The sequence below is a fragment of the Heterodontus francisci genome, chromosome 27 (genome assembly GCF_036365525.1).
Source record: "Heterodontus francisci isolate sHetFra1 chromosome 27, sHetFra1.hap1, whole genome shotgun sequence".
NCBI classification, from domain to species: Eukaryota; Metazoa; Chordata; class Chondrichthyes; order Heterodontiformes; family Heterodontidae; genus Heterodontus; species Heterodontus francisci.
Window position 1 is genome coordinate 8714069 of NC_090397.1, and position 71437 is coordinate 8785505.

The window sequence follows — 71437 nt, forward strand, 5'->3', positions numbered from 1 at the left end:
CACTGCCTGAGAGTGTGGTGGAGGCAGATTCAGTGAGTGGTTCGGATCGGGAATGCACTGTCTGAGAGTGTGGAGGAGGCAGATTCAGTGAGTGGTTCGGATTGGGAATGCACTACCTGAGAGTGTGGTGGAGGCAGATTCAGTGAGTGGTTCGGATCGGGAATGCACTGCCTGAGAGTGTGGTGGTTGGAAGATTCAGCGAGTGGTTCGGATTGGGAATGCACTACCTGAGAGTGTGGTGGAGGCAGGTTCAGTGTGTGGTTCGGATCGGGAATGCACTGTCTGAGAGTGTGGTGGAGGCAGGTTCAGTGATTGGTTCGGATCGGGAATGCACTGTCTGAGAGTGTGGTGGAGGCAGGTTCAGTGTGTGGTTCGGATCGGGAATGCACTGTCTGAGAGTGTGGTGGAGGCAGATTCAGTGAGTGCTTCGGATCGGGAATACACTGTCTGAGAGTGTGGTGGAGGCAGGTTCAGTGAGTGGTTCGGATCGGGAATGCAATGCCCGAGAGTGTGGTGGAGGCAGATTCAGTGAGTGGTTCGGATTTGGAATACACTGTCTGAGAGTGTGGTGGAGGCAGATTTAGTGAGTGGTTCGGATCGGGAATGCAATGCCCGAGAGTGTGGTGGAGGCAGATTCAGTGAGTGGTTCGGATCGGGAATGCACTGTCTGAGAGTGTGGTGGAGGCAGATTCAGTGAGTGGTTCGGATCGGGAATGCAATGCCCGAGAGTGTGGTGGAGGCAGATTTAGTGAGTGGTTCGGATTGTGAATGCACTGCCTGAGAGTGTGGTGGAGGCAGATTCAGTGAGTGGTTCGGATCGGGAATGCAATGCCCGAGAGTGTGGTGGAGGCAGATTCAGTGAGTGGTTCGGATTGTGAATGCACTGCCTGAGAGTGTGGTGGAGGCAGATTCAGTGAGTGGTTCGGATCGGGAATGCACTGTCTGAGAGTGTGGAGGAGGCAGATTCAGTGAGTGGTTCGGATTGGGAATGCACTACCTGAGAGTGTGGTGGAGGCAGATTCAGTGAGTGGTTCGGATTGGGAATGCACTGCCTGAGAGTGTGGTGGTTGGAGGATTCAGCGAGTGGTTCGGATTGGGAATGCACTACCTGAGAGTGTGGTGGAGGCAGATTCAGTGAGTGGTTCGGATCGGGAATGCACTGTCTGAGAGTGTGGTGGAGGCAGATTCAGTGAGTGGTTCGGATTGGGAATACACTGCCTGAGAGTGTGGTGGAGGCAGGTTCAGTGTGTGGTTCGGATCGGGAATGCACTGTCTGAGAGTGTGGTGGAGGCAGGTTCAGTGATTGGTTCGGATCGGGAATGCACTGTCTGAGAGTGTGGTGGAGGCAGGTTCAGTGTGTGGTTCGGATCGGGAATGCACTGTCTGAGAGTGTGGTGGAGGCAGATTCAGTGAGTGCTTCGGATCGGGAATACACTGTCTGAGAGTGTGGTGGAGGCAGGTTCAGTGAGTGGTTCGGATCGGGAATGTACTGTCTGAGAGTGTGGTGGAGGCAGATTCTGTGAGTGGTTCGGATCGGGAATGCACGACCTGAGAATGTGGTGGAGGCAGATTCAGCGAGTGAGTCGGATCGGGAATGCACTACCTGAGAATGTGGTGGAGGCAGATTCAGTGAGTGGTTCGGATCGGGAATGTACTGTCTGAGAGTGTGGTGGAGGCAGATTCTGTGAGTGGTTCGGATCGGGAATGCACTGTCTGAGAGTGTGGTGGAGGCAGATTCAGAGAGTGGTTCGGATCGGGAATGAACTGTCTGAGAGTGTGCTGGAGGCAGATTCAGTGAGTGGTTCGGATCGGGAATGCACGACCTGAGAATGTGGTGGAGGCAGATTCAGTGAGTGGTTCGGATCGGGAATGCACTGCCTGAGAGTGTGGTGGAGGCAGATTAAGTGAGTGTTTAGGATCAGGAATGCACTGCCTGAGAATGTGGTGGAGGCAGGTTCAGTGAGTGGTTCGGATCGGGAATGTACTGTCTGAGAGTGTGGTGGAGGCAGATTCTGTGAGTGGTTCGGATCGGGAATGCACTGTCTGAGAGTGTGGTGGAGGCAGATTCAGTGAGTGGTTCGGATCGGGAATGTACTGTCTGAGAGTGTGGTGGAGGCAGATTCAGTGTGTGGTTCGGATCGGGAATGCACTGTCTGAGAGTGTGGTGCAGGCAGATTCAGTGAGTGGTTCGGATCGGGAATGCACTGTCTGAGAGTGTGGTGGAGGCAGATTCAGTGAGTGGTTCGGATCGGGAATGCACTGCCTGAGAGTGTGGTGTTGGAAGATGCAGCAAGTGGTTCGGATCGGGAATGCACTGCAAGTGAGTGTGGCGGAGGCAGATTCAGTGAGTGGTTCGGATTGGGAATGCACTGCCTGAGAGTGTGGTGGAGGCAGATTCAGTGAGTGGTTCGGATTGGGAATGCACTGCCTGAGAGTGTGGTGGAGGCAGATTCAGTGAGTGGTTCGGATCGGGAATGCACTGCCTGAGAGTGTGGTGGTTGGAAGATTCTGCGAGTGGTTCGGATCGGGAATGCACTGTCTGAGAGTGTGGAGGAGGCAGATTCAGTGAGTGGTTCGGATTGGGAATGCACTACCTGAGAGTGTGGTGGAGGCAGATTCAGTGAGTGGTTCGGATCGGGAATGCACTGCCTGAGAGTGTGGTGGTTGGAAGATTCAGCGAGTGGTTCGGATCGGGAATGCACTGTCTGAGAGTGTGGTGGAGGCAGATTCAGTGAGTGGTTCGGATCGGGAATGCAATGCCCGAGAGTGTGGTGGAGGCAGACTCAGTGAGTGGTTCGGATTGGGAATTCACTGTCTGAGAGTGTGGTGGAGGCAGATTCAGTGAGTGGTTCGGATCGGGAATACACTGTCTGAGAGTGTGGTGGAGGCAGGTTCAGTGAGTGGTTCGGATCGGGAATGTACTGTCTGAGAGTGTGGTGGAGGCAGATTCAGTGTGTGGTTCGGATCGGGAATGCACTGTCTGAGAGTGTGGTGGAGGCAGATTCAGTGAGTGGTTCGGATCGGGAGTGCACTGTCTGAGAGTGTGGTGGAGGCTGATTCAGAGTGGTTCGGATCGGGAATGCACTGCCTGAGAGTGTGGTGTTGGAAGATGCAGCAAGTGGTTCGGATCGGGAATGCACTGCAAGTGAGTGTGGCGGAGGCAGATTCAGTGAGTGGTTCGGATTGGGAATGCACTGCCTGAGAGTGTGGTGGAGGCAGATTCAGTGAGTGGTTCGGATTGGGAATGCACTGCCTGAGAGTGTGGTGGAGGCAGATTCAGTGAGTGGTTCGGATCGGGAATGCACTGCCTGAGAGTGTGGTGGTTGGAAGATTCAGCGAGTGGTTCGGATCGGGAATGCACTGTCTGAGAGTGTGGAGGAGGCAGATTCAGTGAGTGGTTCGGATTGGGAATGCACTACCTGAGAGTGTGGTGGAGGCAGATTCAGTGAGTGGTTCGGATCGGGAATGCACTGCCTGAGAGTGTGGTGGTTGGAAGATTCAGCGAGTGGTTCGGATTGGGAATGCACTACCTGAGAGTGTGGTGGAGGCAGATTCAGTGAGTGTTCGGATCGGGAATGCACTGTCTGAGAGTGTGGTGGAGGCAGATTCAGTGAGTGGTTCGGATCGGGAATGCAATGCCCGAGAGTGTGGTGGAGGCAGATTCAGTGAGTGGTTCGGATCGGGAATGCACTGTCTGAGAGTGTGGTGGAGGCAGGTTCAGTGTGTGTTTCGGATCGGGAATGCACTGTCTGAGAGTGTGGTGGAGGCAGATTCAGTGAGTGCTTCGGATCGGAAATACACTGTCTGAGAGTGTGGTGGAGGCAGATTCAGTGAGTGGTTCGGATCGGGAATGCACTGCCTGAGAGTGTGGTGGAGGCAGATTCAGTGAGTGATTCGGATCGGGAGTGCACTGTCTGAGAGTGTGGTGGAGGCAGATTCAGAGTGGTTCGGATCGGGAATGCACTGCCTGAGAGTGTGGTGTTGGACGATGCAGCAAGTGGTTCGGATCGGGAATGCACTGCTAGTGAGTGTGGCGGAGGCAGATTCAGTGAGTGGTTCGGATTGGGAATGCACTGCCTGAGAGTGTGGTGGAGGCAGATTCAGAGTGGTTCGGATTGGGAATGCACTACCTGAGAGTGTGGTGGAGGCAGATTCAGTGAGTGGTTCGGATCGGGAATGCACTGCCTGAGAGTGTGGTGGTTGGAAGATTCAGCGAGTGGTTCGGATCGGGAATGCACTGTCTGAGAGTGTGGTGGAGGCAGATTCAGTGAGTGGTTCGGATCGGGAATGCAATGCCCGAGAGTGTGGTGGAGGCAGATTCAGTGAGTGGTTCGGATTGGGAATACACTGTCTGAGAGTGTGGTGGAGGCAGATTCAGTGAGTGGTTCGGATCGGGAATACACTGTCTGAGAGTGTGGTGGAGGCAGGTTCAGTGAGTGGTTCGGATCGGGAATGTACTGTCTGAGAGTGTGGTGGAGGCAGATTCCGTGTGAGGTTCGGATCGGGAATGCACTGTCTGAGAGTGTGGTGGAGGCAGATTCAGTGAGTGGTTCGGATCGGGAGTGCACTGTCTGAGAGTGTGGTGGAGGCAGATTCAGAGTGGTTCGGATCGGGAATGCACTGCCTGAGAGTGTGGTGTTGGAAGATGCAGCAAGTGGTTCGGATCGGGAATGCACTGCAAGTGAGTGTGGCGGAGGCAGATTCAGTGAGTGGTTCGGATTGGGAATGCACTGCCTGAGAGTGTGGTGGAGGCAGATTCAGTGAGTGGTTCGGATTGGGAATGCACTGCCTGAGAGTGTGGTGGAGGCAGATTCAGTGAGTGGTTCGGATCGGGAATGCACTGCCTGAGAGTGTGGTGGTTGGAAGATTCAGCGAGTGGTTCGGATCGGGAATGCACTGTCTGAGAGTGTGGTGGAGGCAGATTCAGTGAGTGGTTCGGATCGGGAATGCAATGCCCGAGAGTGTGGTGGAGGCAGATTCAGTGAGTGGTTCGGAATGGGAATGCACTGCCTGAGAGTGTGGTGGTTGGAAGATTCAGCGAGTGGTTCGGATTGGGAATGCACTACCTGAGAGTGTGGTGGAGGCAGATTCAGTGAGTGGTTCGGATCGGGAATGCACTGTCTGAGAGTGTGGTGGAGGCAGATTCAGTGAGTGGTTCGGATCGGGAATGCAATGCCCGAGAGTGTGGTGGAGGCAGATTCAGTGAGTGGTTCGGAATGGGAATACACTGCCTGAGAGTGTGGTGGAGGCAGATTCAGTGAGTGGTTCGGATCGGGAATGTACTGTCTGAGAGTGTGGTGGAGGCAGATTCCGTGTGAGGTTCGGATCGGGAATGCACTGTCTGAGAGTGTGGTGGAGGCAGATTCAGTGAGTGGTTCGGATCGGGAGTGCACTGTCTGAGAGTGTGGTGGAGGCAGATTCAGAGTGGTTCGGATCGGGAATGCACTGCCTGAGAGTGTGGTGTTGGAAGATGCAGCAAGTGGTTCGGATCGGGAATGCACTGCAAGTGAGTGTGGCGGAGGCAGATTCAGTGAGTGGTTCGGATTGGGAATGCACTGCCTGAGAGTGTGGTGGAGGCAGATTCAGTGAGTGGTTCGGATTGGGAATGCACTGCCTGAGAGTGTGGTGGAGGCAGATTCAGTGAGTGGTTCGGATCGGGAATGCACTGCCTGAGAGTGTGGTGGTTGGAAGATTCAGCGAGTGGTTCGGATCGGGAATGCACTGTCTGAGAGTGTGGTGGAGGCAGATTCAGTGAGTGGTTCGGATCGGGAATGCAATGCCCGAGAGTGTGGTGGAGGCAGATTCAGTGAGTGGTTCGGATCGGGAATACACTGTCTGAGAGTGTGGTGGAGGCAGATTCAGTGAGTGGTTCGGATCGGGAATGCACTGCCTGAGAGTGTGGTGGTTGGAAGATTCAGCGAGTGGTTCGGATTGGGAATGCACTACCTGAGAGTGTGGTGGAGGCAGATTCAGTGAGTGGTTCGGATCGGGAATGCACTGTCTGAGAGTGTGGTGGAGGCAGATTCAGTGAGTGGTTCGGATCGGGAATGCAATGCCCGAGAGTGTGGTGGAGGCAGATTCAGTGAGTGGTTCGGAATGGGAATGCACTGTCTGAGAGTGTGGTGGAGGCAGATTCAGTGAGTGGTTCGGATCGGGAATGCAATGCCCGAGAGTGTGGTGGAGGCAGATTCAGTGAGTGGTTCGGATCGGGAATACACTGCCTGAGAGTGTGGTGGAGGCAGATTCAGTGAGTGGTTCGGATCGGGAATGCACTGCCCGAGAGTGTGGTGGAGGCAGATTCAGTGAGTGGTTCGGATCGGGAATGCACTGTCTGAGAGTGTGGTGGAGGCAGATTCAGTGAGTGGTTTGGATTGGGAATGCACTGCCTGAGAGTGTGGTGGTTGGAAGATTCAGCGAGTGGTTCGGATCGGGAATACACTGTCTGAGAGTGTGGAGGAGGCAGATTCAGTGAGTGCTTCGGATCGGGAATACACTGTCTGAGAGTGTGGTGGAGGCAGGTTCAGTGAGTGGTTCGGATCGGGAATGTACTGTCTGAGAGTGTGGTGGAGGCAGATTCAGTGAGTGGTTCGGATCGGGAATGCACTGTCTGAGAGTGTGGTGGAGGCAGATTCAGAGTGGTTCGGATCGGGAATGCACTGCCTGAGAGTGTGGTGTTGGAAGATGCAGCAAGTGGTTCGGATCGGGAATGCACTGCAAGTGAGTGTGGCGGAGGTAGATTCAGTGAGTGGTTTGGATTGGGAATGCACTGCCTGAGAGTGTGGTGGTTGGAAGATTCAGCGAGTGGTTCGGATCGGGAATACACTGTCTGAGAGTGTGGAGGAGGCAGATTCAGTGAGTGGTTCGGATTGGGAATGCACTACCTGAGAGTGTGGTGGAGGCAGATTCAGTGAGTGGTTCGGATCGGGAATGTACTGTCTGAGAGTGTGGTGGAGGCAGATTCAGTGAGTGGTTCGGATCGGGAATGCTCTGCCTGAGAGTGTGGTGGAGGCAGATTCAGTGAGTGGTTCGGATCGGGAATGCACTGCCTGAGAGTGTGGTGGAGGCAGATTCAGTGAGTGGTTCGGATCGGGAATGCTCTGCCTGAGAGTGTGGTGGAGGCAGATTCAGTGAGTGGTTCGGATCGGGAATGCACTGCCTGAGAGTGTGGTGGAGGCAGATTCAGTGAGTGTTTAGGATCAGGAATGCACTGCCTGAGAGTGTGGTGGTTGGAAGATTCAGTGAGTGGTTCGGATTGGGAATACACTGTCTGAGAGTGTGGTGGAGGCAGGTTCAGTGAGTGGTTCGGATCGGGAATCAACTGTCTGAGAGTGTGGTGGAGGCAGGTTCAGTGAGTGGTTCGGATCGGGAATGCACTGTCTGAGAGTGTGGTGGAGGCAGATTCAGTGAGTGCTTCGGATTGGGAATGCACTGTCTGAGAGTGTGGTGGAGGCAGGTTCAGTGAGTGGTTCGGATCGGGAATGCGCTGTCTGAGAGTGTGGTGGAGGCAGATTCAACGAGTGGTTCGGATCGGGAATGCACTGCCTCAGAGTGTGGTGGAGGCAGATTCTGTGAGTAGTTCGGATTGGGAATGCACTGCCTGAGAGTGTGGTGGAGGCAGATTCAGCGAGTGGTTCGGATCGGGAATGCACTGCCTGAGAGTGTGGTGGAGGCAGATTCAGCGAGTGGTTCGGATCGGGAATGCACTGCCTGAGAGTGTGGTGGAGGCAGATTCAGTCAGTGGTTCGGATCGGGAATGCACTGCCTGAGAGTGTGGTGGAGGCAGATTCAGTGAGTGGTTCGGATCGGGAATGCACTTTCTGAGAGTGTGGTGGAGGCAGATTCATTGAGTGGTTCGGATCGGGAATGCACTGCCTGAGAGTGTGGTGGAGGCTGATTCAGTGAGTGTTTCGGATCGGGAATGCACTGCCTGAGTGTGTGGTGGAGGCAGATTCAGTGAGTGTTTCGGATCGGGAATGCACTGCCTGAGAGTGTGGTGGAGGCAGATTCAGTGAGTGGTTCGGATCGGGAATGCTCTGCCTGAGAGTGTGGTGGAGGCAGATTCATTGAGTGGTTCGGATCGGGAATGCACTGCCTGAGAGTGTGGTGGAGGCTGATTCAGTGAGTGTTTCGGATCGGGAATGCACTGCCTGAGAGTGTGGTGGAGGCAGATTCAGTGAGTGTTTCGGATCGGGAATGCACTGCCTGAGAGTGTGGTGGAGGCAGATTCAGTGAGTGGTTCGGATCGGGAATGCTCTGCCTGAGAGTGTGGTGGAGGCAGATTCAGTGAGTGGTTCGGATCGGGAATGCACGACCTGAGCATGTGGTGGAGGCAGATTCAGTGAGTGGTTCGGATCGGGAATGCACTGCCTGAGAGTGTGGTGGAGGCAGATTCAGTGAGTGTTTAGGATCAGGAATGCACTGCCTGAGAGTGTGGTGGTTGGAAGATTCAGTGAGTGGTTCGGATTGGGAATACACTGTCTGAGAGTGTGGTGGAGGCAGGTTCAGTGAGTGGTTCGGATCGGGAATACACTGTCTGAGAGTGTGGAGGAGGCAGATTCAGTGAGTGCTTCGGATTGGGAATGCACTGTCTGAGAGTGTGGTGGTGGCAGATTCAGTGTGTGGTTCGGATCGGGAATACACTGTCTGAGAGTGTGGAGGAGGCAGATTCAGTGAGTGCTTCGGATTGGGAATGCACTGTCTGAGAGTGTGGTGGAGGCAGATTCAGTGAGTGCTTCGGATCGGGAATGCACTGTCTGAGAGTGTGGTGGAGGCAGATTCAGTGTGTGGTTCGGATCGGGAATACACTGTCTGAGAGTGTGGAGGAGGCAGATTCAGTGAGTGCTTCGGATTGGGAATGCACTGCCTGAGAGTGAGGTGGAGGCAGATTCAGTGAGTGGTTTGGATCGGGAATGCACTGCCTGAGAGTGTGGTGGAGGCAGATTCAGTGAGTGGTTTGGATCGGGAATGCACTGCCTCAGAGTGTGGTGGAGGCAGATTCTGTGAGTAGTTCGGATTGGGAATGCACTGTCTGAGAGTGTGGTGGAGGCAGATTCAGCGAGTGGTTCGGATCGGGAATGCACTGCCTGAGAGTGTGGTGGAGGCAGATTCAGTGAGTGGCTCGGATCGGGAATGCACTGCCTGAGAGTGTGGTGGAGGCAGATTCAGCGAGTGGTTCGGATCGGGAATGCACTGCCTGAGAGTGTGGTGGAGGCAGATTCAGTCAGTGGTTCGGATCGGGAATGCACTGCCTGAGAGTGTGGTGGAGGCAGATTCAGTGAGTGGTTCGGATCGGGAATGCACTGTCTGAGAGTGTGGTGGAGGCAGATTCAGTGAGTGGTTCGGATCGGGAATGCACTTTCTGAGAGTGTGGTGGAGGCAGATTCATTGAGTGGTTCGGATTGGGAATACACTGTCTGAGAGTGTGGTGGAGGCAGATTCAGTGAGTGGTTCGGATCGGGAATACACTGTCTGAGAGTGTGGTGGAGGCAGGTTCAGTGAGTGGTTCGGATCGGGAATGTACTGTCTGAGAGTGTGGTGGAGGCAGATTCCGTGTGAGGTTCGGATCGGGAATGCACTGTCTGAGAGTGTGGTGGAGGCAGATTCAGTGAGTGGTTCGGATCGGGAGTGCACTGTCTGAGAGTGTGGTGGAGGCAGATTCAGAGTGGTTCGGATCGGGAATGCACTGCCTGAGAGTGTGGTGTTGGAAGATGCAGCAAGTGGTTCGGATCGGGAATGCACTGCAAGTGAGTGTGGCGGAGGCAGATTCAGTGAGTGGTTCGGATTGGGAATGCACTGCCTGAGAGTGTGGTGGAGGCAGATTCAGTGAGTGGTTCGGATTGGGAATGCACTGCCTGAGAGTGTGGTGGAGGCAGATTCAGTGAGTGGTTCGGATCGGGAATGCACTGCCTGAGAGTGTGGTGGTTGGAAGATTCAGCGAGTGGTTCGGATCGGGAATGCACTGTCTGAGAGTGTGGTGGAGGCAGATTCAGTGAGTGGTTCGGATCGGGAATGCAATGCCCGAGAGTGTGGTGGAGGCAGATTCAGTGAGTGGTTCGGATTGGGAATGCACTGCCTGAGAGTGTGGTGGTTGGAAGATTCAGCGAGTGGTTCGGATTGGGAATGCACTACCTGAGAGTGTGGTGGAGGCAGATTCAGTGAGTGGTTCGGATCGGGAATGCACTGTCTGAGAGTGTGGTGGAGGCAGATTCAGTGAGTGGTTCGGATCGGGAATGCAATGCCCGAGAGTGTGGTGGAGGCAGATTCAGTGAGTGGTTCGGAATGGGAATACACTGCCTGAGAGTGTGGTGGAGGCAGATTCAGTGAGTGGTTCGGATCGGGAATGCACTGTCTGAGAGTGTGGTGGAGGCAGATTCAGTGAGTGCTTCGGATCGGGAATACACTGTCTGAGAGTGTGGTGGAGGCAGGTTCAGTGAGTGGTTCGGATCGGGAATGTACTGTCTGAGAGTGTGGTGGAGGCAGATTCAGTGAGTGGTTCGGATCGGGAATGCACTGTCTGAGAGTGTGGTGGAGGCAGATTCAGAGTGGTTCGGATCGGGAATGCACTGCCTGAGAGTGTGGTGTTGGAAGATGCAGCAAGTGGTTCGGATCGGGAATGCACTGCAAGTGAGTGTGGCGGAGGTAGATTCAGTGAGTGGTTCGGATCGGGAATGCACTTTCTGAGAGTGTGGTGGAGGCAGATTCATTGAGTGGTTCGGATTGGGAATACACTGTCTGAGAGTGTGGTGGAGGCAGATTCAGTGAGTGGTTCGGATCGGGAATACACTGTCTGAGAGTGTGGTGGAGGCAGATTCAGTGAGTGGTTCGGATCGGGAATGCACTTTCTGAGAGTGTGGTGGAGGCAGATTCATTGAGTGGTTCGGATTGGGAATACACTGTCTGAGAGTGTGGTGGAGGCAGATTCAGTGAGTGGTTCGGATCGGGAATACACTGTCTGAGAGTGTGGTGGAGGCAGGTTCAGTGAGTGGTTCGGATCGGGAATGTACTGTCTGAGAGTGTGGTGGAGGCAGATTCCGTGTGAGGTTCGGATCGGGAATGCACTGTCTGAGAGTGTGGTGGAGGCAGATTCAGTGAGTGGTTCGGATCGGGAGTGCACTGTCTGAGAGTGTGGTGGAGGCAGATTCAGAGTGGTTCGGATCGGGAATGCACTGCCTGAGAGTGTGGTGTTGGAAGATGCAGCAAGTGGTTCGGATCGGGAATGCACTGCAAGTGAGTGTGGCGGAGGCAGATTCAGTGAGTGGTTCAGATTGGGAATGCACTGCCTGAGAGTGTGGTGGAGGCAGATTCAGTGAGTGGTTCGGATTGGGAATGCACTGCCTGAGAGTGTGGTGGAGGCAGATTCAGTGAGTGGTTCGGATCGGGAATGCACTGCCTGAGAGTGTGGTGGTTGGAAGATTCAGCGAGTGGTTCGGATCGGGAATGCACTGTCCGAGAGTGTGGTGGAGGCAGATTCAGTGAGTGGTTCGGATCGGGAATGCAATGCCCGAGAGTGTGGTGGAGGCAGATTCAGTGAGTGGTTCGGAATGGGAATGCACTGCCTGAGAGTGTGGTGGTTGGAAGATTCAGTGAGTGGTTCGGATCGGGAATGCACTACCTGAGAGTGTGGTGGAGGCAGATTCAGTGAGTGGTTCGGATCGGGAATGCACTGTCTGAGAGTGTGGTGGAGGCAGATTCAGTGAGTGGTTCGGATCGGGAATGCAATGCACGAGTGTGTGGTGGAGGCAGATTCAGTGAGTGGTTCGGAATGGGAATACACTGCCTGAGAGTGTGGTGGAGGCAGATTCAGTGAGTGGTTCGGATCGGGAATGCACTGTCTGAGAGTGTGGTGGAGGCAGATTCAGTGAGTGCTTCGGATCGGGAATACACTGTCTGAGAGTGTGGTGGAGGCAGGTTCAGTGAGTGGTTCGGATCGGGAATGTACTGTCTGAGAGTGTGGTGGAGGCAGATTCAGTGAGTGGTTCGGATCGGGAATGCACTGTCTGAGAGTGTGGTGGAGGCAGATTCAGAGTGGTTCGGATCGGGAATGCACTGCCTGAGAGTGTGGTGTTGGAAGATGCAGCAAGTGGTTCGGATCGGGAATGCACTGCAAGTGAGTGTGGCGGAGGTAGATTCAGTGAGTGGTTTGGATTGGGAATGCACTGCCTGAGAGTGTGGTGGTTGGAAGATTCAGCGAGTGGTTCGGATCGGGAATACACTGTCTGAGAGTGTGGAGGAGGCAGATTCAGTGAGTGGTTCGGATTGGGAATGCACTACCTGAGAGTGTGGTGGAGGCAGATTCAGTGAGTGGTTCGGATCGGGAATGTACTGTCTGAGAGTGTGGTGGAGGCAGATTCAGTGAGTGGTTCGGATCGGGAATGCTCTGCCTGAGAGTGTGGTGGAGGCAGATTCAGTGAGTGGTTCGGATCGGGAATGCACTGCCTGAGAGTGTGGTGGAGGCAGATTCAGTGAGTGGTTCGGATCGGGAATGCTCTGCCTGAGAGTGTGGTGGAGGCAGATTCAGTGAGTGGTTCGGATCGGGAATGCACTGCCTGAGAGTGTGGTGGAGGCAGATTCAGTGAGTGTTTAGGATCAGGAATGCACTGCCTGAGAGTGTGGTGGTTGGAAGATTCAGTGAGTGGTTCGGATTGGGAATACACTGTCTGAGAGTGTGGTGGAGGCAGGTTCAGTGAGTGGTTCGGATCGGGAATGAACTGTCTGAGAGTGTGGTGGAGGCAGGTTCAGTGAGTGGTTCGGATCGGGAATGCACTGTCTGAGAGTGTGGTGGAGGCAGATTCAGTGAGTGCTTCGGATTGGGAATGCACTGTCTGAGAGTGTGGTGGAGGCAGGTTCAGTGAGTGGTTCGGATCGGGAATGCACTGTCTGAGAGTGTGGTGGAGGCAGATTCAACGAGTGGTTCGGATCGGGAATGCACTGCCTCAGAGTGTGGTGGAGGCAGATTCTGTGAGTAGTTCGGATTGGGAATGCACTGCCTGAGAGTGTGCTGGAGGCAGATTCAGCGAGTGGTTCGGATCTGGAATGCACTGCCTGAGAGTGTGGTGGAGGCAGATTCAGCGAGTGGTTCGGATCGGGAATGCACTGCCTGAGAGTGTGGTGGAGGCAGATTCAGTCAGTGGTTCGGATCGGGAATGCACTGCCTGAGAGTGTGGTGGAGGCAGATTCAGTGAGTGGTTCGGATCGGGAATGCACTTTCTGAGAGTGTGGTGGAGGCAGATTCATTGAGTGGTTCGGATCGGGAATGCACTGCCTGAGAGTGTGGTGGAGGCTGATTCAGTGAGTGTTTCGGATCGGGAATGCACTGCCTGAGAGTGTGGTGGAGGCAGATTCAGTGAGTGTTTCGGATCGGGAATGCACTGCCTGAGAGTGTGGTGGAGGCAGATTCAGTGAGTGGTTCGGATCGGGAATGCTCTGCCTGAGAGTGTGGTGGAGGCAGATTCATTGAGTGGTTCGGATCGGGAATGCACTGCCTGAGAGTGTGGTGGAGGCTGATTCAGTGAGTGTTTCGGATCGGGAATGCACTGCCTGAGAGTGTGGTGGAGGCAGATTCAGTGAGTGCTTCGGATCGGGAATGCACTGCCTGAGAGTGTGGTGGAGGCAGATTCAGTGAGTGGTTCGGATCGGGAATGCTCTGCCTGAGAGTGTGGTGGAGGCAGATTCAGTGAGTGGTTCGGATCGGGAATGCACGACCTGAGCATGTGGTGGAGGCAGATTCAGTGAGTGGTTCGGATCGGGAATGCACTGCCTGAGAGTGTGGTGGAGGCAGATTCAGTGAGTGTTTAGGATCAGGAATGCACTGCCTGAGAGTGTGGTGGTTGGAAGATTCAGTGAGTGGTTCGGATTGGGAATACACTGTCTGAGAGTGTGGTGGAGGCAGGTTCAGTGAGTGGTTCGGATCGGGAATACACTGTCTGAGAGTGTGGAGGAGGCAGATTCAGTGAGTGCTTCGTATTGGGAATGCACTGTCTGAGAGTGTGGTGGTGGCAGATTCAGTGTGTGGTTCGGATCGGGAATACACTGTCTGAGAGTGTGGAGGAGGCAGATTCAGTGAGTGCTTCGGATTGGGAATGCACTGTCTGAGAGTGTGGTGGAGGCAGATTCAGTGAGTGCTTCGGATCGGGAATGCACTGTCTGAGAGTGTGGTGGAGGCAGATTCAGTGTGTGGTTCGGATCGGGAATACACTGTCTGAGAGTGTGGAGGAGGCAGATTCAGTGAGTGCTTCGGATTGGGAATGCACTGCCTGAGAGTGAGGTGGAGGCAGATTCAGTGAGTGGTTTGGATCGGGAATGCACTGCCTGAGAGTGTGGTGGAGGCAGATTCAGTGAGTGGTTTGGATCGGGAATGCACTGCCTGAGAGTGTGGTGGAGGCAGATTCAACGAGTGGTTCGGATCGGGAATGCACTGCCTCAGAGTGTGGTGGAGGCAGATTCTGTGAGTAGTTCGGATTGGGAATGCACTGCCTGAGAGTGTGGTGGAGGCAGATTCAGTCAGTGGTTCGGATCGGGAATGCACTGCCTGAGAGTGTGGTGGAGGCAGATTCAGTGAGTGGTTCGGATCGGGAATGCACTGTCTGAGAGTGTGGTGGAGGCAGATTCAGTGAGTGGTTCGGATCGGGAATGCACTTTCTGAGAGTGTGGTGGAGGCAGATTCATTGAGTGGTTCGGATCGGGAATGCACTGCCTGAGAGTGTGGTGGAGGCTGATTCAGTGAGTGTTTCGGATCGGGAATGCACTGCCTGAGAGTGTGGTGGAGGCAGATTCAGTGAGTGTTTCGGATCGGGAATGCACTGCCTGAGAGTGTGGTGGAGGCAGATTCAGTGAGTGTTTCGGATCGGGAATGCACTGCCTAAGAGTGTGGTGGAGGCTGATTCAGTGAGTGGTTCGGATCTGGAATGCAATGTCTGTGAGTGTGGTGGAGGCAGATTCAGTGAGTGGTTCGGATCGGGAATGCATTGCCTGAGAGTGTGGTGGAGGCAGATTCAGTGAGTGGTTAGGATCGGGAATGCAATGTCTGTGAGTGTGGTGGAGGCAGATTCAGTTAGTGGTTAGGATCGGGAATGCACTGCCTGAGAGTGTGGTGGAGGCAGATTCAGTGAGTGGTTCGGATTGGGAATGTACTGTCTGAGAGTGTGGTGGAGGCTGATTCAGTGAGTGGTTCAGATCGGGAATGCATTGTCTGAGAGTGTGGTGGAGGCTGATTCAGTGAGTGGTTCAGATCGGGAATGCATTGTCTGAGAGTGTGGTGGAGGCTGATTCAGTGAGTGGTTCGGATCGGGAATGCACTGTCTGAGAGTGTGGAGGAGGCAGATGGAGTGAGTGGCTTGGATTGGGAATGCACTGCCTGAGAGTGTGGTGGAGGCAGATTCAGTGAGTGGTTCGGATTGGGAATGTACTGTCTGAGAGTGTGGTGGAGGCAGATTCAGGGAGTGGTTCGGATTGGGAATGTACTGTCTGAGAGTGTGGTGGAGGCAGATTCAGTGAGTGGTTCGGATAGGGAATGTACTGTCTGAGAGTGTGGTGGAGGCAGATTCAGGGAGTGGTTCGGATTGGGAATGTACTGTCTGAGAGTGTGGTGGAGGCAGATTCAGTGAGTGGTTTGGATTGGGAATGTACTGTCTGAGAGTGTGGTGGAGGCAGATTCAGGGAGTGGTTCGGATTGGGAATGTACTGTCTGAGAGTGTGGTGGAGGCAGATTCAGTGAGTGGTTTGGATTGGGAATGTACTGTCTGAGAGTGTGGTGGAGGCAGATTCAGTGTGTGGTTCGGATCGGGAATGTCCTGACTGAGAGTGTGGTGGAGGCAGATTCAGTGATTGGTTTGGATCGGGAATGCACTGCTTGAGAGTGTGATGGAGGCAGATTCAGTGAGTGGTTCAGATTGGGAATGTTCTGCCTGAGAGTGTGGTGGAGGCAGATTCAGAGTGATTCGGATTGGGAATGCACTGCCTGAGAGTGTGGTGGAGGCAGATTCAGTGATTGGTTTGGATCGTGAATGCACTGCTTGAGATTGTGATGGAGGCAGATTCAGTGAGTGGTTCAGATTGGGAATGTACTGTCTGAGAGTGTGGTGGAGGCAGAATCAGTGAGTGGTTCGGATCGGGAATGTACTTTCTGAGAGTGTGGTGGAGGCAGATTCAGGGAGTGGTTCGGATTGGGAATGTACTTTCTGAGAGTGTGGTGGAGGCAGATTCAGCGAGTGGTTCGGATTGGGAATGTACTTTCTGAGAGTGTGGTGGAGGCAGATTCAGGGAGTGGTTCGGATAGGGAATGTACTGTCTGAGAGTGTGGTGGAGCCAGATTCAGGGAGTGGTTCGGATCGGGAATGCACTGTCTGAGAGTGTGGTGGAGGCAGATTCAGTGAGTGGTTCGGATCGGGAATGCACTGCCTGAGAGTGTGGTGGAGGCAGATTCAGTGAGTGGTTCGGATCGGGAATGCACTGTCTGAGAGTGTGGTGGAGGCAGATTCAGTGTGTGGTTCGGATCGGGAATGCACTGCCTGAGAGTGTGGTGGAGGCAGATTCAGTGAGTGGTTCGGATCTGGAATGCACTTCCTGAGAGTATGGTGGAGGCAGATTCAGTGAGTGGTTCGGATCTGGAATGCACTTCCTGAGAGTATGGTGGAGGCAGATTCAATTATGGCCTTCCAAAGAGAATTGGGTAATTATCTGAAGAGAATAAAATTGCAGGGCTATGGAGAAACAGTGGGGAGGTGGGACTGGGTGAGTCGCTGTTGCAGAGAGCTGACAAGGACACAATGGGCTGAATGGTCTTCTTCTGTGCTATCACCATTCTATGATTCTATGAGCGGGTGAGAGGCCAGAGAGAGGGCTACAGTTGGAGGGAGTATAATGGAGATGGGTAAAAGGGTCCTTACGCATAGGGTGGACCCCTGGCCAAATAAGTGTGTGCAGAGGTGAAGGCGACAGAAGAAGAGCTCAGCGTGGTGCTGAGCTTGAAATTCATTGAGGTGGGGGTGTCAGGGGCTGAAGCTGAATCCTTTGCTAAGGACAGATTTTTTGTGGTCAGAGAGGTCGGAGGAGATTGTGAAAACAGGGTAAGGGATGAGATTGGAAGATGTGAAAGTGAAGGAGAAGGATCCAGAGGGGCGTTGATATCTATGAGTTGTTGAAGCTTGTGATCTTTGATGCTTGAAAGGAAGAAAAAAGTTTTTTGTTAAAGCGTTGGATGAGGTGCAAAATGAAGTGAAAGTGTGCAGCCCATTCATCAACTCAATCGTTTATTCCTACTTCACTGACACACGGTGATTGCAGTGTGTATAGTCTGCAGGATGTAATGTAACAACTTGTGAAGACTTCTTTGAAAGTACCTTCCAAGTCTGTGACCTCCTCCACCTAAGAGGACAAGGTAAGAGGCACGTGGGAACACCACCACCTCCAGGTTCTCCTCCTAGTCACACGCCATCCTGAAACAGACTTATATTGTCATTCTTCCTGGAATTTACCACCTAACAGCACCGTGGGAGCACCTTCACCACAAGTTCAAGAAGATGACCCATCACTTTCTCGAGGGCAATCATGGATGGTCAATAAATGCTGGCCTTGTCAGTGACACCCACATCCCAACAATGAATAATAAATATAATGTTGTTAGCTGATGGAGTGTTGAGTCGATGATCCCCTTCGGCAGTGGGACTGTCTGTTCACTTGGATCCTGTGTTCCAGCTGAGCTCACCTTCCCTCAGCTTCCTAACCACCAACACTTGTACAGTTAACTGCCACACTTACCATTGCTGTATCAGGGTGGTATAGCAATTCAATTTGAATTTTTTAACAACTTACTCTCTGTCCTGAATATAGTTGCACCGATAAAGATACCTCCCTACATCTGCTAGGTAAAGTTTACTTACAGAAGATGGTTTGAGAAAAATAGACAATGCTGTTCTCACAAACAGAAACTAAGAAGGGTCTGAGTGATTAAGAAAGTCCATTTCTTGTACTTCTATTACTCTATTACTACTGGAACCTCCCCTTTTTATATTTTACCTTCAAGGAGAAACAGCTTACATTCAATTGACCAATCTGAGCGACGCATGTGTTCAAAGGATCTACCTCATTTGATGTCAATTCAAACAAGCATGGAGGTCCTGGGGATGTCTTTGACTTACTGGACTATGGACTATCTGAGGATGTGAGACTGTCTCCATTACCAACTTGTCGATCTTCTTCCCAGACCCAATACAAGGGGATGAGGCACCTCTGAGAACTCTGTGTTGCTTCAACTCTGGCCTCTTGTGCATCCCCTACTCTCTTCGCCCTAAAACTGGCGGCCATAGCTTCAGTTGTGTAGCCTCCAACCTGTGGGATTCAATCCCTAAATCCCTCTGTCACTCCATCTCATTTCCTTCTTTAAGACCCTCCTTAAATCCTACCTCTTTGACCAAGCTTTTAGTAATGCTCTTGTCTTTTTGTCAATTTTTGCCTCTGTGATGCACTTTGAGATGTTTTCCTTTGTTGAAGGTGCGATATAAAAGCTAGCTGTTACCATTTTCCAAATGATTTCACTAGCAGTGTGCAACCCTTCCCCACTCACACGCCCCAGCATTACATCCCCTCACTGGGTAACGTCTGACCAGAAACAGCCATGAGACATCTGCTCGTTTCATTTTAAGCTGTGTCAGCCGTGTCCTTGTCAATGATACACCCACAATATAATAAACCAGGTCTTAACCTAATTCAGAATAAATTAAAACCAAACTGATTCTTTTAAACAGCTGTTGGCAGGTTAAGTGGGAATGACTGAAGTGAATTAGGAATGATTTCGATTTTACAGCAAAAGCTGGTAATTTTTAATGGACTATAACTATTCATTGACAGCAGCCCTTATAAATCCTAAAGCCAGAAGGAAAATGTTTGTAGATGTTTTCCAGGGACTCTAACTATTCATCCCCTTTTCAAAAATGCTTTGTTTCACTGTGCGTGTCAGGGAGGAATGGCTAACCATTCCCTGTAAAGACCCTTTCTTTACTATTAAGTGGTTGGGACAAGAAGCTCTGAGACGCTATATGAAGAATGAAGTGGGCAGAGATGGTCTGGGCTGTGTAGATGACATCAAGTTCTCGGTGAGGCACTGTCAGGGGCTGTGTCTATTAGATCCTGACGATACCATCAGGGACGTCCTGCAAAACAATGATTTTATCCAGATTGGTAGGTAATTGCATGACGCGGTAAAAGTAAATGCTCAGCTATCAGTCACTAGCTCAGAATAAAGATTCGTGTTGACCTTTGCAAATTACGTTTGCTTTCTCAGAAAAAAAAGCATCATAAAAAGTACCATGTTGAGCATCAATAATTGTGGTATTCTGAACTTCTGAAGCCTTTTGATTTCTCTGTCACAGTTATCCAAGAGGACGAAGCAGAACATGAGCTATGGAAGCCTGACCTGGCCTTGCTGTATCCTTTCTATCTGCTTTATTGTGAACAGCTGGGGAACTCCTCCAGATGTTCCACAGCCTGTTGCTTTTCTTTGCTCTTGTTTTTCAAAAGTCGCATTTAACATTGATACGAAACTCTATTTTGCGAAGTGTATTCATTTTTAAGGAGCTTCTTTTCCCGATGTTATTGCAATTCGCATAATCGTATAAATCACAAAATCACAAGGTAATTCTAATGAGGAAGGTCACATCACACATCTTAATTTACCTTCCAGAAAATCCCTCCAATCCTCCCATTTTAACATCACATTGTTTCAATAAGAAAATCCAGGATTTTGTCTCCACTGTTCTACCTGCAAATTAGTTCCATGCATTGATCACACTTTGTGTAATGATTGGATATTACAGTCATTTTCATCCATATCAGATTATGGAATCATAGAATGATACAGCAGAGACGGAGTCCATTTGGCCCATCATGCCTATGCCAGCTCTTTCGAAGTTAGTTCTACAGTCTTGCTCTGCCCCCACCATTACCCTGTAAATTTTTTTTTTAGAGATACAGCACTGAAACAGGCCCTTCGGCCCACTGAGTCTGTGCCGACCATCAACCACCCATTTATACTAATCCTATACTAATTCCATATTCCTACCACATCCCCACCTGTCCCTATATTTCCCTACCACCTACCTATCCTAGGGGCAATTTATAATAGCCAATTTACCTATCAACCTGCAAGTCTTTGGCATGTGGGAGGAAACCCACGCCGACACAGGGAGAACTTGCAAACTCCACACAGGCAGTACCCGGAATTGAACCCGGGTCGCTGGAGCTGTGAGGCTGCTGTGCTAACCACTGCTCCACTGTTTCCTTTACAACTATTTATCCAATTCCCTTCTGAAAGTTGTTATTGAATCTGCTTCAGATCACAACAACTCACTGTGTAAAACAAATTCTCCACATCTCACCTATGCTTCTTTTGCCAATCACCTTCAATCTGTCTCCTCTGGTTACAGCCGGTGGAAACAGTTTCTTGTTATTTACACAAAACCCTTCATCATTTTGAGCACTATGAAATCTGCCCTTAACCTCCTCTACTCCAAGGAGAGCAACTCCAGCTTCTCCAGTCTCTTCACATCACTGAAGTCCCTCACCCCTGGTACCATTCTAGTAAATCTCTGCACCCTCTCCAAAGCCTTGACATCCATCCTAAAGTGTGGTGCCCAGAATTGGACGCAGTACATCAGGAGAGGCCTAACTAGTGTTTTATAAAAGTTTTGCATAACTTTGTTGCTTTTATATGCTATTCCTCTATTTATAAAACCAAGGATCACATATGCTTTTTTTAAACATATCAACAAAATACTACAGATGCTGGAAATCTGAAATAAAAACAAAAAGTGCTGGTCAGCAGGTCTGGCAGTATCTGTGGAGAGAGGAACAAAGTTAACGTTTCAATTTTGTGACCTTTCATCAGAACTGACAAAGGTTAGAAAAGAATTAGGTTTTAAGCAAGTGAAGGAGAGGGGGTGGGGGGTGGAGAGAGAACAAACGGGAAGGTGTTTGATAGGGCAGAGGGCAGGAGAGATTAAATAACAAAGCTGTCCTGGGACAAAGGCAAAGCGTGTGTTACTGCTTGTGGTGAAAGACAAAGCATTAGTTCAGAGAGAGTGTTAATAGCAGAATAATGAGCAGCTACATGACTATATGAAAAGCAGGAATATGGTTAAAAAATAAAATATTAAAAACAGCCAGTCATGCTCTGAAATTATTGAACTCAATGTTCAGTCTACAAGGCTGTAGAGTGCCTAATCGAAAGATCAGGTGCTGCTTCTCGAGCTTGTGTTGACGTTCACTGGAACACTGGAGCAGGCCAAAGACAGAAATGTTGGCATGAGAGCAGGGGGGTGTGGTGTTGAAATGGCAAGCGACCGGAAGCTCAGGGTCATGCTTTCGGACTGAGCGGAGGTATCTAGCAAAGCGGTCGCCCAATCTGCATTTGGTCTCCCCAGTGTAGAGTAGCGAGCAGCAAATACAGTATACAGCCAACATTTGTGTCTTTGGCCTGCTCCAGTGTTCCAGTGAACGTCAATGCAAGCTCGAGAAGCAGCACCTGATCTTTCGATTAGGCACTCGGCAGCCTTGCAGACTCAACATTGAGTTCAATAACTTCAGAGTATGACTGGCCTTTTTTTAATATTTTATTTTTTAACCATGCGCCTGCTTTTCATGTAGTTGGAACTGCTCATTATTCTTCTATTAACACTCTCTCTGGACTAATGCTTTGTCTTTCACCACAAGCATTAACACAAGCTTTGCCTCTGTCCCAGGCCAGCTTTCTTATTTAATCTCTCCTGTCCTATCAAACACCTTCCCCTTTGTTCTCTCTCCCACCCCCCTCTCTTTCACTTGCTTAAAACCTAATTCTTTTCTAACCTTTGTCAGTTCTGATGAAAGGTCACAAACCTGAAACGTTAACTCTACTTCTCTCTCCACAGATGCTGCCAGACCTGCTGAGTATTTCCAGCATTTCTTGTTTTTGCTTTTTTTAACAGCCTTCTCAACCTTCCAGCCAATTTCAAAGCTATTTCTGTAAATATGGACCATCAGTTATTGCTAATTGAGGTGAAAGATCAATTTAGATCTCCTAGATCAGGCAAAGCGCAGTCAGCACTACAGCAATGTGTCTTATCACCAAAACTCTGAAGGTGATCCTCCATCTTCACCAGTCTGACCATTTCCTGTAGCAGCTATCTTTCTAATTATTCTAAATTTGATTATCATGTAATTGCAAATGATACATCATATTGATTTCTGCACTGTTTCACATATTGATTATTTTTTATCACCCTCACAATTGATGAACTGTGCAGTGAAAATGTTAAGAAGATATGATGGGATGGATGAGACGAAAGTTGGAAGCGTTGTGAACTGTGAGGAGGATAGTATAGAACTTCAAAAGGACATAGACAGGATGGTGGAATGGGCAGACAGGTGGCAGATGAAATTTAATGCAGGGAAGTGTGAGGTGATTCATTTTGGTAGGAATAACACGGAGAAAATGTTAAGGGTGGCACAGTGGCGCAGTGGTTAGCACCGCAGCCTCACAGCTCCAGCGACCCGGGTTCAATTCTGGGTACTGCCTGTGCGGAGTTTGCAAGTTCTCCCTGTGACCGCGTGGGTTTTCGCCGGGTGCTCCGGTTTCCGCCCACTGCCAAAGACTTGCAGGTGATAGGTAAATTGGCCATTGTAAATTGCCCCTAGTGTAGGTAGGTGGTAAGGAATATGGGATCACTGTAGGGTTAGTATGAATGGGTGGTTCTTGGTTGGCACGGACTCGGTGGGCTGGAGGGCCTGTTTCAGTGCTGTATCTAAAAAATAAAAAAATAATATTTAATAAAGGGTGCAATTCTAAAAGGGGTGCAGGAGCAGAGGGACCTGAGTGTAAATGTGCATCATATCATTGAAGGTGGCAGGACAGGTTGAGAGAGCAGTTAATAAAGCATACAGTATCTTAGGCTTTATTAATAGGGGCATAGAATACATTAGCGAGGAATTTATATTAAACTTGTATAGAATACTGGTGTGGCTCAACTGGAGTATTGCATCCAGTTCAGGGCGCCAGACTTCAGGAAAGATGTAAAGGCATTAGAGAGAGTGCAGAAAAGATTTGCAAGAATGGTTCCAGGGAATAGGAACTTCAGTTACGTAGATAGATTGGAGATGTTGGGACTGTTTTCCTCGGAGAAGAGCAGTTTTAGAGGAGATTTGAAGAGGTGTTCAAAATCATAAGGGATCTGGACAGAGTAGATAGAGAGAAACTGTTCCCATTGGAGGAAGGATCAAGAACAAGAGGGGACAGATTTAATGTAATTGGCAAAAGAAAACAATGGCAACATGAAGGAAATCTTTTTCACACAGCCAGTGGTTAGAATCTGGAATGCACTGCCTAAGAGTGTGGTGGAGGCAGGTTCAACTGAGGCATGCAAGAGGGAATTGGATTGTTATCTGAAAAGAAAGAATGTGCAGAATTACGGGGAGAAGGCATGGGAATAGCACTCGGTAAATTACTCCTTCCAAATGGCCTCCTTCTGTGCTGTAACTAATCTATGATCCTGTGAACATAAGAAATAGGAGCAGGAGTAGACCATTCAGCCCCTCAGTCCTGCTCTGCCAATCAATACAATCATGGCTGATCTTCTGCTTCAACTTCACTTTCCTGCCTGCTCCCCATATCCCTTTGATTCTCTGAAGGACCAAAAAAACTATCGATCTCGGTCTTGAATATATTCAATGATGGAGCATCCACAACCCTCTGGAGTAGAGAATTCCAAAGATTCACAACCCTTTGAGTGAAGAAATTTCTCAGTCCTAAATGATCGACCCCTAATCCTGAGACTGTGCCCCTGGTGTATTAGATTCCCCAGCCATGGAAATAACCTCTCAGTGTTTACCATGTCAAGCCCTTTCAGAATCTTGTATGTTTTAATAAGATCATCTCTCATTCTTCTAAATTCAGGAGAGTAAAGGCGCAATTTACTCAGTCTCTCATCATAGGACTACCCTCTCATCCCAGAAACCAATCAAGTGAACCTTCACTGTGCTGCCTCCAAGGCAAGTACGTCCTTCCTTAGATATGAAGACCAAAACAGTGCACAGTACTCCAGGTGTGTTCTCAATAAAACCCTGTACAATTGTAGCAAGACTTCCTTATTCCTGTACTCCAAACCCCTTGCAATACAGGCCAACATGCCATTTGCCTTCTCAATTGCTTGCTGTACCTGCATGCTAACTTTCTCTGTTCCTTCTATGAGTACACCTAAGTCCCTCTGAACACGAACATTTCCAAGTTTTGTGTCTTTTAAAAAATATTCTGCTTTTCTATTCTGATTACCAAAGTGAATAACCTCACACTTCCCCACATTATACTCCATCTGCCACCTTGTTGCCCAGTCAATTAATATAACTCTTTGCTGCCTCTTTGTGTCCTCCTCATAGTTTACATTCCCACCTAGCTTTGTCTCATCATCAAACCTAGATACATTACTCTTGGTCTCTTTGTGTACGTCATTAAGATAAATTGTAAATAGCTGAGTCTATGATTTGATCGTACATGTTCTTAATAACTAAATACAGAAAACATCAGGACACTCAGCAGGTGAGTGAGGGCAGGTTTAGAATTTAAATTCTCCCTTTAGATATATGCCTATTTGAGATTGTGATTTAATCTGTGACAGTTACTTAGTTAATTTGGATTAAGTAGCTGTAAATCGATAATTCTGATGATGACACATCTGGAATGATAATAACTTGTCTACAGCAACAGATCCAGTTCAACTTTTGAGTGATTTTTCCCCCCCTTATTTAGTACATTTACTTGGATGGAAATAGCTTAACGACAGAACAGCTTGTCCAACTTGGTAAAGGAAGCTATAAAATCAAGGTAAGATGCCCACTCCCACTCCAAGTGATGTTCAAATGTGCAAAAACATACGTTGCGTGTCATTACACAAGTGCCTTTTATTTTTAGCTTACACCAGATGTTGAAAGGAGGGTCAACAAATCAAGGGACCTGGTGGAAAAAATCATCAATGAAGGCCAAGGTCATATATTATTTCATCTAAAAATCTGTGTGAAATCAATGCAGAAACTTTATTTTAATTTTAGTTCATATTCTGCAATCCAATGTGTAGGATTCTCATGTAATTAACAGAAACTTTTTGAACCAACTTTATAACCAACGTGTCAGTCTGACAGATGACATCCCCATGGTGTTTGTTTTACAGTGGTGTATGGAATAAACACAGGTTTTGGGAGATTTGCCAGGACAGTTATTCCCCGTGATAAGCTTGAGTAAGTATATTCTAATACAATACTGCTTTATATTATTTTCCATTGCATTCTTCATTGCTAAGCTCTTTGTTTTCACAGGGAGCTGCAGGAGAATGTTGTACACGCCACAGCAGTAGGTAAGAGAAGGAATCCCTTTTGCTATTTTCAATGTCCAGCACTTTGCAAAGACACTGCAATTGGCAATGGCTGTTTCTCTGTGTACTGATTTTACATTCCCCTCACTGCACGCATATTAATAGAACATAAGTGAAAGTTATCAGGTGATGAGGTAAACTTTTAGTTAAAATAGTATTGTTAAAAGAAAATCGGTCTATGTTGTTTAAATGGAAGGTCAAGAGCAAATTATGACTGCTACATTCATACATAGGAAATTCTAGATGAGAAAGACCAAGCTCCATCTAGTTAACCTATTACCATCCTGGTAGTCTCATAATACAACAATAATGGAGTTGTTGACTAATCATAGCAATCAATCTCTATCAATTAGATCCAAACATGAGGTGAGCAAACCCTCCTTGCTGGAGAGCTTTGAGAACCATAGGTCCATAGTTACCTGTTCCTCTCAAACCTGCTGCACTTAGCACTTATCTCACATCATGTCTCAAATTACTCATATACTGTACCCCAAAAGATTATTTTCTGAAATAAATCTATCTAATTTGCTGTTGAATGAAGTGTTACGACCGGGTAAGGAAGGGGTCCCAGGCTCCCCTCTTGCCCCTTTTCTGGTTTGGCCATAACAGGGTTTATATTTTAAAACACAGTGTTTTTAGCTTACCATCTCACTGCTCTCTAATTGTAATTGCAAATGAACCAATCAGACAGGTTTTCTTAGGTTTCAACAAGAAAGATGTAAGTTTATTAGACTTATCACTCTAACTCAGTTAAAATTACTAAAATACATGACACAACCATGCTAGCATGCATACGAGATAAACACATACACAAATAGTTGCAAAGGGGAAGAAAGAATTAGGGGGAGTTGAAGTAGAGTTGGCAATAAATGGAATTCAGTTGCTGTCTTTTATGGAATTTCTCTAGTGCTCTTATGTGTCGCTGATACACAGTCCAGGTCACACTGCAGTACAGGAGCGTGGTGACAATAACTATTCTGCACACTCGAACCTTTGTTGACTTGCGGATGTCTTTGTTGTCAAACACTCATGCTGTAGTTTGTAGAAGGCCGAGCTGGCGCAGTTGATCCAGTGTTGGATCTGCTCGTCAATGATGGCCTTTTGAGAGAGATGGCTACAAGGTATGGGAAGTGCTCAACATATTCCAAAGTCTCTCCTTCAACATATATGGGAGGAGGAATATTTGGCTGACCAGGTGTGGGTTGATATGAGTTTTGTTTTGGCAACATTCAAAGACTTTTGTATGCAGAGTTGAAGAAATCGAGAGTGGCTTGCAAATCTGGTGCAGAGTGGGCAACAACACTGCAGTCATCCGCAAACTGTAGATCATGTATGTCTTTGGTGGTCAGTTTAGTTTTGGCACAGAGGTGACTGAGGTTAATGAATTTTCCATCGAGGCAGTATTTAATACTCAGATCAGAAGGTAGCTGATCTTTGATGAGGTGAATAGCCACTGTCAGGTAGATTGTTAATAGTGTGGGCGCTATCACACAGCCTTACTTGACCCCGGTGCAGATTTTGAAGGGTCTAGTTATAGGATTTTGACCCAGTGACAGTGAAGGAATGGTGATATATTTCCATGTCAGGATCGTGGATGATGTAGAGGGGAACTTGCAGGCGGTAAGTTGAACTTGAACAACTTGGTTTGGGGCATGGCAAGTTCTGGAGCACATGTCCTCAGCCAGGATATTGTCAGGGCTGATAGCCTTTCCTGTATCCAGTGTGTTCAGCCATTTCTAGATATCACATGGAGTGACTCAAATTGGCTGAAAACTGGTATCTGTGATACTGGGAATCTGAGGAGGAGGCCTAAATAGTTGAGGAAGGAGTAGGATTCAAGTGAGGGGGGTATTTAGAAAGTTAAAGAAAAAGAGCAAGACTATTGTGCAGGGTAGCGTTATGGGTAATGATAACCAGAGTGTGACAGGAAGGGACAGAGCATGCAAACATAAGAGTGTACCAGAAAATAGGGTCAGAGCAGGGAAAAATTGTAAAAATTAAAGGTTCTTTATCTGAGTTCATGCAGCATTTGTAACAAGATAGATGAATTAATAGCGCAAATAAAAATAAATGGTTATGATCTCATAGCCATTACAGAGACATGGTTGCAAGATGACCAAGCCTGGAAACAGAATATTCAGGAGTACTTGACATTGTGTAAGGATAGGCAGAAAGGAAAGGAGGTGGGGTAGCTTTGTTAATAAAGGATGAGACCAGTACAGTAGTGAGACATGATCTTGGCTCAGAAAATCAGGATGTAAAATCAGTTTGGGTGGAGATAAGAAATAGCAAGGGAAAGAAGTCACTGGTGGGAGTTGTCTACAGGCCCCCTAACAATAGCTACACTGTAGGACAGAGTATGAATCAAGAAATAATGCAGGGATGGGGATGGGGGTGGGGGGTGGGTGTTGTAAGAAAGGTACTGCAATAATCGCGGGTGACTTCAATCTTCATATAGATTGAACAAACCACATTGGCAAAGGTAGCCTTGAGGACAAGCTCACAGAGTGTGCTGAGGACAGTTTCTTAGAACAATATGTTGTGAAAGCAACGAGGGAACAGGCTATTTTGGGACTGAGATGATTGAGCTCCAACAACCACAACCATCTTCCTTTGTGCTAGGTATGACTCCAACCAGTGGAGAGTTTTCCCCCGATTCCCATTGACTTCAATTTTTCTCAGGATCCTTGATGACACACCGAGTCAAATGCTGCCATGATGTCCAGGGCAGTCACTCTCACCGAACCTGTTGAATTCAGCTCTTTTGTCCATTTTTGAATCAAGGCTGTAATGAGGTTAGGAGCCAAGTGGCCCTGGCAGAATCCAAACTGAGCATCGGTGAGCAGGTTATTGCTGTGTAAGTGCTGCTTGTTGGTGCCGTCGACGACACCTTCCATCACTTTGCTGATGATTGAGAGTAGACTAATGGGGTGATAACTGAAGAGAACTTCCCCTTTTACGTTGTAATATCACTGTTAAAATCCCCCCAAAAAGATGTGTCTTTTTAATGAGGTGTAACTGGTTTTCAACAGTGTACTAAATCACAGTCACTGCTGAAGAACCTGTCTGGCCCTGGAAATGTAATTTTATATTTGCGTAATGTCAAATTTTTCCATTATGATAACAATTCCATAGTTGTTTTCACATAATTTTTTAAAAATTTGTTTATGATATTTCAACTTTTAATATGCATGTCCCAATCTTTATTTTACTGTCTGTCAAATTTATAAACTGCAAAAGATAATCGGTACATCCTACTCTCTGGTTTGCTGTCTGTGAGAATTCTTCAATGCGATTGGTTGCTTTCTGAGCTCAATGACATCACTGTAACAGGACGCCTGGAGATTCCCTTGACATGATGCCAGATTCAAATTAACTATGGGAAAGGTGAAATCCATGCCACAGAGATCACTAGATCTTTGTAGGCAGCTTTCTTTGAGGCCAGCGGCGCACAGTGTCACTTCACTGCCAATCACAGAATTTGGGCCAGTGTTTCTGCAGATTGGTTTTAAATTTACCCCCTTCGAGTGCAGGTCATGTTCTCTGGGTTTGTTGTTCAGGACAAGTTGAAGTAGCTTGGCATGGTCTACAGTATCTGATCCCTTTAGAGTCATAAAAACAGCAGTAATATCACCTCCCAGCCTTCTTTTTCCCAGTGGGAATATGCCTCATTTAGATAATCATTTCTCATAATCCAATCTCTCCATCCCCTCAACCATTCTTGTTGCCTTTTCTGTATCCCTTCAATATCCTTTTCATACTTTGTGACCGGAACTGTACATGGCATTCTAAGTGCAGTCTCATGAATGATGTATAAAGTGGCAAAATCACCTCAATATTTCAGCTCAAAATTGATCTTTTAATACATCCCAACATCTGATTTGTTTTACTCACTGCCCTGAGCATTATTGTGACCACTTCAATTTATGGTCAATCAGTATGCCCTGATTTCTTTCATTCCCCCTGTATGTTACAAGGAACCTGCGTTACTGAAGTTGTTTGGGAATCAGAAGATGAATCTGCATTTTCTGCCTGCTGTTTCTTCTCCAGGTGTTGGGGATCCTTTGTCACCAGAGAGGTCCCGTATGCTGCTGGCTCTCAGGATCAATGTTCTTGCCAAGGGTTACAGTGGAATCTCCTTAGAAACCCTCAATCAAATGATCCAGGCATTTAATGGTAACACCAATTTACTTTGTACCTTACTGTCTTTTCTATGCAAGAAATATTTCATATATTATTGATTTAGTAAAAGACTATGTTTTATCAATATGTGATCCTGCACCATTTTCTCTCTCTCTCTCTTTCTCTCCTGTAGCTTCCTGTCTCTCCTATGTCCCAGAGAAGGGAACTGTTGGGGCCAGTGGGGATCTCGCTCCCCTTGCTCACCTTGCCCTGGGACTGATGGGTGAAGGCAAAATGTGGTCGCCAAAAAGTGGCTGGGCTGATGCGAAATACGTGAGTTTTCTGTTCCTGCTTACTGTTTTTTATGTGGATTTCAACAAATTAAAAACTGTGCTTTACAGCACAGACATGATGGACTGAATGGTCATCTTCTGTGCTGTATAATTCTATGATTCTGTATGATCTTATATGATCTTATGGGATTCTGCATTTATATGCGATTCTCTGATTCTATGAGATTATCCTCAAACACTAACCCTTGACCTCTCCGTCCTTGCAAATTACCACCTCATCTCCAACCTCCCTTTTTTTAATTCATTCTTGGCATGCAGGCGTCGCTGGTTAGGCCAGCAGTTATTGCCCATGCCTAATTGCCCTTTAAAAGGTGGTGGTGAGCCACCTTCCTGAACCACTGCAGTCCATGTGTTGTCACCTCCCAAATTCATGCCCATCTTTCCCAGAACTCCATGTTGGAAAACCCTCAAATCAGGGATCTACTCTTGCCACAGCACTGAAATAGCTCTTATCAAAGTCACAAATGACATCCTCTGTGACTGTGACAAAGGTAAACTTTCCCTCCTCATCCGTCTCGACCTGTCTGCAGCCTTTGACACAGTTGACCACACCATCCTCCTCCAACACCTCTCCACCGTCATTCAGCTAGGTGGGACTGCACTCACCAGGTTCCATTCTTTTCTAATTGAAGTCAGAGAATTACCATCAATGGCTATTCTCCCTGCTCCTGCACCAAAACCTCTGATGTCCCCCAGGATCTATCTTTTGACCCCCTCCTATTTCTAATTTACAAGGGTCAGGAACATCATCCAAAAACACCAAGTCAGTTTTCACATGTGTGCTGATGACACCCAGCTTTATCTCCCTTTATCGCCTCTCTTGACCCCTCCACTTTCTCTAAATTGTCAGACTGGATGAGCAGAAATTTCCTCCAATTCAATATTGGGAAACCCGAGGCCATTGTTTTCTGTCCTTGCTACAAACTCCGCTCTCTCACCACCGACTCCATCCCTCTACCTGGCAACTGTCTGAGGCTGAGTCAGACTGTTTGCAACCTTGATGTCATATTTGAACCTAAAATGAGCTTTCAACCACATATCTGCACTATAACTAAGATCCTCTACTTCCACCTCTGTAACATCCCCCATCTCTGCTCCTGCTTCAGACCATCTGCTGCTGAAACCCTCATCCATGTTACCTCGAGACTTGACAATTCCAATGCACTTCTGGCTGGTCTCCCACCTTCCATAAACTTAAGGGCATCCAAAATTCAGCTGCCCATGTCCTAACTCGCACCAAATGCCTTTCACCCATCACCCATCATCCCCGTGCTCACTGACCTATACTGGCTCCTGGTTAAACAACACCTCGATTTTAAAATTCTCATCCTTGTTTTGAAATCTCTCCATGGCCTCGCCCTCCCTATCTGAGAAATTTCCTCCAACCCTATAACCCTCCGAGATATCTGTGCTCCTCTAATTCTGGCCTCTTATGCATACCCAATATTAATTGCTCCATCAGTAGTGGTTGTGTCTTCAGTTGCCTCGGCCTTAAGCTCTGGATATTCCCTCCCTAAACCTCTCTGCCTCTTCTAAGCTTTTGGTCATCTAACCGAACACACCCTATATGGCTTGGTGTCATACATTGTTTTATAATGCTTCTGTGAAGTGCCTTGGGATGTTATATTACCTTAAAGGCACTATATAAATATAAGTTGTTGTAATGTGATTCTCTGATCCTATGTGATTCTCTGATTCGCTGTGATTATATGATTCTCTGGCTGTATGACTCAATGATAACACAGTTCAGACAAGTAACTCTAACTCACTCCATCAGGTTTTGCAAGCTCATGGTCTCCATCCGATTTCAGTCAAAGCTAAAGAGGTAAGAAAACAGTACAATGTTTTTATCCGAAAAATGGGATTTAAACGTGATTTGAACAAATTTATAGATATTGCTAACTTATATCTCATCAAGCAGCAGTATAGCTAGTTATTGTACCTATAAGAGTTCTCTAGTTTCAATGACTGTTTTATTTTTGAAGGCTGGTTATTCACAGGCATGATTTGGCGGACGTATATAAGGGCCATCACACCCTGCAGATCTGTAGGAGTTCTCTTCGTTTGAAGTAACACCTAGCCTTCCCAAATTATTTGATATTTTTTCTATTATAGCATCAGTCATTTTTAAAAAATTCTTTCATGGGATGTGGGCATCGCTGGCTAGGCCTGCGTTTATTTCCCATCCCTAATTGCCCTTATAATGGTGATGGTGAGCTGCCTTCTTGAACCGCTGCAGTCCATGTGAGGTAGGTAGACCCACGGTGCTGTTAGCAAGGGAATTCCAGGATTTTGACCCAGCGACAGTGAAGGAACGGCGATATAGTTCCAAGTCAGGATGGTGTGTGATTTGGAGGGGAACTTGCAGGTGGTGGTGTTCCCATGCATCTGCTGTCCTTGTCCTTCTAGTTGGTAGAGGTCATGGGTTTGGAAGGTGCTGTCAAAGGAGCCTTGGTGAGTTGCTGCAGCACATCTTGTAGGTGGTACACACTGCTGCCAATGTTTAAGGTGGTGGATGGGGTGCCAATCAAGTGGGCTGCTTTGTTGTGGATGGTGTTGAGCTTCTTGAGTATTTTTGGAGCTGCACCCATCCAGGCAAGTATTCCATCACACTTCTGACTTGTGCCTTGTAACTGGTGGACAGGCTTTTGGGGGTCAGCAGGTGAGTTACTCACCACAGGATTCTCATCTGTTCTTGTAGCCCTAGTATTTATATGGTTGGTTCAATTCAGTTTCTGGTCTATGGTAACCCCAGGATGTTGATAGTGAGGGATTCAGCAATGGTAATGCCATTGAATGTCAAGGGGAGATAGTTAGATTCTCTCTTGTTGGTGATGGTCACTGCCTGGCACTTGTGTGGCACAAATGTTACTTGCCACTTACCAGCCCAAGCCTGAATGTTATCAAGATCTTGCTGCATATGGAAATGGACTGCTTCATTATCTGAGGAGTCGCGAATGGTGCTGAATATTGTGCAATTATCAGTGGACATCCCCACTTCTGACCTTATGATGGAGGGAAGGTCATTGATGAAGCAGCTGAAGATGGTTGGGCCTTGGACACTACCCTGAGGAACTCCTGCTGTGATGTCCTGGGACTGAGATGATTGACCTCCAACAACCACAACCATCTTCCTTTGCGCTAGGTATGACTCCAACCAGTGGAGAGTTTTCCCCCAATTCCCATTGACTGCAGTTTTGCTGGGGCACCTTGGCGCTCAATGGGTGTGCCATTGTTGTTTCTGATGCCTAGGTCGATGCTGGGTGGTCCGTTTGGTTTCATTCCTTTCAGGCTTTTCTCTCGCAACTGAGAGGCTTGCTAGACCATTTCAGAGGGAATTTAAGGGTCAACCACATTGCTGGAGTCAAATGTAGGTCAGACCCAGGTAAAAGGACAGCTTATATCCTTCCCTAAGCAACATTCGTGAACCAGCTGGGTTTTTGTGAAAATTGACTATGCTTCATGGTCACCATTACTCAGACTTGTTTTTTCTTTCAATTCCAAATTTAATAATTGAATTTAAATTCCACCCACTGTCATGGTGGGATTTGACCCTGTGTCCCCAGAACATTAGCCTGAGCCTCTAGATTGCTAGTCCAGTGACATTACCACTACGCCATCACCTCCTATTGCAGATTAGTTAACAATCACTTTATGTACTGGTTGAATAATTACTCATTGATAATTCATAGCACTGATTGGTTGAATTGTCTGTTTAGATGTACAACCTAGTCAACAAGGTTTACACATTAAAATAAAAGCAAAATACTGCCGATGCTGGAAATCTGAAATAAAAACAAAAAGTGCTGCAAATAATCTGCATGTCTGGCAGCATCTATGGAGAGAGAAGCAGAGTTAATGTTTCAGGTCTGTGGACTTTCATCAGATCACTTTCTATTTTTATTTGAGGTTTACACACTGCCCACTTCTCTCTCGATAGATGGTATTTGGGAACATTTACAGAAACCTCAGGGCCAAGCTATCATTCCTCCAGATTTGCATTTTAAGTGTTGAATTAAGACTCAGTTATTACCTGTTTAGTGTTTATTGAAATGATTTTATGTCCAATTCAATTGGTTATTCACGCCTAGGGACTGGCCCTGATCAATGGGACTCAGATGATCACGTCACTAGGCGCTGAGGCAGTGGAGAGAGCGAGGGCTATAGCCCAACAGGCGGACATTATAGCAGCTCTTACACTGGAGGTTCTGAAAGGCACCACCAGAGCCTTTGACAGCGGTGAGTGATGTGTTACACAGGCTGTTCTACTGAAGAGAAGGGCTCCTTGCTCCTGTTGACTTTGTAAAACTGTCCTAACACTTTGATCCAGGAGTCTGCGCCATTTGTCAAGTGGGGTTAGCTGCTTTCATTACTGTGCTTGGTTCTGATGAAATTCAAAAACCCTCTTCAATGGACTGACTGGAATTAAATAAGGTCGCAACACACTGTGACTGGAAGGTTTAGCTAAATTCACCAAGTTGTGATTTGTGAATTGCTGCACAGCTAAAATTAATTGAATTCTTTAATTGCATGAATTGAATTCCCCAAACACATTAATTTGGCTTAAATATAATAGAGCCACAATCATGACAATGTTACCACCCAGTTTAGCCCATATGTGAAAATGTGAATCACCAGCTCAAGGGACTAGAAGGGCACAAAAATTACCTCCTTGACTATTTAAACTGAACCATTGACTCGTGGTTAACACGGTGTTGTTGCCTTGTGCATTAAACAGATATCCATGACCTCCGACCTCACCCGGGTCAGGTAGAAGTAGCCACTCGATTGCGGTCACTCTTGGATTCTGATGTTCATCCGTCTGAAATCACAGGTAAAGTGTTTGTGTTGTTGGAACAATGACTTCAGCACTGTTTGAAAGGTCGATGGGACTGCTCTTGTAACCTTGTGAAATTTTCACAGGAAGGCACAGGCTCTATGACCGTGTTCAGGATCCCTACACCCTACGATGCTGCCCCCAGGTAGGCATTACAAAACATTACAGGCTTCGATTCATTTACTATAATAAGCCAATCACTGTAAGTCAAGTGGCCAAGTGAGTTCTGGTTTTAAATATTTGACTTTTCTCCTGATCTAAGCATTCTCTCTTCCAGGTCCATGGTGTAGTCAATGACACAATTGCATTTGTGAAAGGTATTCTGCTGACTGAAATGAACAGTGTTACTGATAACCCAGTATCCTTTACAGAGGCTAGCTTCTCTGCAGGCCTGATGCTTCCCTCTGTATGATTTCCACATATTCAGATAATAATGAACAATAAAATAAAAGAGTAACATCAAGATGAGTGTGCCATACATTTTTGTCCCGAATGTTTATTTAGGTGTCAGTTGTGGCATTTTCTTGCTTCTGAGGCACTGGAGGCTGTGGTTTCAAGGCCCACTCCAGAGACTTGAGCACAAAATCCAGGCTGACATTCCAATGCAGTACTGAGGGAGTGCTGCACTGTCGGAGGTGCCATCTTTCGGATGAGACATTTAACCAAGGTCTCTAAGATGGACAAAAAATATCCCATGGCAATATTGGAAAAGCAGGGGCGTTCTCCCTGGTGTCCGCAGCCAACATTCCGAAAACAGATGATCTGGTTATTATCTCATTGCTGTTAATGGGACCTGACTATCTGCAAATTGTTTAGTTTAGTTTAGAGATACAGCACTGAAACAGGCCCTTCAGCCCATCGAATCTGTGCCGACCATCAACCACCCATTTATACTAATCCGACACTAATTCCATATTCCTACCACATCCCCATCTGTCCCTATATTTCCCTACCACCTACCCATACTAGGGGCAATTTATAATGGCCAATTAACCTATCAACCTGCAAGTCATTGGCATTGGTTGCCATATTTCCTATATTAAAACAGTGATTACATTTAAAAGTACTTCATTGGCTGTAAGGTGCTTTGGGGCATCCTGAGATCATGAAAGGTGTTATATAAATGCCAATCTTTCTATTTATTTTGGATTGCATCCACAACATATTAGTTGAGTGAGATCTTAAAATTGTATAGTTAGACTCACAAACACCTAAAAGGTGTATTTGTAAATACTACAGCGCTCAAATCAATGATTGGGCAATTGAAAGGACAGAAGCTCAAATATTTCCTGATTTTAAGTTCTCACAAATTGAGTCTGCAGTGAAGACATTTACCAATTCTTTGGATTCCAAAGTCTGAGTTTAATCAGATCATGATACTACATGATGGGCAATTGAATTATTCTGTCGTGACAGTGATTGCAAATAGTGAGTGTCTTCCATTTCAAACTATTTTTCTAAGGTTTCTGCCATTTTGAAAGTATTCCATTTCACAGGGAAAATGATCTCTAACCTGTCACATCGAACTAATCATCAGTTTTTAAATATTGGTGTGTTCACCCAGCTTTATTTCTAATGAGAACCCACTTGTCTACTTTAAAATCAGAACAATTTTATCCCTTAATTAGTTTCCAGATTGTGATTGCAGAGAGAGGAGAAATTATTTCAGCTGGGAATTTCCATGGTGAATACCCTGCTAAAGTAAGTGTTCAGTCTGCTCAGGACATTTCCTGCTTTTGTCCAGAAATATCTTGGTTTAAAGAAATCCTAAATGAACAAAATCATCACTACCTGTAAAGAGACAAATGACAGTCATTAAAATATCCAGCTGGATAAATCGAATTGATTGCTCTTCACGCATTTATAAACTTTAATATCTCCATTTCTTTGTAATAGTCACCCCTTGATTGTATGCTAAGGAGGAAAATGTAACTAATCTCTGAGCCTAAGGAATACCAGATTTTTTTTATTTGATCATGGGATGTGGGCATCGCTGGCTAGGCCAGCATTTATTGCCCATTCCTAATTGCCCTTGAGACGGTGATGGCAAGCTGCCTTCTTGAACCGCTGCAGTCCATGTCGGGTAGGTACACCCACAGTGCTGTTAGGGAGTTCCACGATGTTGATCCAGTGAGAGTGAAGGAACGGCAATATATTTAGGAGTGTTGTTGAGCAGAGAGACCTTGGGGTGCAAGTACATAGTTCCCTGAAAGTGGCAACACAGGTAGACAGGGTGGTGAAGAAGGTGTATGGCATGCTTGCCTTCATCAGCCAAGGCATTGAGTACAAGAGTTGGGACGTCATGTTGCAGTTGTACCTAATGTTGGTTAGGCCCCATTTGGAGTACTGTGTGTAGTTGTGATCGCTGCACTACAGGAAAGATGTGATTAAGCTAGAGAGGGTGCAGAAAAGATTCACAAGGATGTTGCCTGGTTTGGAGGGCTTGAGTTATAAAGAGAGATTGGATAGGTTGGGTCTGTTTTCCCTGGAGCGAAGGAGGCTGAGAGGGACATGATAGAGGTATATAAAATTATGAGAGGCATAGATAGGGTAGATAGCCAGAGTCTGTTTCCCATGGTAGGGGTGACTAAAACTAGAGGGCATAGATTTAAGGTGAGAGGGAGGAGGTTTAAAGGGGATGAAAGGGGTAGATTTTTCACACAAAGTATAGTGGGTATCTGGAATGAGCTGCCTGAGGAGGTGGTGGAGGCAGGAACAGTAGCAACATTTAAGAGGCATCTGGACAGGTACTTGAATGAGCAAGGCATAGAGGGATATGGAATTAATGCAGGCAGGTGGGATTAGTATAGATAGGGGTGGGTCTATTTACCCTTCCATTCCCAGGTGGTGGGTTTAACCCCATTGTTTGTTTCTAGTAGCTGAGGTGTCAGCCTGGCTCAGGAAGGAGCCTCATTAACATATGATAATCAGGATCCAGTGGTGTATGTAGGACCCCAATGGCACTGTAAAGGCAAGTACTGAGTGAGGGGCTCACAGTGGGTTTCCTGCTCAGTAATACCCACTGGGGAATCAGCACCTTAAAAGGGGAGCTCCATGTGCTGCACTGGAAGTCTGGGCCTCTGCTGCCCCTGACTCTTCTCCCTTCCCATTTGGAGACCCTGCTGACCTCTCCCCTGCTCCCACAACTTGCATCAGTGCCGGCAGGAGCTCAGTCTTTGCTGAGAAGTGGTTTTGGCAGTCAGCTGGCCAATGGAATGTGAGTGAGGCCTGGGAGTTTGTGTGAGGTCAGCCTCACAGACTCCTGGGCAAGTGGATGGTACAGCTCGCTGACTTTCCACTCAGGACCTTAAACCCACTTAAACATTCAATAATTTTGCCGACAGTCATTTGTAGGCTAATGTTTTGGGGGTGATCTAATCAGCAGAAGAGATAGCCTCTGATATTCTTGAAGTGTTAGTAATCTAATTGCGAACACACCTACAATGGACAGATTGATGCTTGTGGTTTGTCTCCTTGTAATGTCTGCAGGCTCTTGACTATCTAGCAATTGGGGTTCATGAACTCGCGTCAATCAGTGAGAGGAGGATTGAAAGACTGTGTAACCCATCCCTGAGTGACCTGCCTGCCTTCCTGGTCAAAGATGGGGGTTTGAACTGTGGTTTTATGATGGCTCACTGTACAGCGGCTGCATTAGGTACAAACATTTATTTACTGCTGAATTTTAATGGGCACTAACTCCAAAAACATCTAATCAATCCATTCAAATAGAACAACTGCAGGTTATGCAAGCACGGGAAGATTTATTTCAATTGCTTTAAATGTGGAGAAAAAAGGTAAAGCTTTCTCAAATGCATTGATTTGAGATTACAAACAAAATTCTGGAAACACTCAGCAGGTCAGGCAGCATCTGGGGAGTGAGGAAGGAAAGGTTAACATTTCAGTTGAATGACCTTTTGTCAGAAACACGAATCCTACTTTCTCTCCATGGATGCTGCCCGACCTGATGTGAGTTTCCAGAATCCGCAGTATTTTGCATCCATCTGTGTACAATTTTGTACTTAGTCCCAGTAAACACAGACTTAATCCTGGATGACACTTCAGTGCAGTACTGAGACAGTGCTGCAATGTCAGAGGTGCTGTCTTTTGGAGGTTTTGAAACTGAAGCCCCTTCTGCCCTCCCAGGTGAATGTAACCAATCCCACAATGCCACAAAGAAGAGCAGGGGAATTCTCCCCATTGTTCTGGCTGATATTCATCCCTCAACCAAACGGATTATCTGCTCATGATCGCATTGCTGTTTGTGGGAGCTTGCTGTGCGCAAATTGGCTGCCGTGTTTCCTACATTACAACAGTGATTACACCTCAAAAGTATTTAATTGGCTGTAAAGCACTTTGGGATGTCTTGAGGTCATAAAAGGTGGTAAATAAATACAAATTTTTTTCCCCTTTTCTTTCTAATAAAGTATTTTTGGTTTCTATTTAATTGTTGTAGTGATGAGCTGTTTAGCAATTACACATAAAACGCAGTAAAGTAAAATAATGTGAGCATCCAGTCAGTCACCAGGAAATAACCTAACATCCCTCTAGTCTCTGAGAACAAGGTGCTGTGCCATCCGTCATCGGTTGACTCCCTGTCCACCAGCGCTGCCACTGAGGACCATGTCTCCATGGGTGGATGGGCTGCCAGGAAAGCACTGAGAGTTGTTGAGCATGTCGAACAAGGTATGACTAATGGAAGGGTGTAATATTAGAACATGTGATGGAGGGACAGGCGGAAATCTCCTCTCCCATCCAGCCAGTTTGTGTAATTATAACAAAAAACTAAAATGCTGGGAATACTCAGCAGTTGAGGCAGCATCTGTGGAGAGAAAGAAAAGTTAGTTTTTCAGGTTCTATCCACAGTATTTTGCTTTTTAATCCTTAATTATAACACACAGTTCCATTCCATTAACGTTATAATTCTATTGGGATCCCAATCCAAACATTTACCTTAACCAACTGTATCTGGTGCACTTGTCTGGTTCTTTAGCCAACTATTTTAAATCTATGTCCTCTGGTTAATGACTAACCTGCCAGTGGAAACATTTCTCATTTACCCGATCAAAACTTTTTGTAATTTTGAACACCTTTTATTAAATCTCTCCTTAACCTTCAGTGTTCCAAGAAGAACAATTCTAGGTTCTCTGGTCTCTGCAGATAACTGACCTACATTATTTTATTTTTATAGATACAGCACTGAAACAGACCCTTCGGCCCACCAAGTCTGTGCCGACCAACAACCACCCATTTTATACTAATCCTACATTAATCCCATATTCCCTACCACATCCCCACCTTCCCTCAATTCTCCTACCACCTACCTACACTAGGGGCAATTTACAATTGCCAATTTACCCATCAACCTGGCTGTGAGAGGAAACCGGAGCACCCGATGGAAACCCACGTGGTCACAGGGAGAACTTGCAAACTCCGCACAGGCAGTACCCAGAACTGAACCTGGGTCGCTGGAGCTGTGAGGCCGCGGTGCTAACCACTGTGCCAGGTACAGTAGCGTAGTGGTTATGCTACAAGACTAATAGTTCAGAGGTTTGGACTAATAATCTTGAGAATATGAATTCAGGTTTTAAAAAAATCTGGAAATGCTAATTTTAAAAAGCTGGTATCTTTAAAAGTCACCATTGTCATTAAAAACCCAACTAGTTCACTCATGTTCTTCATCGAAGGAAAACTACTGTCCTTACCTGGTCTGGTCTATATGTGACTCCAATCCCATGCAAACATGGTTGGATTTCAACAGCCCTCTAAAGTGGTCTAGCAAAGCCCTTAGTTGTACTAGCGCCCTCTTCGAGCAACTAGGCATTGGCTATAAATGCGACACCCTCATCCTGAGAGTGACTAAAATACTGACTCCCTGTTCAACAATGCCTCATCCTTCAGTTCAAATCCCTCTATGGTCTTGCCCTTCCCTATCTATGTAACCTTCACCAGTCCTACAACCCTCTGTGTTTCTCCAATTCTGACCTATTGCACATCCCCTTTCCTTCACTCCATCATTGACAGCCATGCCTTCAGCTGACTAGGATCTAAGCTCTGAAATTCCCTTCTTAAACCTCTCTCTTCCTTTTAAAATGCTGCTTAAAACTGTCCGCTGTGACCAGGCTTTGGGTCACTTGTCATAATGTCTCCTCCTTTGGCTCGGTGTCACTATATGTTTCTGATAGCACACCTTGGAAAGTTTTTACTATGTTCAAGGCTCTATATAAATGCAGCTTTTTGTTATTGAGTTGGTCAGTTGGCATCAGACTAGATATGCAACCATTTAGATTGACAGTTGAAAAGTTAACTCTTGTGGAAACCATTTTTTTTCAAGTGCTTGCTATCGAGCTCCTTGCAGCATGTCAGGGTCTTGAGTTTGTGCGGCCATTGCGCACAACAGAACCGCTGGAAAGGGTCTATGAGCTGGTTCGCTCAGTAGTCAAGTAAGTTTAAAAATTCTGCTCAAACTAAAATGTTTAGACTAATAAGGCATCAGTGCTGTTTGTGTGCCACAAATGAAGCATTTCCGCTCTGTTACTGGCTTCTGTTCTGCTGGTCACAGTAGACACACAGAGTGAAAGTCGTCTTTGGGAAATGGATAAGAGAATGGGGTGCAGTGTAAAACAGGTGGGCCCCATACAGTTAACGCCCATTTTCTTTGTGAACCTGGGTTAATACACTCCAGCTCCCACACCAGAAAACAGTGTGTGGATATGTTGGAGAGGGTAGGTTTGATAGCTGCATTCATTTGCTGAAGCACTGCTTTGAATCTGGTGAAATCCTGACCAGTAGCCAAGAGAGGTATATTTTTAATGTTCTTTGTTTTGCTATATCTTCAAATGATTTTGATCATATCTGAAGCAGACTTTTTTTGACCAATCAGCAACCTGTCTGAAGCTGTCAGAGAAGAGAGCCAGAGATTATGAGAAATGACTATGTAAGATTAACCAGCGAATGTTCTTTTGAGCTTCAGTTTTACATTGAGTGATGTAGGAGAAGCACCAATGTTGGTTTCAATATGCCAAGGGCAATAGGAAATTAATTGCTGCAAATTTATGATTTATATTTAATGCTAGCTGTTTATTGGGTTACTGTTTAATAAATTAGTCTATTGGTTTGTAGGCTAAGGCACAGTTTTGTCTTCTGTGTGTTTAGTAACGAGGTTGAGAAATGGCCATCAGCCTCTGACAAGTTCACCCCACCTTTTGTTGATCTCTTGCCCTTGAAGGTGCCCGTCCTTTGCCCAGCTCCTGCCAGAGACAAAGACAAACACTGTGAGCCAATGCCGAAATCTTCCATCAAATTCCTCTTCAGCCCCTCACTGGTGATCAGGCTGGCCCCAAACCTTTTATGCTCTGAAATATAGTGTCTTACCTTCCATACACCACACGATCTCATTTTGCACAAAGTGGCAGAGCTTCAGTCTCAGTCGCACCCCTAAAATCCTCTTCCTCCGAGAAAACTGCAGTCCCAGCTTCCTCCATTTGAGTCCTATCTGACCTTTCACCTCATACAATTTATCTACTTACCTGTTAATGCTTCTTATTGATTTTAAATAGCTGGATCAGATCCCCTTTAAACCTCTGTTTCCACAGTAAACCCAACCTGAAGTTACAAAGTCCATCTCCTTAGCTCCATGATCTTCCACCATTGTTGTTCTCCTCTGTGCCCTCCTAGGGGTATATCCTTCCTGAGGTTAGTATGCTAAAATTCTATATAGTACTCCAAATGTAGCCTTATATAACCAGGTTGTTGTGGCCCTAGTTTTCTACTGAACAATCCAGGCCCTGTTCACTTTCACCGTCCATTCCTGACACTGGATTTGAACCTTTAGCTATCAATGATCATACACCAGGACTCCTTCCTTATTCCTGTTGACTTGTATCTGCTCATGCCAGGCTCGATAATCATATCCAGTGCACCTCCAACACAGTATCTTTTTCTCCTCAGAGGTTAAACCCATTGGCCTGATGGAGTATTTATTCTTTTGCCTTTCCACAGTCAAGGAAACCACATAACAAATCCCATAAGCCTAAATGCAGCGATGATTAGGCGAGGAAAGGGTTTGAGGAAACTTTGTGATACTGAACACCAGGAAAATATCCAATACAAAAAAAATCTTAACTGCTTGTAGCAAGAAATGGTGTTTTCACTCATCTGTGGCTTGTTCCTTCAACTTGCCCTGCTTTTTATGCTTCTCCTTTTACAGGCCCCTAGTTAAAGATCGATTTATGACCTCAGACTTTGAAATGGTTCGGAGGCTGCTGGCTGAAGAAAAGGCAAGTTATTTCAGCTACAGATGCCACGAGGGTTTACAGACATCTTGGCCATGCTGGTTAATCATGAAGCGATGCATTTCCTCCCATGACTAAAACTGACCGAGCAGATTGGCCCCCTGTTGTAGAAAGAGCCTGATTTTTCATTTCCAAATGTGTGTGACCCACAACATTATTTGTACGTCTGGACATCAAGGTTGGAAATCCACACCTGATTGTCACAGTCTGTCTTGTGTCTTTAGGCATAAGACCACCTGTTGGTTCATAACATCAGTGACTTGCATCATACATTAGACCTGAATTCCTCACCCGCCTTTGCTCGACCTTCTACAGATGGCAAGTTGCCATTTTTCAGCTCGGTTGTCCAATGGATACACAGTAACAGGGGAGGTGTCCAGCTCATGGGAGAAAGTGTTATGAACAGGAATTATTTTCCAAGTTTGTGATGTTGGCAGGAATCCCATCCACCAGCCAAAATTATTGGCATAACACAAGTGTGTGGGATGGAAACTCAGCTCAAGGCTGTGATTGTCGATGGGTCAGTGAGATTGCCCATTGACAAAATGGCCTTTGTTGCAGGTGTCAAACTGTGGATCAGTGGTAACAGACTTACCTCTAGGACAGAAGAGTGTGGATTCAATCCCCACTTGAGTCCATTATCCAGACTCATAGTCCAGTGCAGTACTGAAGGAGTGCTACACAGCCAGAGGTGCTGTCTTTCAGATGAGATGTTAAAATGAGGCCCTGTCTGTCCTCTTGGATGGATGTAAAAGATCCCATGGCTCCATTTCAAAGAAGAGCAGGGGAATTATCCCCAGTGTCCTGGCTAATATTTAACCCTCAACCAACATCACAAAAATAGATTATCTGGTCATTATCTCATTGCTCTCTGTGGGAGCTTGCTGTTCGCAAATTGGCTGTTGCATTTCTTACATTACAACAGTAATGACATTTCAAGAGTGCTTCAGGCTGTGCCGAGGCTGTGAAAGGTACTATATAAATGCAAGTCTGTCTTTTCTGTCTGACAAGCAGGCCAGCCCTATCATCCCATGTGTATGCGTGTGTGTGTGTGTGTGTGTGCGTGCATTATGTTCTAATTTCACTATGAATGCAAGTTTTATCCAGAATCCATAATGCTGATTAAAATCCCCACTTAAATCTATCTTCCACTGTAGCTATGGATTTTACAGTTGGGATTTACTGATGCACTGTAGCTGGGTGATTGTAATCTACAGTGGAAGAGTTGAAAGGTCAATGGGTCAGATTGCATCCTATAGAGGATCACGACAGCTGCCATATTGAGTAATCTTAGGCTAGATAGTTTGATGGCACATCATATTATCTCCTGGATTTGCAGCAGTGATTGAGAAAAGTGCCAGCAAATTGGTGTGGGAGTTGGGTTCAGCTCCATCCCAGTGACAGGCAGAGAAAGTGATTCTTAACTAATTCGTCAATGTTGGTTTAACTGTGTATCCACAACGCTTTCTGTTCACAGGTTTGGCAAGCAGTAGAACCCTATGTGGAACACTACAGATTAGTTCAAACACCAGAACAGCTATCTGCTTTAGTGACCGCAGAGTCCAAAGGCTCCATCTGAACCAGTATGATAAAACATGATTTGATGTGATCAAATATAAGCAAGAAGTGACTGAAGTGTTCAGCTTCTGAAAAGACAAGAAAAGGAAGGCAATCAGCCTAAATATCTCCCCTTACCATAGAAATCATTATCTTCCCATCACACCAACTTCCTCTGGAATGATTTCTCAGTATTTGCCTCCAATACCAGACCCCATTCCAGGTATTAATATTGAAAAAATAAATTAATTCTCAGGATGTGGGCATGGCTAGAAATGTTGGCATTTATTGCCCTTTACGAGATGCCCTTGAAGATGGTGGTGGACATTCTGCTGTCTATGTGGTGAAAGTACACCCACACGTTCTCTTTCTGACATCATTCCTGAACTTCTCTTTTCCCAGTTTGTACTTATCTTGTAATCACAGTTTAAATTGAATAATGCTTCAGGTTAACCTCATTCCTTTCCAGTTGAATATCTCATTTAAATAAAGCCACTCTCTGTCACTAACATTTTAAGGCTGAAGGTTTTTCTAACCTTTCTTATTCACTCTGATCTCTGACACTAGGAACATAGGAAATAGGAGCAGGAATAGACCATTCGGACCCTTGAGCTTGCTCCACCATCCAACCAGATCATGACTGATCTTCTATCTTCTTGCCATTTTCCCATATTATCCCCATATCCCTTGATATCTTTACTATCATAGAATCACAGAATTGTTACAGTGCAGAAGGAGGCCATTCAGCCCATCGTGTTTGCAATGGCTCTCTGAAAGAGCAATTCCCTCAGTTCCATTCCCCTGCCTTCTCCACATAACCCTGCATATTCTTCCTTTTCATATAACAGTCTAACTCCCTTTTGAATGCTTCAGTTGAACCTGCCTCCACCACATTCTCAGGCAGCACATTCCAGACCTTAACCACTTGCTGCGTGAAAAAGTTATTCCTCATGTCACTTTCGCTTCTCTTACCAAATACTTTAAATCTGTGCCCTCTCATTCTCGATTCTTTCAGTAGTGGGAACAGTTTCTCTCTATCTATTCTGTCCAGACCCCTCATGATTTTGAATACCTCGATCAAATCACCTCTCAGCCTTCTCTTCTCCAAGGAAAACAGTCCTAACTTCTCCAATCTATCTTCATAACTGAAATTCCTCATCCCTGGAACCATCCTCGTGAATCTTTTCTGTGCTCTCTCCAATGCCCTCCCGTCTTTCCTAAAGTGCAGCAACCGGAATTGGATGCAATACTCCAGCTGTGGCTGAACTAGTGTCTTATACAAGTTCAACTAACTTCCTTGCTCTTGTACTCTATCCCCCTATTAATAAAGCCCAGGATACTGTATGCTTTATTAACCGTTCTCTCAACCTTTCCAGCCATCTTTAATGACTTATGCACATATACACCCAGGTCCCTCTACTCCTGCACCCCCTTTAGAATTGTACCCTTTATTCTATATTGTCTCTCCAGGTTCTTCCTACCAAAATGAATCACCTCACATTTCTCTGCATTGAACTTCATCTGCCACCTGTCTGCCCATTCCACCAACTTGTCTATGTCCTTTTGAAGTTCTACACTATCCTTCCTCCTCACAGTTCACAATGCTTCCAAGTTTCGTATCATCTGCAAACTTTGAAATTGTGTCCTGTACACCAAGGTCTAGGTCATTAATGTATATCAACACTGATCCCTGGGGAACTCCACTACAAACCTTCCTACAGCTGGAGAAACATCCATTAACCACTACTCTTTGTTTCCTGTCACTCAGCCAATTCCATATCCATGTTGCTACCATCCCTTTTATTCCATGAGCTACAGATTTGCTCACAAGTCTGCTGTGTGGCACTGTATCAAATGCCTTTTGAAAGTCCATGTGCACCACATCAACAGCATTGCCCTCATTAATGCTCTCTGTTACCTCCTCAAAAAACTCCAACAAGTTAGTTAAACATGATTTTCCCTTAAGAAATCTATGCTAACTTTCCTTAATTAACCTGCATTTGTCCATGAGACTATTGATTTTGTCCCGTATTATTTCTTCAAGAGGTTTCCCCACCACTAAAGTTAAATTGACTGGCCTATAGTGCTGGGCTAATCTTTACAAACTTTTTTGAACAAGGGTGTAATGTTTGCGATTCTCCAGTCCTCTGGCACCACCCCCAAGTCTAAGGAAGACTGAAAAATTATGGCCAATGCCTCTGCGATTTCCACCCTCACTTCCCTCAGTATCCTTGGATGTATCTCATCTGGTCCTGGTGTTTTATCCACTTTAAGTACAGACAGCCTATCTAATACTTCCTCTTTATCAATTTTAAACCCCTCTAGTGTCTGACTTACCTCCTCTTTCAACATTGCCTGGGTCGCATCTTCTTCCTTGGTAAAGACAAATGCAAAGTATTCATTTAATACCTCAGCTATGCCCTCTGCCTCCATGTGTAAATCTCCTTTCTGGTCTCTAATTGGCCCCACTCCTCCTTTTACCACCCTTTTACTTTTTATATGCCTGTAGAAAACATTGGGATTTCCTTTAATGCTAGCTGCCAGTCTCTTCTCTTGCTCTCTCTTTGCTTCTCTTATTTACTTTTTCACTTCCCCTCTGGACCTTCTATATTCAGCCTGGTTCTCGATAGTATTTTCCACCTGGCATCTGCCATAAACACACCTTTTCTTCTTTATTTTAATCTCTACCTCTTTTATCATCCAAGGAGCTCTGGATTTGTTTGCTCTAGTTTTCGCCTTCGAGGAAACGTACCTCAACTGTGCCCAAACTGTCTCTTTTTTGAAGGTATCCCGTTGTTCATCAGTCAGTTTTCCTGCCAGCTTTTGACTCCATTTTATTCGCCCCAGCTCCGTTCTTACCCCATTGAAGTTGGCCTTCCCCCAGTTAATTATTCTTACCCTGGATTGCTCTTTGTCCTTTTCCATAGTCAGCCTAAATCTTATGATACAATGATCACTGTCCCCTAAATGCACTCCTACTGATACTTGATCCACTTGGCCCACCTCATTGCTAAGAACCAGGTCTACCAGTGCTTCCTTTCTTGTTGGACTAGCAAAATACTGTTGCAGAAAATTTTCCTGAACACACTCTAGAAACTTATGCCCTTCACACTACTATTATCCCGGTCTATGTTTGGATAATTAAAGTCCTCCATTGTAACTACCCTATAATTTTTGCATCTCTCTGTAATTTCCTTGCAAATTTGTTCCTCCACATCCTTCCCACTAGCTGGTGGCCTATGGACAACACCGAGCAATGTAACTGCACCTTTTTTGTGCCTTAGCTCTTGCCAAATCAATTCTGTCCTCAACCCCTCTGGGACATTCTTTTTCTCCAGCACTGCAATGCTCTCCTTTATCAATACTGCCACCCCTCCCCCTTCTTTTCCTTTCCTATCTTTCCTGAACACCTTGTATCCAAAAACATTTAACACCCAGTCCTGCCCTTCTTTGAGCCAGGTCTCTGTTATAGCCACAACATCATATTTCCACATGGCAATCTGCACCTATACCTCACCAATCTTATTAATCACACTCTGTGCATTCACATTAACCTTGATTCAGATCTTATTACTTTCTCCCTTACTCTGACCCCACCTAATAACATACTCGTCATAGATCATAGAGAGAGATACAGCATTGAAACAGACCCCTTGGTCCACCAAGTCTGTGCCAACCAACAACCACCCATTTATACTAATCCTACATTAATCCCATATTCCTTACCATAACCCCACCACCTACACTAGGGGCAAATTGCAATGGCCAATTTACCTATCAACCTACAAGTCTTTGGCTGTGGGAGGAAACCAGAACACCTGGCAGAAACCCGCACAGTCACAGGGAGAACTTGCAAACTCCACACAGGCAGTACCCAGAACTGAACCTGGGTCACTGGAGCTGTGAGGCTGTATTGCTATTCCCTACTCTAGTGCTATCTATCTCCCCCAGTATTCTGTGCACCTTGGTATTCCTGTCTGATATTTTCTCCTGGTTCTCACACCCCTGACAAGTTACCAGTTTTGCTTCCCTCCAATCTGAGCTCCCTCTCAGGTTTCCATCCCCCTGACAATTTAGTTTAAACCCTCCCCAACAGCACTAGCAAATCTCCCTGCGAGGATATTCGTCCCAGTTCTGCTAGGATGCAGCATGTCCAGCTTGTACAAGTCCCACCTGCCCCAGAACCAGTCCCAATGTCTCAGAAATCTGATGCCCTCCCTCCTACAGCAGTTTCTCCAGCCACGTGTTCAATCGCTCAATTCTCCTATTCCTATGCTCACTTATATGTGGGACTGGGACTAATCCTGGGATTACTGATTTTGAGCTCCTGCTTTTTAATCTTCTTCCTAGCTCCCTAAAATCTGCTTTCAGGATCTCATCCCCCTTTTTACCTATGTCATTGGTACCATGGTGGACCACTGGCTGTTCACCCTCCCTCAGAAGAACGTCCTGCAGCCGCTCCGTGACCTCCTTGACCCTGACACCAGGGAGGTAACACACCATCCTGGAGTCACGTTTACCGCCGCAGAAATGCCTGTCTGTTCCCCTAACTAACGAGTCCCCTATCACTATTGCTCTTCCACTCCTCTTCCTCCCCTCCTGTGCAGCTGAGCCACCTGTGGCGCCACAAACTTGGCTCTGACTGCACTCCTCTGAGGAACCATCACCCTCACCAGTATCCAAAATGAATGAGTGAGATTATATCAGTGGACACCTGCACTACTTGCCTGGTTCTCTTAGACTGCCTGGTGGTCACCCATTTCCTATCTGCCTGTCTCTCTCTCTCTTGAACATACTCAATGACTGATCCTCTACAGCTCACTGGGGTAGAGAATTACAAAGATTCACCACCTTCTCAGTCCTAAATGGCCTACCCCTTATTCTGAGGCTGTGTCTCCTGGTTCCAGGCACTCCAGCCAGGGGAAACATCCTTCCTGCATCAACCCTGTCGAGCCCAGTAAAAATTTTAAAGGCTTCAATGAGATCACCTCTCATTCTTCGAAACTCCAGAGAATATAGGCCCAGGCTCCTCAATTTCTCCTCATAGGACAATCCCATCATCCTGAGGATCAGTCTGGTGAATCTTTGTTGCACTCCCTCTATGGCAAGTCTATCCTTCCTTAGGTCAGGAGACCAAAACTCTACACAGTACTCCAGATGCGGTCTCACCAAGGCTCTATACAATTGCAGCAAGAATTCTTTACTCCTGTATGCAAATCCTCTTGCAATAAAAGCCAACATACCATTTGCCTTCCTAATTCCTTGTTGCACCTGCATGTTAGCTTTCAGTGACATATGAACAAGGACATCCAGGTCCCTTTGGACATCAACACTTCCCAACCTCCCAGCATTTAAGAAATACTTTGTCTTTCTGTTTTTTTGACCAAAGTGGATAACTTCACACCTATTCACATTATATTCCATCTGCCATGTCCTTACCCCCTCACTTAGCCTCTCTAAATCCCATTGAAGCCTCTAAACAACTCCCATTCCCACCTAGTTTTGTATCATCAGCAAACTTGGAAATATTACATTTGGTCCCCACATCCAAATTCATCCTCCACAGCATTAATTCTAATTAGGTTTACCCAGTCTATATGTAGATTGAAGTCCCCATGATTACTGTATTACCCTTGTTACATGCACCTCTAATTTCCTGATTTATAGCATGCCCTACATTACTACTACTGTTTGGTGGCTTGTAAACAAATCCTACCAATGTTGGCTGCTTCTTGCTGTTTTTAGCTCCACCCAAACTGATTCGACATCATTGGTCTTTCAACCTAAGATCCTCTCTAACTAATGTACTGATCTCATCCTTTATTAACACCGCTACCCCACCTCCTTTTTTCCCTTTTTGCCTATTCTTCCTAAATGTCAAATACCCTTGAACATTCAGTTCCCAGCCTTGGTCACCCTGCATCCACATCTCTGTAATGGCAATGAGATCATACCTGTTTACTTCTATTTGTGCTGTCAATTCATCTATCTTGTTGCGAATGCTGTGTTCATTCAGATAGAGTGCCTTTAATTCTGTCTTATTATTTTCACAATGTCTAGCCTTATCAACTGGCATGCTCTTAAGTTTGTAAGCTCTTTCCCTTCCTGCCACACTCTTATCATTACCCATATTGCTACCTCGCTCTCTTGCCTTCTCTTCTCTCTTTAAATGATCACATGTTCTCTCACTTGATCCCTCGCCCCACTATTTTGTTTAAAGCCCTCTCTACCACCCTAGTTATAGGACTCACCAAAACACTGGTCCCAGCACAGTTCAGGTGAAGACCTCAGGGCAGCATAGTGGTGCAGTGGTTAGCACTGCAGCCTCACAGCTCCAGCGATCTGGGTTTGGTTCTGCGTACTGCCTGTGTGGAGTTTGTAAGTTCTCCCTGTGACTGTGTGGGTGTGCTCTGGTTTCCTCCCACATGCCAAAGACTTGTGAGTTGGTAGGTATATTTGCCATTGTAAAAAAAAAAAATTGCTCCCAGTGTAGGTAGGAGAATAGAGGGAAGGTAGGGATGTGAGAGGGAAAATGGGATTCATGTAGGATTAGTATAAATGGGTGGGCTGAAGGGCCTGTTTTTAAAAATTATTCATTCAGGGATGTGGGTGCCGCTGGCTCGGCCAGCGTTTATTGCCCATCCCGAATTGCCCTTGAGAAGGTGGTGGTGAGCTGCCTTCTTGAACCGCTGCAGTCCATGTGGGGTAGGTATACCCACAGTGCTGTTCGGAAGGGAGTTCCAGGATTTTGACCCAGTGACAGTGAAGGAACGGCGATATAGTTCCAAGTCAGGATGGTGTGTGACTTGGAGGGGAACTTGCAGGTGGTGGTGTTCCCATGCATCTGCTGCCTTTGTCCTTCTAGATGGTAGAGGTCATGGGTTTGGAAGGTGCTGTCTAAGGAGCCTTGGTGCATTGCTGCAGTGCATCCTGTAGATGGTACACACTGCTGCCACTGTGCGTCGGTGGTAGAGGGAGTGAATGTTTGTAGATAGGGTGCCAATCAAGCGGGCTGCTTTGATCTGGATGGTGTCGAGCTTCTTGAGTGTTGTTGGAGCTGCACCCATCCAGGCAAGTGGTGAGTATTCCATCACACTCCTGACTTGTGCCTTGTAGATGGTGGACAGGCTTTGGGGAGTCAGGAAGTGAGTTACTCGCCTCAGGATTCCTAGCCTCTGACTTGCTCTTGTAGCCACGGTATTTATATGGCTACTCCAGTTCAGTTTCTGGTCAATGGTAGCCCCTAGGATGTTGATAGTGGGGGATTCAGCGATGGTAATGCCGTTGAATGTCAAGGGGAGATGGTTAGATTCTCTCTTGTTGGAGATGGTCATTGCCTGGCACTTGTGTGGCGCGAATGTTACTTGCCACTTATCAGCCCAAGCCTGGATATTGTCCAGGTCTTGCTACATTTCTACACGGACTGCTTCAGTATGTGAGGAGTCATGAATGGTGCTGAACATCGTGCAATCATCAGCGAACATCCCCACTTCTGACCTTATGGTTGAAGGTAGGTCATTGATGAAGCAGCTGAAGATGGTTGGGCCTAGGACACTACCTTGAGGAACTCCTGCAGTGATGTCCTGGAGCTCAGATGATTGACCTCCAACAACCACAACCATCTTCCTTTGCGCTAGGTGTGACCCCAGCCAGTGGAGGGTCTCAGTTTTGCTAGGGCTCCTTGATGCCATACTCGGTCAAATGCTGCCTTGATGTCAAGGGCAGTCACTCTCACCTCACCTCTTGAGTTCAGCTCTTTTGTCCATGTTTGAACCAAGGCTGTAATGAGGTCAGGAGCTGAGTGGCCCTGGCGGAACCCAAACTGATCGTCACTGAGCAGGTTATTGCTAAGCAAGTGCCGCTTGATGGCACTGTTGATGACACCTTCCATCACTTTACTGATGATTGAGAGTAGGCTGATGGGCGGTAATTGGCCGGGTTGGACTTGTCCTGCTTTTTGTGTACAGGACATACCTGGGCAATTTTCCACATTGCAGGGTAGATGCCAGTGTTGTAGCTGTACTGGAACAGCTTGGCTAGGGGCGTGGCAAGTTCTGGAGCACAGGTCTTCATTACTATTGCCGGAATATTGTCAGTGCCCATAGCTTTTGCAGTATCCAGTGCCTTCAGTCGTTTCTTGATATCTCGTGGAGTGAATCGAATTGGCTAAAGTCTGGCATCTGTGATGCTGGGGACTTCAGGAGGAGGCCGAGATGGATCATCAACTCGGCATTTCTGGCTGAAGATTGTTGCAAATGCTTCAGCCTTATCTTTCGCACTGATGTGCTTGGCTCCCCCATCATTGAGGATGGGGATATTTGTGGAACCACCTCCTCCAGTTAGTTGTTTAATTGTCCACCACCATTCACGGCTGGATGTGGCAGGACTGCAGAGCTTAGATCTGATCTGTTGGTTATGGGATCGCTTAGCTCTGTCTATCGCATGCTGCTTACACAGTTTGGTACGCAGATAGTCCTGTGTTGTAGCTTCACCAGGTTGACACCTCATTTTGAGGTATGCCTGGTGCTGCTCCTGGCATGCCATCCTGCACTCTTCATTGAACCAGGGTTGGTCTCCTGGCTTGATGGTAATGGTAGAGTGGGGGATACGCCAGGCCATGAGGTTACAGATTGTGGTTGAGTACAATTCTGCTGCTGCTGATGGCCCACAGCGCCTCATGGATGCCCAGTTTTGCATTGCTAGATCTGTTCGAAATCTATCCCATTTAGCACGGTGGTAATGCCACACAACACGATGGATGGTATCCTCAATGTGAAGGCGGGACTTTGTCTCCACAAGGACTGTGCGGTGGTCACTCCTTCCAATACAGTCATGGATAGAAGCATCTGCGGCAGGCAGATTGGTGAGGACGAGGTCAAGTAGGTTTTTCCCTCTTGTTGTTTCCCTCACCACCTGCTGCAGACACAGTCTAGCAGTTATGTCCTTTAGTACTTGGCCAGCTCGGTCAGTAGTGGTGCTACCGAGCCACTCTTGGTGATGGACATTGAAGTCCCCCACTCAGATTACATTTTGTGCCCTTGCCACCCTCAGTGCTTCTTCCAAGTGGTGTTCAATATGGAGGAGTACTGAGACATCAGCTGAGGGAGGGCGGTAGGTGGTAATCAGTAGGAGGTTACCTTGCCCATGTTTGACCTGATACCATGAGACTTCATGGGGTCCGGAGGCAATGTTGAGGACTCCCAGGGCAGCTCCCTCCCTACTGTATATCACTGTGCCACCACCTCTGGTGGGTCTGTCCTGTTGGTGGGACAGGACATACCTGGGGATGGTGATGGCAGTGTCTGGGACATTGTCTGTAAGGTATGATTCCGTGAGTATGACGATGTCAGGCTGTTGCTTGACTAGTCTGTGGGACACCTCTCCCAACTTTGGCACAAGCCCCCAGATGTTAGTAAGGAGGACCTTGCAGGGTCGGCAGGGCTGGGTTTACCGTTGTTGTTTCCGGTGCCTAGGTCGATGCTGGGTGGTCCATCCGGTTTCATTCCTTTTTATTGACTTCATAGCGGTTCGGTACAACTGAGTGGCTTGCTAGGCCATTTCAGAGGGCATGTAAGAGTTAACCACATTGCTGTGGGTCTGGAGTCACATGTAGGCCAGACCAGGTAAGGACAGCAGATTTCCTTCCCTAAAGGACATTAGTGAACCAGATGGGTTTTTCCAACAATCGACAATGGTTTCATGGCCATCATTAGACTAGCTTTTAATTCCAGATTTATTAATTAAATTCAAATTCCACCTTCTGCTGTGGTGGGATTCGAACCCATGTCCCCAGAGCAATACCCTGGGTCTCTGGGTTACTAGTCCAGTGATAATACCACTATGCCACTGCCTACCCTATTTTGGTGCTGTATGACTCTATGACCATCCCAATGGTACAGATCCCACTTTTCCTGGTACTGGTGCCAGTGCCCCATGAATTGAAACCCATTTCTCCCACACCAATCTTTGAGCCATGCATTTAACTCTCTAATCTTTTTACCCTACGCCACTTTGCTCGTGGCTCGGGTAATAATCCAGAGATTACCTTTGATGTTCTGATTTTTAATTTAGCCCCGCGCTGCTTATACTCCCTCTGCAGAACCTCATTCCTAGTCCTAACTATGTTGTTGGTACCCACATGGACCACGACAACAGGATCCGCCCCCTCCCACTGCAAGTTCCTCTCTAGCCCCGAGCACATGTCCTGAACCCTGGCACTGGGCAAGCAACACAGCCTCCTGGACTCACGCTCTTGGCTGCAGAGAACGGTGTCTATCCCCCCGACTATACTGTCCCCTACTACCACTACATTCCTATTTAGTCCCCCTGTTTGAATGGTTTCCTGTACCACAGTGCCATGGTCAGTTAGCTCATCCACCCTACAGCCCCTGCTCTCATTCATACAAACTGTAAGAACCTCAAACCTGTTCGACAATTGCAAGGGCTGAGGACCCTCCACTTCTACCTTCTAGATCCCCCTACCTGCCTCACTTGCAGTCACTCCTTCTTGTCCCTGACCACTGACCAAATCAGAAGACCCTATCCTAAGGGTTGTGACTGCCTTCTGGAATAAAATGTCCAGGTAGCTTTCCTAATCCCTGATGTTTCTGTAGTTCGACCTCCAGCTCATTAACTCTGAGCTGAACCATCTTGAGCCGCAAACACTTACTGCAGATGTGTTTGCCGTGGATCACACTGGTGTCCACCAGCTCCCAAGCACTGCAGCCACAGCACATCACCTACTCTGCCATCTTTATTATGTGTTAATTATTTTTCTTAATTTATAATAAACCCTATTACTACTAAGCCCCACTATTACTAATAAGCTTTACTTCGACTAGTAAGGTTTACTACTACTAATAAATTTCCTGAGTCTCGGAAGATTCTTATTATTTCACTTCATTATACTAACTCCAATGAAAATTCCTTAGTTGAGATGAGAGAAAATAAAATGTTCACCAACCAATCACTTACCTTCTTTGCTGTACTGTCACACATCAATTTTCTTTGGAATGCTCTGAACCCACAGATTCGCCACCCTAGCTCTTAACTCACTGTTGTCTTAGTTACCCTCTATTTCTGGGAAGCAACTCACATCTTCCACAGCTACTGAAGGCTGAAAAAGGAGCACCTCTTTCTCCCTCGGCACTGAATTCCCACATGAACCAAATTCCCGCCTTCACACGCTGACCGCGTCTCAATCAGGTGACGTCTCCTCTCCCCGCACCCCTTACTCCATGTGGTTTGAAATCCTGACTAGTCTTATAGAACCTGTGAGTCACCAGCTAGCTTAGCTTCCTGATATGGTAATAACACCTACTGAAGCAACTACTTTTAGCTGATTGACCGATAAATGCCCAGCAACACCCTGTTTAACAAGGTACTTTCATTAACTTGAGGTTTGAAAGTTCTACGTCAGAGCCTGTTTCTTAATCTTAAATTGAAACTTGAGGAAAAACTTACCAGAACTTACCAGGTCAACCAAATTCTCACCTTCACATTCCAACTGTGTCTCACTCAGACAAAGTCTGCTCTCCGTGCACCCCTTAATCCCGAGGGACCAGCCTCACGGTTCCTTTCTACATTAATGTTTCCCTTTATCTTCTCTTGTGTCTCATGATACTCAAGTTGTTACCTGACCAGGGCACGGTACAGAATCAGATATTAATCTGCCATCATTAAGACCATCTACTTCCACCTCCTTAACATCGCCCAACTCTGCTCCTGCCTCAGTTCATTTTTTTTTATTATTCTTTGTTGTCCAACCCTAATTGCTCTTGGACTGAGTGGCTTGCTAGGCCATTTTACAGGACAGTTAAGAATCTTCCACATTGCTATGGGTTTGGAGTCACATGTAGGCCTGGAGTTACATGTAGGCCAGACCAGGTAAGGACGGCAGATTTCCTTCCCTAAAGGACATTGGTGAACCAGATGGGTTTTTTACGACAATCGATGATCGTTTCGTGGCATCATTCCTGAGACTAGCTTTCAATTCCACATTTTAAAAATTAATTAATTGAATTTAACTTCCACCAGCTGCTGTGGTGGGATTTGAATTCATGTCCCCAGGGCATTAGCCTAGGCCTCTAGATTACTGGTCCAGTGACATTACCACTAGGCCAGTTGGCTGCTGAAACCCTCATCCGTGCCTTTGTTACCTCTAGACCTGACAATTCCAAACCACTCCTGACTGGCCTCCCATCTTCCAGCTTCTGTAAACTTCGGCTCATCAAAATATCTGCTGCCCATATCCTAATTTGCACCAAGTCCTGCTCACCCATCGCCCCTGTGCTCGCTGACCTACGTTGGCTCCTGTTTGAAAAACACCTCGCTTTTTCAAATTTGCATCCTTGTTTACAAATTGCTACATTGTCTTCCCACCTACCCCCATCTCTGTAATCTCCTCCAGCCCTACAAACCTCAGATATCTGCACTCCTCCAATTCTGGCTTCTTGCACTTCCCCGATTTTTAAAGACTCCACCATAGGTGCCCCTGCCTTCAGCTAGCAAGGCTGTAAGTCATGGAATTCCCTCCCGACACCTCTCCACCTCCTTCCTCCTTTTTTGCTGCTCCTTAAAACCCACCTCTTTGGCCAATCTTTTGCTCAGCTGTCCTAATATCTCCTTTTGTGGCTCAGTGTTGAATTTTGTTTGATAATGCCACCTTAGGGCATTTTACTGTGTTAAAGGCGCTATATAAATGCAAATAGTTGTTGTCAGTTTGGTTTTGCAACACGGTTCTGTTTGGTGATTGCAATGATTTGATGTGGTCAGAGTTGGCGACCTCAACTACTTCAACCTCCCGCAGGTTCAGCATCATTCATTGAGCATACCATCTCTGCACCCACACAAACCCCATCACCCCCATTTTATCCTCCTTAAAATGCATTCTAATTCATTTGCCATCATTCTACTCACATGCAAAATTTGCTTAATCCCTTCTGTAGATCTTCATTAGACTCAATGACCTATTCATCTCCTCACCTGGTTTAATATCTTTGATTTTGACCAATGTGCATTACATTTCTCAATTCAGGCCATTTATATAGATGGACCAGTCGAGCCCTGACACCAATCTCTAGATATTTAGCTCAGTATTGGGTCGAAGTCCAGAATTTGAACATTTGAACCTGTCACTTCCTCCCTTTTAGCCAATTCCTTCCACAAGTCCAATTGAACCACAACCATATAATTGTCTAGCAGCCCTTCATATGGAACTTACTCGAAGACTGTCTGGAAATCCAGGTACACTACAACATGGTGCTCTCAATGTCTGCTCGCATTCTCACTCCCCCAAAAAATCCAGGAAGGTTGGTCAGACCTTTAGCCCCTAAGAAGAAAGGTCTACACCTGTAACACGTCAAATGGACCTGCTCGGTTTTCCTGGATTTTTTGTTTGATTTCAAATTCTCAGCGTTTTCCATTTTTCTCTCTCTCTGTGATAAGAAAATTGGCTCTGTTTATTTGTGTGCTGATGTCTGTGTAACAGGATTATAAATTTAAAAAATACAAAATGTGGTCTATTTGATCCTGCATTTGAGCATGTATTATTTAATCACTATGTCAATGTTTATATGTCTATGCCTGGAGAAGACAATGGAACTGCTCCCTGATCCAATTAACCTAAATGGATTTTGATCACCAGACATTGAGGGCTGAATTTTACCGGCCCCTCGGTGCCACGGGTAGCGGCGCAGGGGTCAGTAAAATGTTGCGGGGAGAGGCCAGCCTCGACCTGCAACATCGAGAAGGGCCCACCGCATATTACCGGCAGCGGCGGGACCTCGGTGCAGCCCCCACCCCCCCCACCCCGTCGCATAGTAGCATCACCACAGCAACATATGGTAATGATTACTTACCTATGCTGATTATGCAGCAGCCGCCTCTCCACTGACACTGCTGGATTTTTCGTTGAATGGGCGGCCATCACGTTCCGTCCCGTTCACAATCTGAAAAGCTGGCGGGTCCTCACTCTGCATTACAGAAGGGAGGAAGGAGAGGGGATACACAGGAGTCTAACTCTGCATTCTTAAAGGAGGAGGGAGGGGGAGATACACAGGGGTCTCACTCTGCATTCTGAAAGGGAGGGGGTCTGGGATTACTGGAGGGAAAGTTGGAATGAATGGAGGTACCGTGTACCATCCCTCTGTTAACAGTGTACGCTCTGTGTTTGTGAGGGGGCAATGGCCCACTAGGTACCTTGTGTGTGTGGGGGGGGGGGGGGGGGGCGTGCCAGAAAGGGCAGGAGCATTAAGGTTTTATGGATGGTGGGGGCAATCAATTCAACTGGTAGGATCTCGATGTAGTCATGCTGTGCCACTCTGAGTGTTGGCCAAGATGGGCAATGCCATGGCACGCCACATAGTCGATCCAGGAAAGCAGCTGATGTACCTGTTAACACCAATCCCTGCCCTGTTAGGAACCTTCGAATACATGCAGGGTTCAACTTTATTTATCACATGGAAATAGATATGGCTCATCCTACATTGTGTGATCCTCTGCACGTGAAGATCTGTATGCGCCAGAGGCAATACCAACAGGCAGGTGCGATCCACGTAGAGGCCCCCGGTCATGAGCAGCAGCCCCCAAGGGGCGCTCGCCATTACAGTTGATATGCATCTGTAGGCCCCACATGACATGCCATCAGATGTCAGAGCAACAGTGTCAGAGGAGATTGCGCATATAGGGAGGGTGGTGACACCTCTCTGTGCCCTGCTCAAGGATGACCTGCAGCCCATGGGCTCCAGTGGACATCCCAGGCCTTTGTTCCTCATAGTGGCAGCGGTTCCCAAGCCTGTCGCCTCTTCAGCCTTTTAGGGGCCCACCAGAGACCTTAGTGAGGTCAGACAGTCAGCAGTGCACCACTGCATCAGGAAGGTCACCAATGCCAGTGAGTACTTCCACTTCAGGACGGACTCTCACAGCCAGGCCCAGACGGCCATTGGTTTCAGCACCATTGGCGGAGAACCATAGGTTGTAATGTTCATAGACTGCACTCATGTGGCCATCAGGCCTACTGCCAGGCTACCACCTGCAGACGTCACCATTAAAGGACCCCTCTCAATCTAGGTGAAGCTGGTATGTGAACAACGCAGATGCTTGCAGCGAATGTGTGACCGCTTCTCAGGCCCAGCTGCCACCGCTGTTCACTGAACTGGCTCAGATGGAGAGGTGGCTTCTTGGATATAAGGGCTATCCTTTGCAGACATGGCTCCTGACACCAGTGAGAGACCCCACCACTGCTGCAGAGGAGAGATACAATACTAGCCACTGAGCTACATGAGCCACCATTGAGCAGGAGATTGGCATGCTGAAAGAGCACCTCCAATGCCTGGATGGATAGGGTGATGCCCTGTACTACTGGCCGAAAAGGCCAGCTCCTTTCTTTGCTGCTCTGCACAATTATGCACCCAATAGGGGCCAGGCCTGGCTTGATGAGGAGAGACATCAACAGGATTCCTCCTCGGACTATGAGGATGCTGAGGACCTACAACATGAAAGACGCATGGCAGGGCAGATGGCATCCAGACTCTGCACGCAGGGCTAGCAATGAGGTAGGGATGTACGGAAGTGGCTTATCAAACAAAGGCTCTCTGCTCCATAGGAACCGACACGAGCTCTGCGAACCATACATCACTCTCGCTCACCTGCTGTGCACCAGTCCACACCTGCAGCATCTCTGTGTAAACCATTAGAGGCAACAGCTGACTGAGCCAATGTCCATGTCACTGAGTCCGTGGAGACACTCGTGTAATAGCGGCATGGCAATGATGTTATTACATACATTGGCCCTTCAGAAGGGCCAATGGTGGAAGGAGATGTGACATTGGCGCCACATGCTGGCACATATCATTTGCACAGAGAAAAGGACACACATGTTGGTGAGGAACATTTAGTGAAAGACGTATTTACTTTGCTGTGACACCTGTGCATTCCCATTTGTGTCAGTGTGTTCTCTGTAATAACTTTATGGTGTATTTAAGTCTCAGTCCTGGAATGTGTAAATTTAAGATTATTTACCCAGGTGCGGCACGCCTACAAGAAGGAATGTTACACTTGAGTGGGAGAAGAGGATCGCAACTTCACAGGACACTGGGACACAGCAGGGTAAGTATGTGGCAGCAAAGCGGAAAGTGCTGGGTAACTCAGCAGATCAGGCAGCATCTGTGGAGAGAGAAGCAGAGTTAACTTTCAGGTCTGTGAACTTGGACAAGTTAACTCTGCTTCTCTCTCCAACAGATGCTGCCTGACCTGCTGAGTTTCTGCAGCATTTTCTGCTTTGCTGCCAGATTGACAGCAGCCCCACTCTTCAGCAGTCAGGTATTTCTTTGACAGCTGTCAGGAAGCAGGTGCTGGGGTGTTTAAAATAGGGCCTCAGCACCGTCTGCACAACTGTCAAAGGATTCCTCACTGTGCCGAATGTCCTGCCTCTCCTCATGTAATATCACGGGGTCTCTGTGGCGGCTGCTAAATGTGGGCACCACACTGAGTTGAAAGGGCATCGCCACACAGCATGGCGCCTGAATATAATTCAGCCCGGAATATGTAAATAGCCAGCATTTCATTCCCCCCCTCCCCCACTGAGGGTGTCTGCTAAGATAGAGAATCCACAAAAATGCAGGAGAGTTTGTTTTAAAAAAAAGCTGTTCACATGACTAACCTGCTGGTCCAGGTTTCGTTTTGAATTGTATTCACAGAACAGTTTGAGTCAGACAGCAATTTGAAGACAAAAGAGAAGGAAGGTCTCTCCCTGGATCTCTCTCTCACAAATTTCCACTGAAGCCACAAGAGAGACGACTCCTACATCACTACCTCTGTAACAATGTCAGAATCTGCCCCTGCCTCAGCTCGTCTGCTGCTGAAACCCTCATCCATGTCTCTAGTGTTGACTATTCCAACCCACTTCTGGCCAATTAGCAGACTCCCATCTTGCAGCTTCCCATAAACTTAAACTCGTCCAAAACTCTGCTGCCTGTATCCTAACTCACACTGAGTCCGGTTCCCCTATCACGCCTGTGCTCATTGGCTCCCGATCAAGTAACATCTTGATTTTAAAAATTCTCACCCCTGTTTTTAAAACCCTCCATAGCGTTGACCCTGTCTTTGTCATCTTCAGTCCTACAATCCTCTGAGATTTCAGCATTCCTCCAATTCTGGCATCCTCAGTATCCCTGATTTTAATCACTCCTCCACCATTCGTGGCCGTGCAATCAGGTGCCTAGCCCCCAAGCTTTGGAATTCCCTCCCAATACCTCTCCGCCTCTCTACCTCGCTTTCCTCCTTTAAGATGCTCCTTAAAACCTACCTCTGTGACCAAGCTTTTGGTCATCTGCCCCGATATCTCCTTGTGTGGCTCAGTGTCACATTTTGTTTAATAATCACTCCTGTCAGGTGCCTTGGGATGTTTTACTACATTATAGGTGCTATATAAATACAAGTTATTGTTATATATGTCTCAGGTCCCAGGCCAATGTGGTTGACTCTGCCACCCTCTGACCTGGCCGAGCAAATCCCTCATTGGCCCACCGCCATCTTCTCAGGGCACTGGGATTGGGCAGTAAGTGCTGACTTTGCCAGTGATGCCCAGACTCGAAGAATGAATTAGCAAGGAGGAGTCCCATTATGCAATTATCTTGTGTGAAACGCCCGTGTGATGTCAATGATTCCGATCAATGGTTGTGTTGGTGCCATGCATGGTAACCATTCAAAGGACGGAATGCTGGATGAATTTTTGGATGGGGCAGCATGAAAGGAATAATGTGCGATAAACAAATACTGTTTGAAATACCTGCTCGGGCCTGTTTTACTTGGCACAGAAAGCAGTTTGGGAGCGTTGCCTTCCAGATTTTACTGGCTGTGCCAGGGGTTGACACATTTACCTCATCTGCTATCAGGCTGGCCAGAAACACAAAAAAGAGTCATCCCCTGCCCTCACCGCCTGGGCTTACCCCCTGCAATCACCCCCTGCCCTCACCCCCTGCCCTCACCCCCTGCACTCACACCCTGTCCTCACCCCCTGTCCTCACCCCCTGTCCTCACCACCTGCACTCACCCCCTGCCCTCACCCCCTGTCCTCACCCCCTGCCCTCACCCCCTGTCCTCACCCCCTGCACTCACACCCTGACCTCACCCCCTGTCCTCACTCCCTGCCCTCACCACCTGCACTCACCCCCTGCCCTCACCCCCTGCACTCACACCCTGACCTCACCCCCTGTCCTCACCCCCTGCCCTCACCACCTGCACTCACCCCCTGCCCTCACCCCCTGCACTCACCCCCTGTCCTCACCCCCTGTCCTCACCCCCTGTCCTCACCCCCTGTCCTCATTCCCTGCCCTCACTCCCGGCCCTCACTCCCGGCCCTCACTCCCTGCCCTCACTCCCTGCCCTCAGACCCTGACCTCACTCCCTGTCCTCACTCCCTGCCCACACCCTCTGTCCTCACTACCTGCCTTCATTCACTGTCTTCACTCCCTGCCCACACTCCCTGCATTTACCCCCAGTCCTCACTCCCTGCACTCACTCCCTGTCCTCACTCCCTGCCCTCACTCCCTGTCCTCACTACCTGCCCTCACCCCCAGTCCTCACTCCCTGCCCTCACTCCCTGTCCTCACTACCTGCCCTAACCCCCTGTCCTCACTCCCTGCCCTCACTCACTGTCCTCACTCCCTGCCCTCACTCCCTGTCCTCACTACCTGCCCTAACCCCCTGTCCTCACTCACTGTCCTCATTCCCTGCCCTCACTCCCTGTCCTCACTACCTGCCCTCAACCCCTGTCCTCACTCCCTGCCCAAACTCCCTGCATTTACCCCCTGTCCTCACTCCCTGCACTCACTCCCTGTCCTCACTCCCTGTCCACACTCCCTGCCCTCACCCCCTGTCCTCACTCCCTGTCCTCACTCCCTTTCCTCACTACCTGCCCTAACCCCCTGTCCTCACTCCCTGTCCTCACCCCCTGTCCTCACCCCCTGTCCTCACCCCCTGCCCCCACCCCTGTCCTCACCCCCTGCCCTCACCCCCTGCCCTCAACCCCGTCCTCACTCCCTGCCCTCACTCCTTGTCCTCACTCCCTGTCCTCACTCCCTGCCCTCACTCCCTGCCCTCACTCCCTGCACTCACTCCCTGCTCTCACTCCCTATCCTCACTCCCTGACCTCACTCCCTGCACTCACTCCCTGCTCTCACTCCCTGCTCTCACTCCCTGTTCTCACTCCCTGCCCTCACTCCCTGCACTCACTCCCTGCTCTCACTCCCTATCCTCACTCCCTGCCCTTACCCCCTGTTCTCACTCCCTGCCCTCACTCCCTGCCCTCACCCCAGTCTTCACTCCCTGCCCACACCCCCTACCTTTACCCCGGTCTTCACTCCGTGCCTTCATCCCCTGCTCTCACCCCCTGTCCTCACTCCCTGTCCTCACTCCCTGCCCTCACCCACTGTCCTCACCCCCTGTCCTCACTCCCTGTCCTCACTCCCTGCCCTCACTCCCTGCCCTCACTCCCTGCACTCACTCCCTGCTCTCACTCCCTGCCCTCACTCCCTGCCCTCACTCCCTGCACTCACTCCCTGCTCTCACTCCCTATCCTCACTCCCTGCCCTTACCCCCTGTTCTCACTCCCTGCCCTCACTCCCTGCCCTCACCCCAGTCTTCACTCCCTGCCCACACCCCCTACCTTTACCCCGGTATTCACTCCGTGCCTTCATCCCCTGCCCTCACCCCCTGCTCTCACCCCCTGTCCTCACTCGCTGCCCTCACTCCCTGTCCTCACTACATGCCCTCACCCCCTGGCCTCACTCCCTGTCCTCACTCCCTCCCCTCACTCCCTGCCCTCACTCCCTGCCCTCACACCCTGTCCTCACTCCCTGCCCACACCCTCTGTCCTCACTAACTGCCTTCATTCACTGTCTTCACTCCCTGCCCACACTCCCTGCATTTACCCCCAGTCCTCACTCCCTGCACTCACTCCCTGTCCTCACTCCCTGCCCTCACTCCCTGTCCTCACTACCTGCCCTCACCCCCAGTCCTCACTCCCTGCCCTCACTCCCTGTCCTCACTACCTGCCCCAACCCCCTGTCCTCACTCCCTGCCCTCACTCACTGTCCTCACTCCCTGCCCTCACTCCCTGTCCTCACTACCTGCCCTAACCCCCTGTCCTCACTCACTGTCCTCATTCCCTGCCCTCACTCCCTGTCCTCACTACCTGCCCTCAACCCCTGTCCTCACTCCCTGCCCAAACTCCCTGCATTTACCCCCTGTCCTCACTCCCTGCACTCACTCCCTGTCCTCACTCCCTGTCCACACTCCCTGCCCTCACCCCCTGTCCTCACTCCCTGTCCTCACTCCCTTTCCTCACTACCTGCCCTAACCCCCTGTCCTCACTCCCTGTCCTCACCCCCTGTCCTCACCCCCTGCCCTCACCCCCTGCCCTCAACCCCGTCCTCACTCCCTGCCCTCACTCCTTGTCCTCACTCCCTGTCCTCACTCCCTGCCCTCACTCCCTGCCCTCACTCCCTGCACTCACTCCCTGCTCTCACTCCCTATCCTCACTCCCTGACCTCACTCCCTGCACTCACTCCCTGCTCTCACTCCCTGTTCTCACTCCCTGCCCTCACTCCCTGCACTCACTCCCTGCTCTCACTCCCTGCCCTCACTCCCTGCCCTCACTCCCTGCACTCACTCCCTGCTCTCACTCCCTATCCTCACTCCCTGCCCTTACCCCCTGTTCTCACTCCCTGCCCTCACTCCCTGCCCTCACCCCAGTCTTCACTCCCTGCCCACACCCCCTACCTTTACCCCGGTCTTCACTCCGTGCCTTCATCCCCTGCTCTCACCCCCTGTCCTCACTCCCTGTCCTCACTCCCTGCCCTCACCCACTGTCCTCACCCCCTGTCCTCACTCCCTGTCCTCACTCCCTGCCCTCACTCCCTGCACTCACTCCCTGCTCTCACTCCCTGCCCTCACTCCCTGCCCTCACTCCCTGCACTCACTCCCTGCTCTCACTCCCTATCCTCACTCCCTGCCCTTACCCCCTGTTCTCACTCCCTGCCCTCACTCCCTGCCCTCACCCCAGTCTTCACTCCCTGCCCACACCCCCTACCTTTACCCCGGTATTCACTCCGTGCCTTCATCCCCTGCCCTCACCCCCTGCTCTCACCCCCTGTCCTCACTCGCTGCCCTCACTCCCTGTCCTCACTACATGCCCTCACCCCCTGGCCTCACTCCCTGTCCTCACTCCCTCCCCTCACTCCCTGCCCTCACTCCCTGCCCTCACACCCTGTCCTCACTCCCTGCCCTTACCCCCTGTCCTCACTACCTGTCCTCACTCCCTGCACTCACTCCCTGTCCTCACTCCCTGCCCTCACCCTCTGTCCTCACTCCCTGCCCTCACTCCCTGCCCTCAATCACTGTTCTCACTACCTGCCCTCACCCCCTGTCCTCACTCCCTGCCCTCACTCCCTGCCCTCAACCCCATCCTCCTCCCTGCCCTCACTCCTTGTCCTCACTCCCTGTCCTCACTCTCTGCCCTCACTCCCTGCACTAAGCCCCTGCCCTCACTCCCTGCCCTCACTCCCTGCCCTCACTCCCTGCACTCACTCCCTGCTCTCACTCCCTTGCCTTCACTCCCTGCCCTCACTCCCTGCCCTCACTCCCTGTTCACACTACCTGCCCTCACCCCCTGTCCTCACTCCCTGTCCTCACTCCCTGCCCTCACCCCCTGTCCTCACCCCCTGTCCTCACTCCCTGTCCTCACTCCCTGCCCTCACTCCCTGCCCTCACCCCCTGTCCTCACCCCCTGCCCTCACACCCTGCACTCAATCCCTGCCCTCAGTCCCTGCCCTCATTCTCGACCATTACCCCCTGTCCTCACTCCCTGCCCTCACTCCCTGTCCTCACTCCCTATCCTCACTCACTGCCCTCCCCCCCTGTCCTCACTCCCTGCCCTCACTCCCTGCACACACTCCCTGCCTTCACTCCCTGCCCTCACTCCCTGCACACACTCCCTGCCCTCACTCCTTGCCCTCACTCCCTGCCCTTATCCCCTGTCCTCACTCCCTGTCCTCACTCGCTGCCCTCACTCCCTGTCCTCACTACATGCCCTCACCCCCTGGCCTCACTCCCTGTCCTCACTCCCTCCCCTCACCCCCTGCCCTCACTCCCTGCCCTCACACCCTGTCCTCACACCCTGTCCTCACTCCCTGCACTCACTCCCTGTCCTCACTCCCTGCCCTCACCCTCTGCCCTCACTCCCTGCCCTCAACCCCATCCTCCTCCCTGCCCTCACTCCTTGTCCTCAATCCCTGTCCTCACTCCCTGTCCTCACTCTCTGTCCTCACTCCCTGCACTAAGCCCCTGCCCTCACTCTCTGCCCTCACTCCCTGCCCTCACTCCCTGCTCTGACTCCCTTGCCTTCACTCCCTGCCCTCACTCCCTGCCCTCACTCCCTGTTCACACTACCTGCCCTCACCCCCTGTCCTCACTCCCTCCCCTTACCCCCTGTCCTCACTACTTGTCCTCACTCCCTGCCACTCCTTGTCCTCACTCCCTGCTCTCACTCCCTGCACTAAGCCCCTGCCCTCACTCCCTGCCCTCACTCCCTGCCCTCACTCCCTGCCCTCACTCCCTGCACTCACTCCCTGCTCTCACTCCCTTGCCTTCACTCCCTGCCCTCACTCCCTGCCCTCACTCCCTGTTCACACTACCTGCCCTCACCCCCTGTCCTCACTCCCTGCCCTCACTCCCTGCCCTCAACCCCATCCTCCTCCCTGCCCTCACTCCTTGTCCTCACTCCCTGTCCTCACTCTCTGCACTCACTCCCTGCACTAAGCCCCTGCCCTCACTCCCTGCCCGCACTCCCTGCTCTCACTCCCTACCCTCACTTCCTGCACTTACCCACTGTACTCACTCCCTGCCCTCACTCCCTGCCCTCACCCCAGTCTTCACTCCCTGCCCTCACTCCCTACCTTTACCCCAGTCTTCACTCCGTGCCCTCATCCCCTGGACTCACCCCCTGTCCTCACTCCCTGGCCTCACTTCCTGCCCTCACTCCCTGCCCTCAGACCCTCTCCTCACTCCCTCTCCTCACTCCCTGTCCTCACCCCCTGTCCTCACCACCTGCCCTCACTCCCTGCACTTATTCCCTGCCCTCACACCCTGCCCTCACTCCCTACCATTACCCCCTGTCCTCACTCCCTGTCCTCACTCCCTGTCCTCACTCCCTGCCCTCCCCCCCGTCCTCACTCCCTGACCTCACTCCCTGCCCTCACTACCTGGCCTCACTCCCTGCACACACACCCTGCCCTCACTCTGTGCCCTCAGTCCCTGCCCTTACCCCCTGCAATTACCCCCTGCCCTCACTTCCTGCCCCCACTCCCTGCCCTTACCCCCTATTCTCAGCCCCTGCCCTTACCCTCTGTCCTCACTCCCTGCCCTCACTCCCTGCCCTCACACCCTGCCCTTATCCCCTGTCCTCACTCCCTGACCTCACTCCCTGTCCTCACTCCCTGCCCTCCCCCTCTGTCCTCACTCCCTGCCCTCAACACCTAACCTCACTCCCTGCCCTCGCTCCCTGTCCTCACTACCTGCCCTCACCCTCTGTCCTCACCCTCTGTCCTCACTCCCTGTCCTCACTCCCTGTCCTCACTCCCTGCCCTCACTCCCTGCCCTCACACCCTCTCCTCACCCCCTGCCCTCACCCCCTGTCCTCACTCCCTGCACTCACTCCATGTCCTCACTACCTGCCCTCATCCCCTGTCCTCACTCCCTGCCCTTATCCCCTGTCCTCACTCCCTGCACTCACTCCATGTCCTCACTCCCTGCCCTTACCCTCTGTCCTAACTCCCTGCCTTCACCCCCTGTCCTCACTCGCTGCCCTCACTCCCTGTCCACACTACATGCCCTCACCCCCTGGCCTCACTCCCTGTCCTCACTGCCTCCCCTCACCCCCTGCCCTCACTCCCTGCCCTCACACCCTGTCCTCACACCCTGTCCTCACTCCCTGCCCTTACCCCCTGTCCTCACTACCTGTCCTCACTCCCTGCACTCACTCCCTGTCCTCACTCCCTGCCCTCACCCTCTGCCCTCACTCCCTGCCCTCAACCCCATCCTCCTCCCTGCCCTCACTCCTTGTCCTCACTCCCTGTCCTCACTCCCTGTCCTCACTCTCTGCCCTCACTCCCTGCCCTTATCCCCTGTTCTCACTCCCTGCCCTGACTCCCTGCCGTCACCCCAGTCTTCACTCCCTGCCCTCACTCCCTACCTTTACCCCAGTCTTCACTCCCTGCCCTCACCCACTGCACTCACCCCCTGTCCTCACCCCCTGTCCTCACTCCCTGCCCTCACCCCCTGTTCTCACCCCCTGTCCTCACTCCCTGTCCTCACTCCCTGCCCTCACTCCCTGCCCTCACTCCCTGCCCTCACCCCCTGTACTCACTCCCTGCACTCACTCCCTGCCCTCACCACCTGCCCCCAATCCCTACCCTTACCCCCTGTCCTCACTCCCTGACCTCGCTCCCTGCCCTCACTTGCTACCCTTACCCCCTGCACTCACCCCCTGTCCTCACTCCATGCCCTCACCCCCTGTCCTCACTCCCTGTCCTCACTCCCTGCCCTCACTCCCTGCCCTCACCCCCTGTCCTCACTCCCTGCACACACTCCCTGCCCTCACTCCCTGCCCTCACTCCCTACCCTTAACCCCTGTCCTCACTCCCCGCCCTCACCCCCTGTCCTCACTCCCTGCCCTCACCCTCTGTCCTCACTCCCTGCCCTCACTCCCTCCCCTCACTCCCCGCCCTCACCCCCTGTCTTCACTCCCTGCCCACACTCCCTGCCCTCACGCCCTGCACTCACTCCCTACCCTCACACCCTGCCCTTACCCCCTGCCCTCACCCCCTGTCCTCACTCGCTGCCCTCACTCCCTGTCCTCACTACATGCCCTCACCCCCTGGCCTCACTCCCTGTCCTCACTCCCTCCCCTCACCCCCTGCCCTCACTCCCTGTCCTCACACCCTGTCCTCACACCCTGTCCTCACTCCCTGCACTCACTCCCTGTCCTCACTCCCTGCCCTCACCCTCTGCCCTCACTCCCTGCCCTCAACCCCATCCTCCTCCCTGCCCTCACTCCTTGTCCTCAATCCCTGTCCTCACTCCCTGTCCTCACTCTCTGCCCTCACTCCCTGCACTAAGCCCCTGCCCTCACTCCCTGCCCTCACTCCCTGCCCTCACTCCCTGCTCTGACTCCCTTGCCTTCACTCCCTGCCCTCACTCCCTGCCCTCACTCCCTGTTCACACTACCTGCCCTCACCCCCTGTCCTCACTCCCTGCCCTTACCCCCTGTCCTCACTACTTGTCCTCACTCCCTGCACTCTCCTTGTCCTCACTCCCTGCTCTCACTCCCTGCACTAAGCCCCTGCCCTCACTCCCTGCCCTCACTCCCTGCCCTCACTCCCTGCCCTCACTCCCTGCACTCACTCCCTTGCCTTCACTCCATGCCCTCACCCCCTGTCCTCACTCCCTGTCCTCACTCCCTGCCCTCACTCCCTGCCCTCACCCCCTGTCCTCTCTCCCTGTTCACACTACCTGCCCTCACCCCCTGTCCTCACTCCCTGCCCTCACTCCCTGCCCTCAACCCCATCCTCCTCCCTGCCCTCACTCCTTGTCCTCACTCCCTGTCCTCACTCTCTGCACTCACTCCCTGCACTAAGCCCCTGCCCTCACTCCCTGCCCTCACTCCCTGCACTCACTCCCTGCTCTCACTCCCTACCCTCACTTCCTGCACTTACCCACTGTACTCACTCCCTGCCCTCACTCCCTGCCCTCACCCCAGTCTTCACTCCCTGCCCTCACTCCCTACCTTTACCCCAGTCTTCACTCCGTGCCCTCATCCCCTGGACTCACCCCCTGTCCTCATTCCCTGGCCTCACTTCCTGCCCTCACTCCCTGCCCTCACACCCTCTCCTCACTCCCTCTCCTCACTCCCTGTCCTCACCCCCTGTCCTCACCACCTGCCCTCACTCCCTGCACTTATTCCCTGCCCTCACACCCTGCCCTCACTCCCTACCATTACCCCCTGTCCTCACTCCCTGTCCTCACTCCCTGTCCTCACTCCCTGCCCTCCCCCCCGTCCTCACTCCCTGACCTCACTCCCTGCCCTCACTACCTGGCCTCACTCCCTGCACACACACCCTGCCCTCACTCTGTGCCCTCACTCCCTGCCCTTACCCCCTGCAATTACCCCCTGCCCTCACTCCCTGCCCTCACACCCTGCCCTTATCCCCTGTCCTCACTCCCTGACCTCACTCCCTGTCCTCACTCCCTGCCCTCCCCCTCTGTCCTCACTCCCTGCCCTCAACACCTAACCTCACTCCCTGCCCTCGCTCCCTGTCCTCACTACCTGCCCTCACCCTCTGTCCTCACCCTCTGTCCTCACTCCCTGTCCTCACTCCCTGCCCTCACTCCCTGCCCTCACACCCTCTCCTCACCCCCTGCCCTCACCCCCTGTCCTCACTCCCTGCACTCACTCCATGTCCTCACTACCTGCCCTCATCCCCTGTCCTCACTCCCTGCCCTTATCCCCTGTCCTCACTCCCTGCACTCACTCCATGTCCTCACTCCCTGCCCTTACCCTCTGTCCTAACTCCCTGCCTTCACCCCCTGTCCTCACTCGCTGCCCTCACTCCCTGTCCTCACGACATGCCCTCACCCCCTGGCCTCACTCCCTGTCCTCACTCCCTCCCCTCACCCCCTGCCCTCACTCCCTGCCCTCACACCCTGTCCTCACACCCTGTCCTCACTCCCTGCCCTTACCCCCTGTCCTCACTACCTGTCCTCACTCCCTGCAATCACTCCCTGTCCTCACTCCCTGCCCTCACCCTCTGCCCTCACTCCCTGCCCTCAACC

The 71437-nt window shown here is 48.9% G+C and overlaps 1 protein-coding gene across 3 annotated transcripts; it reads left to right on the top strand.

Moving 5' to 3' along the window:
- Positions 1 to 18899: 18899 nt before the first annotated feature.
- On the top strand, positions 18900 to 57838 carry LOC137384626 (histidine ammonia-lyase-like). Of its 3 annotated transcripts, XM_068058769.1 has the most exons (20): positions 18900 to 19173; positions 19365 to 19419; positions 24538 to 24559; positions 24770 to 24844; positions 24932 to 25004; positions 25188 to 25254; positions 25333 to 25370; positions 29439 to 29564; positions 29704 to 29843; positions 31641 to 31688; positions 33955 to 34102; positions 34602 to 34697; positions 34787 to 34845; positions 34978 to 35058; positions 36336 to 36401; positions 38190 to 38355; positions 39249 to 39383; positions 41032 to 41140; positions 42907 to 42976; positions 44469 to 57838. In XM_068058769.1, the coding sequence occupies exons 1-20, from the start codon at positions 18927 to 18929 to the stop codon at positions 44568 to 44570; spliced, it is 1923 nt and encodes a 640-aa protein (XP_067914870.1). In that variant the 5' UTR covers positions 18900 to 18926; the 3' UTR covers positions 44571 to 57838. The 3 variants fall into 3 exon arrangements, with proteins under 3 accessions (XP_067914870.1, XP_067914871.1, XP_067914872.1); XM_068058770.1 differs by lacking the exon at positions 39249 to 39383; XM_068058771.1 differs by lacking the exons at positions 39249 to 39383; positions 41032 to 41140; positions 42907 to 42976; positions 44469 to 57838 and adding an exon at positions 39889 to 40327.
- Positions 57839 to 71437: the final 13599 nt, after the last annotated feature.

Bases quoted from the DNA above. Each gene is read 5' to 3' on its own strand.
- LOC137384626 (XM_068058769.1), top strand. From the start codon at position 18,927: ATGCTTTGTTTCACTGTGCGTGTCAGGGAGGAATGGCTAACCATTCCC. The intron at 34,103-34,601 runs GTGAGTGATGTG...TGCATTAAACAG, and splicing joins CACCAGAGCCTTTGACAGCG to ATATCCATGACCTCCGACCT. The intron at 42,977-44,468 runs GCAAGTTATTTC...TTCTGTTCACAG, and splicing joins GGCTGCTGGCTGAAGAAAAG to GTTTGGCAAGCAGTAGAACC.